Consider the following 72089-nt stretch of genomic DNA (forward strand, 5'->3'; position numbering starts at 1 on the left):
AAAAGAAAAAAGAAAAAGAAAAAAAAAGTGTAACTGAATTGAAACTGCTTATCAAAGACTCAATAATTAAATATTTTGGTCAAATTACCTTCAGATCTATTACCACTTTACTAAATTTTCCTGGTGGGAAGTGGGGGAATACAGAATCCCAAAATTCATTTCACTTCAGAAATACCTAATGGGAGAGGAAGGAAAAACTGGTGTTAATGAAAAGACCAGGAACAGTGATGGGCCATGGGGCACGTATTGCCACTTCCTCCTTTTCAGACCTAAGACAATCACTGCTTATCAATCATGACAATCTTAAATCCTAGAGGGCTTGGATCTGGCTTCGGAAACCTCAGCACTTTGGGAGGTCACTGCTTTCACATGGGACTGGACCTGGAGATGAAATGTATTTGCAACATCTGATTTAGAAGGAATATAAATTCAGAAAAAAGAGTCTGAGAATCACATCATTCTCAGTTTGTCCATTTCTGCGAAACTTAAGGGAAAGGACCCACTTAGTTCTTCAAACCTATTTGATTCACTGACACCAGAAGACTGATGGTTTCAGTCTCAGGACACATTATCAAAATATTAAAGGTGCAGAGCCTAAGTCACCCTGTCCTCATTTTTATGGATTAGGAAACTGTACCAGACTTGCACCATGTCCCTTAGAATCCAGGCTTCCTGCTCCTATGTTCATCCTCCATCTCACACTGTTCCCCCCAACCCCCCATTGACTACAGGCTGGTCTCCACACATCTTTATCATCTCAATTATATCATCGTGTGTTTCCATATAGACTTGTATGGATTATGAGATAAAATAGAACTGCATGAAAATGATTCACCAGTAAACTAGCAATTTTATCAATCTGTAAAATTCTAACCAGAATTACTCCAGAGGTGAACTTAATGGTTGCAAAATACATGACCTAATTGCTGTGATTTTTTTGGATAAATTTTACACATGCTTCTAAGAATAAATGCAAATATAATATGGTAGAAAGAAATTGAATCAGATTTCTCAATGACTAATACCAGTGTTTATAGATTCAAAATATAACAGAGCTGTTTAATTAATCTATGACAGTTTCTTAGGATTTCAACATTTCCTGTGCTTAAATTCCTAACTAAAAATGAAGACTTATTAGTGGTTTTTTTAAAGGTCCAGAAAAGTGTATTTAAGGTTCTTTGCAGGATCCACTAGGAGGCAGAGCACAGACCTCTTCTTCTCACCTTTCCCTTCACTAAGGAAATGGTCCTGGCCTCGCCATTGACCTCTTCCCTTTTTGCCTGGTCATGTAGGTTGACTTTTCCTCTTTTTGTGAACAGCAAAAATAATAATACCACTCCTCTATCACAAACATAAGTGATCTATTACTTCAAACCAAGTGGTTCTTAACCTTGGCTGCACAGTAAAATCATCTTCTTTTATTTATTTTAAAAGAAGAATGATTGATTGATTGATTGATCGGCTATGCCTGCAGCATGTGGGAGTTCCCAGGCCAAGGATCGGGGGAACTGAGTCATAGCAGTGTTATGAGCCACTGCAGTGACAGTGCTGGATCCTTAATATGCTGCACCTCAGGAGAACTCCAATTCATTTGCTTTTAACACTCTCAATACAGATCAATTGATTCAGAGCCTCTGGGGCTGGAACCCATGCATTGCTAGTTTCCAAAACCCTGTGTTTCTGGTGTGCAGTCCTGTTTACCAATCACTGCCTTGAACCAAAAGGATGAAATGTTACTCTAGGAGCATCATAGATTAGATGAAGGTGAGGCCCTAGTTGCAGTTCAAAGATCATCAGAACCACCTCCAACATTGTTTTTACTGTTTCTGCTGCACATCACTGTAAATTTAGCATCCTTCTCCAGAATGTAACCAAGAAAGGAAATCAGAAACTGTCCCAGGCTGAGGTAACAGATGGATATATCCCAGTGTTCCGGAACTGGCTAGTCTTAGTTTGCAAGATCCAATTGTGCAATTGTCAACATTTCTTCTGGACTTTATGTTTAGTAGTGTTATATTGCCAGCTTGAAATCCATTTTGGTGGGGGTATTTACACCATGGAAATTGACAGATCCTTCTAGTTGGGGTTTGTTTTCCCCTAGGCAGCCAGTGGTTAAATTTAGCAGCATAAAACTGAATGGATTTCTAGATCCTAACCCTGGTCAAACCTGAGAGAGGGAAACTTAAAAGCACCTTTGGTTCATTAGCAAATCTGAGCTTAGGATACTATGGCTTCTCTAACTATTGCAAATAAGGAGGGGGAGTAAAATCATATGCAGGAAAAATCAGAGGTTTGTTGCTGTCATTAAAATCCTGGTAACTTCACAAGTAAATAGAAGAGGATACAAAGAATTTAATACGGGCTGATAACATCCCTTTTCCTTATCACTATTACCTGTGCACCTGTCTGTTATTTCTTTGGGTAGAGATCCAGGGGTAAAGGAAAGGTAGAAATGTCATTGTGGTCGTTAAGTTGCAGTAAAAACTGTTCTATTATAGGGACTTCAAATCTCAGTGGCTTATGCAAGAAAGAGCTTGATCATGGAAATTTCCAGAGGTAGATGGTCCAAGGCTGTTATGGGAGCTCCGACTACCCGCAGCTCTGGTCATCACATCTGCATACCAACCAGTCAGAAGGAGAAGAGTAAGGGGACAGATACCTTTTCCATTAAGAACACAACTAGGAATGGCTTACATCACTTCCACTTATACCCCATTGGCCAGAATTTAGTCTTTTTTTTTTTTTTTGAGGGGGGTCTTTTTTTCTTTTTAGGGCTGTACCCACGGCACATAGAGGTTCCTAGACTAGGGGTCCAATCAGTAGCCGCCAGCCTACACCAGGGCCACAGCAATCTGGGATTCAAGCTGTCTGCGACCTACACGACAGCTCACGGCAATGCCGGATTCTTAACCCACTGATTGAGGCCAGGGAGTGAACCCGTGTCCTCATGGACGCTAGTCAGGTTCCCTAACCGCTGAGCCATGACGGGAGCTCCAGAACTTAGTCTTATTGATGAACCTAAGTGTTTCACAGGCTGGGAAATATAGTCTTAACTAGGCTATATGTGCCCAGCACAAAATATACTGCTGAAAGAAGGCAAGAGTGAATAGTGATAAATAAGTAGAAGACTTTGCCACCCCATACCACTCATTTAAATTCTACTTTGTGTGTTGTTTTGGCTGGAGGTGGAGGCTTAACGGTAATCACTTTTTATTGACTACCATTTCTTCTCAGAGTTTTCAAGTTTTGACTCTCCCAGTAGCTTCCTATCTTAGAAAATATTGTCTCTGGAAATTCACTGGAAATAACTTTTAGAGTTTAATTCAGTGTACATATGTGAAAATATTGTGTCATTGACTTTCCAAAGTAGTATTTGGCTTGCTATATTTTTGCGTTAAATAATCTTACAAAGATCATTTTTTGGGGACTTATGAAAACATATGGGATGTCTTTACAATAACAAAGTACAAAATCATAAACCATGAACATGCTAATTGTAAATAAATAGGAATTAATGTAATTCTTGTCTTTCCTTCTGCAATCCATTCTACAATCATCACACTAATCTTCCTTTTTTTATTATTGAAGAATATCTGATGTACAATGTTATATTAGTTTCAAGTACACAACATAATCATTCCACATTTAAATACACTACAAAATGATCACTACATTTCCAGTAATGATCTGTCCCCATGCAAATTTATTACAGTTATCATTGACCATATTCCTTAAACTGTATAATACAGCCCTGTGACCTACTTATTTTATAAATGAGAGTCTGTATCTCTTAACCTCCCTCATCTATTTTTCTCCTTCACCTCCTACCTCCCCTCTGGCAACCACCTATTTGTCTGTATCTATGACTCTGTTTCTGTTCAGTTATATTTCTTCATTTGTTTTATTTTTTAGGTTCCACATATAAGTGAACTCATATAGTATTTGTCTTTCTCTGACTTATTTCTCTTATCATAATACCTTCCAGATCCAAACATGTTGTTGCAATTGGCAAAAATTTCATTCTTTTTTATGGCCGAGCAATATTCTCTTTTATTCTTTATGTCTTTATCTTCCAATTGATGGATACCTGGGTCGCTTTTAATATCTTGGCTATTGTAAATAATGCTTCAGTGAACATTGGGGAGCATGTTTTCAAATTAGTGTTTTCCTTTTTTTCAGATAAATACCCAGGAGTAGAACTGCTGGATCATGTGGTAGTTCTATTTTTAAATTTTTTTAGGAACTTCCATACTGTTTTCCATGGTGGCAGGACCAGTTTACATTCCCGCCAACAGATTCACATCCTTGTCAACACTGTTATTTGTTGTCTTTTTGATAATAACCATTCTGACTGGTGTGCAGTGATAGCTCATTGTGGTGTGATTTGCATTTCCACGATAATCAGTGATATTGCGCATCTTTCCATATGTGTGTTAGCCATCTGGATGGATGTCTTCTTGGGAAAACTATCTATTCAGAGTATTTGCTCATTTCTTAATTGGTTGTTTGTTTCTTGTTTTTGAGTTGTAAGAGTTCTTTATATATTTTAGATATTAATCCCTCATCGAATATATGATTTGCAAATATCTTCTCCAGTTCAGTAGGTTGCCTTTCCCTTTTGGTGATGGTTTGCTTCACTGTGCAGAAACTTTTTAGTTTGGTGTAATTCCATTTGTTTATTTTGACTTTTGTTTCCCTTGCCTTTGGAATCAGCTCCATAAAAACATCACTAAGACTGATGTTTTCTTCCTGCCTGTGTTTTCTTCTAGGAATTTTCTAGTTTTGGATCTTACATTCAGACATTGAAATCTTTAATTCACTGTGAGTTAATTTTATGTGTAGTGTAATATAGCAGTCTAGTTTCTTTCTTTTAGATGCGGCTGTCCAATCTTCCCAACACCATTTATTGAAGAGACTGTCCTTTCTTTATTGTATGTTCTTTGTTCCTTTGTCATGTTTAATCATCCACATGTGAGTGGGTTAATTCTGGGCTCTCAATTCTGTTCCTTTGATTTATGTGTCTATTTATGTGTCTATGCTAACACCATTCTGATTTGCTTAATATAGCTTTGTGGTATAGCTTGAAATCAAGGAGTGTGGCACCTCCAGCTTTTTTCTTTTTCTTCTTCTTCTTCTTTTTTCTTTCTTTTTTTTTTTTTTTCTTTTTTGTCTTTTTAGGGCCACACCTGTGGCATATGAAGGTTCCCAGGTTAGGGGTCGAATCAGAGCTACAGCTGCCAGCTCTGAGCCACAAGATCTGAGCTGCATCTGTGACCTACACCACAGCTTGTGGCAACACCAGATCCTTAACCCACTGAGTGAGGCCAGGGATGGAACTCTCATCCTCATGGATCCTAGTCAGGTTCATTAACCTCTGAGCCACGAAGGGAACTTCTGTTCTTCTTTTTCAAGATTACTTTGCCCTTCACACTCATCTTTCTTTCTTTCTATTTATTTATTTAGTCTTTTTAGGGCTGCACTTGCAGCATATGGAGGTTCCCAGGCTAGGGGTCTAATCAGAGCTGTTGCTGCCGTCCTATGTCACAGCCACAGCAATGCGGGATCAGAGCCGTGTCTAAGACCTACACCACAGGCACGGCAACACCAGATCCTTAACCCACTGAATGAGGCCAGGGATCAAACCCGCAACCTCATAGTTTCTAGTCAGATTCATTTCCACTGCACCAAGATGGGAACTCCTCATTTTTCTTTAAAATCACCTCTGCCATGGCACTCTCCTGCTTAAAAACGTTAATACCTATTTTTTGAAGTCAAAATGGTTTTGTTTGGCCTCTGCGTGCCTGTGCTACGGCACAAACTAAGCATGTTCAAAAGAAAACAGAGGACTAATCAGGAACTGGCTCAGATCCGATGTTGCCATGGCTGTGGTGTAGGCTGGCAGCGGCAGCTCCTATTCAACCCCTAGCCTGGAAACTTCCGTATACCACAGGTGCAGCCCTAAAAAAAAGAAAGAAATTGTTGATGTTTTAGGCACTAAATTTTGGGATAATTTGCTGCTCAGCAATAGATAATGAATATAGTGGTACTGAAGACCCAATATCATTTGAAAAGGAAGGGAAATTACTTAGAAGTTGAAGCTATTAAAGTGGACAATGTGACTACTAAACTGAATTTAATGTTGAAAGTATGAAATTATTCATTGACTCACAGATGCACAAAGTAAGTAAAAAATTGAATAAACAGTACCAGTAAGTCTTGGTCAGAGATAAGATGAATTCTCAACCTTTAGCATTCAAAGGAACATATCTGGCCTTCCAGAGAATGACTTCTGTTTTGACTCAAACAAATTCCTGATAATTGTGATAAAAAAGAAGAGGAACCTCAATTTGTGTGTGTGTGTGTGTGTGTGTGGCCATTCCCATGGCATATGGAAGTTCCTGGGCCAGAGACTGAATCTGAGCCACAGCTATGACCTATGCTGCAGCTGCAAGGGTGGGAATTGAACTCATGCCTTTGCAGTGACCCAAGGTGCTGCAGTCGGATTCTTAACCACAGCGGGAATTCCAGGAACCCCATTTTTATGAACATTATAGAGCTGCTCTGTCCAGGATTGTATCCACTAGCCAAATGTGACTATTTAACTGTAAGTTCTGAAAAACTTGCACATTTTCAGTTTGACATCTAAAATTTTTATTGTAAGTTTAATCATCACAAAAGAGCTAATCTCTAGTGTATTTTATATATACACTCTAAATATATTTTCGTTAAAACTTTGGAACATTCGATTTTGCTCATCCAGTATGTGGAAAACATTTACCCGGAACCTAACTGGCAAAGTCAGCTTTTGTTGTCTAGCCATTCAGCCAAATTAGCTGTACTTTCTGTCAGAGCAAGTCTTGATTTTATTTATTTCTCAATCTAAGTTAGTGTTTCTGTATAAGTCCTCATAGCAACCATATCACCTCCGACTTCTAATAAATAGAAAGGACTAGATGAGGCACTGAGCTGTGCCTGACTCTGCAGCCTGGATGAAGGAAGGCCCCGTGGCCCTCAGGATTTTCCTGTGGACTCACCTGTCCTGCTCTCCAGGAACTTTCCCTCCGGGGCATGCATTCTCCAACTGCCCAGCCATTCTGTGACCCATACAGTTTTATGCCCTGAGGCAATGAACTATTTTAGGATTCTAGATGGTGAGAGATGATATTTTCTTTTGTGAAGGAGAACAATATGAAAAGGCAGGTCATTCTGCAATTCTAAAGGCAGGTTAATTTTAGGACTTTGACAGTTTCAAAAGCTTTTCCCTTAAAATTCTCAGGAACCAGTCACCAAAGTTTCCATGTCCCCCTGACCAGGGGTGCACCCAGGCCAACCTGAAGGCCCCTGAGTTCTAATAAAGCTCTGTGCACAGACCCCCAGCTTTGCTCTTACAGTGTTAAAAAAGGAAAGTTTTAGAATTTAGCAGAATCCTTCTTCCTCCTAAAAAAGCCTGGAATTATGTTGCTGTGAATTTAAGAAATTCAGCTTGACAGGCTAAGCCGAGTAATGGCTTTGATCTTGTTGGCTATTCAGCCTTTCCCCAAAGTAGTCAAACCCATTGATGCAACGGGTGAGGGGTCATAGGACAACATAGCTTATGAGAAATGAAAATTACTTTGGTTTAATATTTCAAGGGTATCATCTTTCCTTTGTCTTCCCTCTGAAACAGGGATCAAACTGACTCTTCATTGGTAGAGTAGGACCAAGGGAATGGAGACAGACAGGAGCAGATTCAAAGCTGCTGTGAGGCAGGAGAGCTATGAGGAAATGCCTCACAGGACCCAGATGTCACAGGGCCTCTGCCTGTGGAAACAGAAGTAAGAATTACTTGCCTTCCCCTCTCCATTTCTACCAGGTGACATTCAGAGCTGTGCGCAAGAGTTTGGCAAGTTCTTTTCTCATGGTTATGAAACCAAAACACCTCTGACTGGAACCCAGCCTAAACCCACATTGGGACTTGAACTCATATTTTTTTTAATTAGAATCTCTCACCTGGTGTCTGGACTTACTAAGGCTCAGGTTCTTTTTGTCTCAGAGCAATAGGAATTCAGCAAGATGCAAAGTGATAGGCAAGAAATAGATTTATTAAGATAGGACACTTGTGAGGGATACAGGCAGACAGGCCAGGAGGCTCTGCCCCGAGGATTAAGTGGGCTACATTTTTATAATCCGAGGGGAGTGGGGGAGTTGGAAAAGACTGCCTTCTTCCTTCTTCTTTGAATAGATGTCAGGCTTACATCACCAGCTCCTCCTTCGTATTGGGTTAGAGAGTATTTGACCCTGTGAGGTCAAACTGTCATGGAACTTATTCACATCAGCAGAAGGGTGGTAACATAACCTAAAATATGTAGAATCATCTCAGGTTTCCATATAACGAGGGTCTCCTACTTCAAAATGTCATTTTTCCCCGAAATTCCTGTCTGTGGTCCTAAGGACCATAATTTTGCTGAACTTGAATACAGGCCTCCTTTTACTTTTCACTTAATGACCTAAGGCATATCTTGTGCTTTTATTTCTGGTTTTATAGTTAAGCAAGGCTGCTTCGTTCCAGGATATTCCATTAGTCTTCTTGAGCCATCATTAACTTATAGTGGTCTCCCAAAGTTCCCTAGGTTTCCCTCTATCTATGCCGGTCCCCTCCTGGGGCTTCTACAACTACCTGTATAAATATCTTACTGTCATCCCTACCAGTTATTGCTGACTCTAGGTGCCTGCTTTCAGTTGTGCTACATCTGTTTTCCATCGTGTCAACCCAGATGTAAAACTCACCCTGACTTTGATTTTCCCAAACAGATGAGAGGGTGAGAAAGAAAAGCTGAGGAGACAAGGGAGGAGCTATGAACATCACAAGAAAATAACTCCCTAAAGGGTCCCATGGTGGATTAGGTAGAAGGACCTCCCACCACCCCCTCTCAGAGATGGTGGCAGTGGTCCTGGCCTCTCTCCTTCTTTCCAAATGACTTCTCTCCTCACCTTTCTCTGCAAACATCCCCCCCCTGCTCGTTTCAGGAAGAGCACAGGTGCATCTCCGTACCTCATACAGAGCTAATAGCATGGGGATGCACCTGTGCTCTTGGAGTCTCACAGAGCCTGGTGTCCCAAAGGGGGTCCATATCTCTCTAAACTCTATCTTAAACAGAGGAAATGGGTGACTGTCTGTTAGAAACTTCCAGAAAGGACCCCAGCACTGACAACAGGAGGGGATGCTAGGGGAAGTTAGAGTAGGGAAGCCTCTGCTGTCCCTTCTACATCAAAATTCTTCAGCTCTACCCTTCAGGGTAAAGAGAGTTTGCAAAATGAAATGTTATTACTGTTGGTTTTAACGAGGAAGGGGACATGTGAATTATGAAAAACACAAAACAAAATAAGATAATACAGAAATACAGAAATTCCCATAGTTCATCCATGTTCCCATCCCCCAAACAAAGGCCCTGCCATTTATACTGTGGCATACATCATTTGAATTTTCAGATTCACACAGAATTTATTTTCTTACTTATGTTACGAAAATGGGATCGACACTTTGCTTTACACCAGAAACTAACACAACGTTGTAAATCAGCTATACTTCCATAAAAAGAAAAATGGGATTTAAAAAAAAACCACATTTTTTTCTCTTTCGTATATTTACACACGTTCAAAGTGTTATTCATAGCATCTTCAAAATTTTGTCCAAGAGTCAAAAAAATGCATTTAAACTTTTGGAACATGCCAACATAGACAGGAAGCCAACTCAAACAGTAATTGGGGCAGATACTCAAGAACCAAAGGGCCAGGAAAGTCAGGAAGAGCTGAAAGACTCTTCAGCCAGTTTATGGACTTGATACAGTCGGACCTCCAGGTTGACACATTTATAACAAGAGATGTGGTTCCATCTAACTGGCACCTGTTCCTTCCTTTACAGTTATAAAACTACATTGTCATTTTTGATAGCTCAATAGAATCCTGTAACTTACTTAACCAACATCCCATTGTTGCACATTTAGGTCGTTTCCAAATTTTAGGCAATGCTGTCATAAGTCTTTTATCACAGATATCTTATTAACAAAAGTTTTGGAAGATACTCTTTCCTGAAAAATTTTGAACTTAACCATTTCACCATACATTTTACACTTATGAGAGTCTATTTTTCTGTATATTATTAAGTTCTTTTTTTTTTTGTCTTTTGTCTTTTTAGGGCCGCTCCCGCAGCATACAGAGGTTCCCAGGCTAGGGGTCGAATTGGAGCTGTTGCCATAGCCACAGCAACACCAGATCTGAGCCACGTCTGCAACCTACACTACAGCTCATGGAAATCCCGGATCCTTAACCCACTGAGCAAGCCCAGGGATTGAACCTGCAACCTCATGGTTCCTAGTCGGATTTGTTTCTACTGCACCACAATGGGAACTCCTATTAAGTTCTTTAAGATGCGCAGTCATTTTAGAAAATGATGCTTATCAAAACAACAGCATGGTGTTGCCTCTTGAGGCAATGGCCACTCTTTAAAAATTCAAATAAAGGCACTTTTTTTGCATATAATCCAATGTAATATGCCGTGTTTAAAATCTTTCCTGTAGTCATTATTGGTAAACCTCATAAGGATAATTTTTATCAATTTGCAACTCATTATAGCATTCCAGGAAAAGTTGGAATAAGCTCCATCTCCTATAGAGAAACCCAATTTATAAGTTCTGTGTCTGTAAAGGAACAGCTGGACTGGAATTCAAAGGACTGTAAGGAAGCTTATTTAATAATAAAGTTTTCTCTAGTCATATTGAAGTAAGCTCCAAAAATTCTACCTAGAAAAAAATTCTCAAATGTGCTCAAATGTAGCTGGATTGCTTGTTTGAAAAAAGAGAATCCTCTCTGTGAGTGCATTTGGGTTGATTAATCTGAGTTTGTGGTATGTCCCAGAGGCTAGATGTAACAGTGAAAGGTAGCTGTCTGGTTATTAGTGTCAGAAATCAGAAGCTAGCATGGGAGATTTATTCTGGGAATACGAGGTGTCTTGTCGGAGGGGTCTTGGGGAGGTTCTGACACAAAGACCTGGAAAGCCAGGCAACTGTTCTTGCTGGGGAGGTTCAGCTCCTCCTTGAATGTCAGTCAGCTCATTCCCCTTCCCTGCACACGACCCTTCCGGCTCTGCTGAGGGAGAGCTTGCCCCAAGCTCAACTATACCCTTTCCAGCCCTCTGAAGAAAGTCAGCGGATCTTTGGCCATCTCTCCCCAGTTCCACAATGATAGGAAAGGAGGTGCTGACTGGCCCAGCCTGGCCCCCACCCAACAGACTTGTGGCCAGGAGGCAGGATCACACTGTTCAAAATGGCAACTGGAGGGGCTGCTGTGGGCTGGCAACATGTTCAGAAGAGTGCCCCTGAGCGTGAAGCTTGGGAAAAGTCTCACAGAGCCTAGTTAGACTCCCAGAGACAGAGAGTTGACAGCCATTAGACAGTAGATGTGGATTAGAAACATGGAATAGAAGAGCCCAGGCAATGAAGTTTTAATTGTGTAGATAAGAGGGAAGGGATCCTAGAGAATGACTCCAGGGCTGACCCAAGGAAGAGGAGCCATTGCTCGCCAACTGAGCCTGACTTGTCAGGGAAAGGAACTCCAGGAAAGTGTCAGGAGCTGCTGAGGGCATTTGCTTTTCTTTCTGGAACTTATCAAGTTCACTGACTCTTTCCTTCAAGGGATTTGCTAGGTGCTTTGTCTGCTCCCCTTCTCACCTCTGGGCTCTCTGAATTTTTCACCTCGATTGACAATGACTGGGGTACACTCCAGTCTAGTGTTCTGCCCCATAGCAATAGATCCAGGTTTGGCTGGGTCTTGGAGTCCACACAATAGTGGGGGCCATTTTTACAAAAGTTTGCATTTACAAAGTTATAAACACAAAATAAGTTACCAAAGAAAAAGGAAATGACAGTAATTACAAAAGATTGAAAATAGACAAACACTGCAAACATCTCAAAATCTAGAAAGTCATGTGATTTAAAAAGCAAATTATTTGAAGTATCTCTAAAACATTTTCCCCTAAAATTTTTGACTGTACAGATTTTATTCCCCACTTCATATATTGCAATGTGATGATATTGCAATCATCATTTTCCATAGACTAAATAGAAAGGTAATTCAGTCTTTTCTCTAGTTTAGTTTGAAACTTTCAAGAATGGATAGTTCAGAAAGATTTTCTTCAGCATCACAAAAACTATTGATGGGTTTCAGATTGTTGTCAGATCTAGGAAAATTATCAGGTTTCTTTCCTACATGAGCTGTAAAATTCAACCAGGCTAGCTTCTGGCTCCAAATATTTCAAATTTGCTTCTCCTTCACTAAACACATGCATCCAGTCCTGGGCTCTGTGGACATCTTCATCCTGCAGGACAGCCTCTGGCTCTGCTCTTTTGTGTCAGGACCTCCACATGGGAGATGCCCAGGGAAAGAGGCTGGTCTCCAACGGGTTAGTCCTTGGCTGGGAGAGAGCCAGGTGAGGGTGTGCCTTAAGGTAGGTGCATCTGAAGAGGAGATGACAGGAAATTGAGGGAGTTTCTGCTAATGACTTCCAGTTTTACCATGAGATAGAGTTGGCTACAAGAGGAAGAGGGTTTACGAGTTGGGTTATCAGATGTAGAAAATGAAAACAGAGGACATATGAAATATTGCATTGGAGATACACTAAAATGTATTTATTTTCATTTATCTAAAATCCGATTTAAGTGGCCATTCCGTATTTTGTCTCACAATCCTAGGTGGGACCTTCAAGAGTTAAATGAAGCTCTGGAATAGTCATTGAGAGGATGAGAGAGCTGATCAAAGATTCGTACAAGGAGGGCCCGATTGAGATGAGAAATCAGAAAACTCCTAGTGGTGGTGGTGATCCAGTGTTTTTCTCTCAAGAGCCCAGATGCTCAGGTACGTTGGTATTCACTCAGCCCCTGGTGATAGAAACAAGGTTTAAAATATATGATAAAAGATGGGATTCTGCTAGGTTTCTCTCCTTTTTATGCTTACTATTTGTGCTTTCAATAAAACCAAGGCAGCAGAAATTTTCAAAAGAAAGATGTACTGATTATAGATTGGCATCCAAATCACAGAGTGCGTTAACATAAGAATATTTTCTCCTACGCTTCCCAAACATGCCATAATATATTCACCCAAAGCAATAAATCCCAAGCTGCACAAGCAAATTATAAACAAATGATAGAAGCTGAAGTTTCCTCTCAAAAGAGGCTAAAGAACAGATAATTTAGAAAGAACAGATTTTATTGGAACATCAATAGTTTTCATGACATAGATACTTAAACTACTCGTTTTCACCATACCCATATAAAGAACATTATAAAAGAGTTTTTGTTGTGTGTGGTTTTTTAAGAAAAGGATAATTTGACAGATGGAAGTCTTTTTATGGGATCAGTAGAAGTGATAAAATTGAATAAATTACCAAGATTTTATCTGCATTTCTGTAATTCTCCCTAAAGATTTAGAGATGGCAGATTGAATCAACTGGGAAATAAATTTGCATGTTTATAACATGTCTAAAGTAGGAATTCAAGACAAAAACTTCTAACTTGTTTTCAAGAGTGGTTTGTCTGGAGGAAACATGCCTCTGTGAGATTACACGTTTCTTAACCAAATATCAAGGCTGATCAAAAGGACCTGAACTGCCAAAGTTACAACAACGAGGGTTTGGTGAACAGTTTACTAGCTGTTATTATAATCGGTGTGAAAGAAAAAATAATAATAATTGTAAATGAAAAAGAATTGGGACAACTCAAAAAAAAATGAACTGAATTCTAGGTAATTTTATACAAGAGATGATTGTCTTATGACCGGGCTAGACTGGATTTATACAATGTAAACGGTGAGCAAATCAGAAGATTTCAGATGCATTATGTTTGTGTATCTAATTGTACTGCAGTGTGTTTGAAATAGGGCCACTCCTATTGCCAACTCAATCCATAACTGGTTAAAAAAAAAAAAAGATTTTAGGATTTATTTTCCTATGGGGTGTTCTCCCGCTTTGTGTAGGATCCCAGCTCCAGATTTGGGTGGTTGCTGTGTGTGGATGAGAGATGGTGGATGAGAGATGTGGCAAGAGAATATGGCCCCAGGGAAATGGGAAACTGGAAGGAAATCAGTGCCTCTAAATGAAGCACACCGATGTCTTCCTTTGAGGAAACATAAAGATGTTGTTTGGATAAAACAGGGCTCTAGAACAAACATGTTGTTGACTTGGCTGGAGAGAGAAGCTGAGAACATGATTGGAACTGCATTTTTCTTTTCCTTCTGCCAAGAGCATGGGTGCCAGCCCAGCCTACCTGGCTAAAGGTGTATCTGGCCCTCATTGGAGACTTCCTGGTCTCTCCTGCGGCTGCCCAGCCAATGTCTGACAGTAGCTGGAGAAACACTTCTTTTGCAATGGAGCAAAAGGAGCGAGGCCTTGGAATCAGATGGGGTGTAAGTCCCAGCACCATTGGTCACCCGCTAGGTGACTTTGGGGAAGTCATTTCACTTTTCTGAGCCTCAGTTTCCATAGCCCTAAAACTATGTGTAATAACGTGTTATTGGCAGAGCTGTGACATTAAATGAAACAAAATATGTAAAGGCCTTAGCTGTATCTGGACCAGGGAAAGCCCTGGCTCAGTGTAAAGGCCTCTAGCTGCCTCCGCCAACTACCTGCTGGGCTGCTTCAGTTCTGGTGCCAGCTTCTAAGAACAGCCTGCCCTGCTATCTTTTTCTTTTATTCCTTCTCATCTCAGTGTCACATCCTATTCCTGGCCCCTCTCCAAGTCTGGTGTCATGTGGCATTGTCTACCTAACACTTTGAAAGCATTCTTAGGCTGGAAATCTCAGAGGTGTCTTCTTTCTTTTCTTGCCTCTCTATACCTCCTGGCCTGCACTCTGACTTAGTGATCCCATCCATAATTGGGGCTTTGCCTCATCTATAGGGAAGGCTCTCAAATCCATTTCATGCTCTGACTCCTCATGCCAGTCTTTGCCCTCCCTGTTCCTAGATCTCAGCCATCAAGAGGAGACTATGTCATCCATTTGCACTTAGCCACTTTGCAGACACAGCCTGTGAAGACATATTAACATCTCCTCTTCAGTGAGCACCTAGTAGGTCCATATTTCTGCACCAGGGTATAGCACAGGAAGGGAAAGCTATGGTTCTTGTCCTCAGGGACTCCTGGGTCAAAGAGGGTTCCAGTGCCTGGTATGTGTGTGGCATAGCTATAAACAGGTGTCACTGGAAATAGAAAGTTATTTCCCTGTAAACACTCTGTCACCTTGGCCTTTAACGCTATGAGTGGAGCCAAGAATAAACCATTGGCAGTACTATCACGTGGAAGAGGATAGTGGAAAGAATATCCTAGATAAAAGAAGGAAGGAAAAGAAGAAAGAGAAAGGAAGGAAGGAGAGAGAAAAGGAAAGAAAGGAAAGAAGGATTTAAGTATAGACAGGGAGAGAAGCCAGGAGAACAGTGAAAAGCAGGGATACGTACCGTGAATGTCACCTAGTCCAACTCCTGCATGATGCTTGAGTTTCCTTTACAGTGTTTGCACCCAGGTGTGTTACAGTTCTGCCTGAAAAATTCCAGGGCCAGGAAACACCCATGAATATTCTTGCAACCCATTCCATGCTAGACAGTGATAATTATTAGAATGTTCATCTAATAATATAGAACCTAAAATCGCCTGCCTATCATTTTTTTCCATTGGTTTTGATTCTCCTCTGGGCCCTAAAGCTAAGCATACTTCCTTCCCCGGCCTTCACAGCCTTCAGGATCTGGCCCTGTCTAGTTTTCTGACTTTGCCATGTGCTGTTTCCTCCTTCTGCACTGTTGGCTGCGGGTCCTTTCACTTAACACGTCAAGCGAATTTCTGCCTGAGAGCCTTCTGACCAGGCCAGGATCTCCTGCTTTTTGCATGAAATTTAGGTTTCAGTTCAAGTGGTACCTCTCTAGAAGAGCCTCCCCTACCACTTTAGCTAAACTTTCCCCTCTTGGGAGTGTAAATTTTTTTGTTGTTTTCAATTTTTTTTAAAAAATAAAAGTATAGTTGACTTACAGTGTTGTGCCAATTTCTGCTGTATAGCAAAGTGACCCAGTCATATGTTTATATACATTCTTTTTCTCATATAATCTTCCGTCATGTTCTAGCCCAAGAGATTGGATATTGTTCCCTGTGCTGTGCAGTAGGACCTCATTGCTTATCCATTCTAAATTTAATAGTTTGCATCTATTTGCATCCCAGACTCCTAGTCCATCCCACTCCCTCTCCCTCCCCTTTGTCAACCACAAGTCTGTTCTCTGTGTCTGTGTTTTGTTGATAGTCTCATTTGTGCCATATTTTAGATTCCACATATAAGTGATATCAAATGGTATTCGTCTTTCTAATTTTTTTGAAGATTTTTTTACCAACTTTATATCTTTCTAAATTTGATGATTAAAAAAAAATCTTAATGACAAAGCCCCTATAATCTAAGTCAAAAGCCAACTGGAAAAATATTAGATATTATATGACTAATTGCCCCAAAGTATATTAGATATTATATGACTAATTGCCTCAAAATATAAAGGCTTTCCACACTTCAGTAAGATAAAGACCAAATGGGCTATTAGTTTAATGTGGAAAAAAATGGACAAAAGATATGACAGTTCACAAAACAACCCATACATGCTTCTTAAACATATATATAATTATTGGCAAAGATAAAACAATAATATTGTATCAGCAAGGGTAAGGCAAATGGTAACCCTCTATCCTGCTGGTGAGAGTGTAAACTGGAACAATTTTTATAGCAGGTAATTTGATAATACTTATCAAAATTCCAAAAGCACAAGCCCTTTCACCCAGTGATTTTTTTTTTTTTTCCTTCTAGAAATTTACCCTACAGATAGGCTCCTAAGTGTGGGAATTGATATGGGTTCAAAGGTAGCCATGGCAGTGTTGCCTACAAGAGCAAGGGGCAGAAACAACACATAGATCAATCAATAGAAGAATGGATAAACCACAGCACATTCCTGCAATAAAATAATATGCAGTTGTTCACGAGAATGAGGCAGATCTGTGGCACTGGGGTGCCTCCAGTGCATTTTGTATTGGCTTGCAGGCATTTTTTATTCCTTTTTTTTTTTTTTTGATCTTTTGTCTTTTTAGGGCCGCACCTGCAATATATGGATATCCCCAGGCTAGGGGTCAAATTGGAGCTGTAGCTGCTGGGCTGCACCACAGCCACAGCAACTTGGGATCCAAACCGTGTCTGCAACCTACACCACAGCTCACAGCAACACCTGATCCTTAACCCACTGAGCGAGGCCAGGGATCAAACCCGCATCCTCATGGATACTAATCAGGTTCGTTAACCACTAAACCACAATGGGAACTCCTGTTTGCTATTTAGTATTTTGTTTTTCTTAAAAAGGTCACCTAAAATTGTATCAGGGAGTTCCCATCCTGGCGCAGTGGTTAGCGAATCCGACTAGGAACCATGAGGTTGCGGGTTCGGTCCCTGCCCTTGCTCAGTGGGTTAACGATCCGGCGTTGCCGTGAGCTGTGGTATAGGTTGCAGACGCGACTCGGATCCCGCGTTGCTGTGGCTCTGGCCTAGGCTGGCAGCTACAGCTCCCATTGGACCCCTAGCCTGGGAACCTCCATATGCCATGGGAGCGGCCCAAGAAATGGCAAAAAGAGAGAGAGAAAAAAAAAAATTGTATCAGCTCCAGGCCCAGCAAAACCCAGGTATAGTCCTGGCCCCAGCACACTGGGGAGACAGACGCATTCCTGTCTGTGACAGAGGTTCACTCCATGGTGATGGGAAGTGGAGGAGGAGGAAGAGGACGAGGAGGTGGAAGGATATAGGGGTGGGTATGGATCAAAATTGAGAGTGTGAAAAGGTTGTTTTTCAACTTGTTGTTTTATATAAGGTGTCTACTCTATATAAAATAAACAGCAAAGACACTCCTGGATAGCAAGGGAACTATATTCAATATATTGTAATAACCTATAACGGAAAAAAATCTGAAGAAGAATGTATATATACATATATCTGTATGTATCTGAATCGCTTTGCTGTACACCTGAAACTAACACAACATTGTAAATCAACTCTGCTTCATGAAAAAAAAATTTCAAGATGATTCTGATATGTTCTACCCCTTTGAGATTCATTGCTACTGTGTGTTCAGCCATGAGTCCCCAGTGCTGTACAGCCTGGCCCCAGCTCCTTAAAGCTCTAGAAGCACTCTCGCTGTCTGATGAAGACTGACCTCTCAGCTAATGTCTAGGTGACCTCCATTCCAGCTCATCGACCTCCCTGCCTTCGTCAGCCTAGTCCCCTTGGCCCTTGTGGTGCCTTAGGATGCTGGGAGCAGCCATCCTAACACCAGAGCTGTTTCCTCTCCTGGCTCTTCTGACCTCTAATGTGGAACGCAGATCCTATTTACCTCATGTTCAATGAGGAGATGGCAATATACCACCTGAAATTCCCAGATCATTCTCGAAGCCTGCCAGTCTTCTAGAGGCAAGCAGCCTCTAAATAGATTTTATCTTCTAAAAATCACCTTGGATATTTGCTTTCTGTTTGTCTCATTTTTGCCAATTGTCAGGCAAACACATGCTGCTGCTGGGCAGGTCTGGGGAAATTTTGAAGAAGGTGAGGAATAAACCAGGCTGGCAGGAAAGATTATAGTCACATAAATCAAGACATGAAGTTAGGTGATTTTTTTTTAAAGTAATTGCCTTTATTTTTTTTTCTTCCATTTTTTTTATTACTCAAATGAATTTATCACATCTGTAGTTGTATAATAATCATAACAATCTAATTTCATAGGATTTCCATCCCACAGACCAGGCATAGGTGATTTTTTTTAACTACATCTTTTTTTACGTGAAAGAGGCAGCAAGCTCTGAAAAAATAGAGGGCAGATTCAGCCCCACTGCATTTAGTAAGACATGATTCCTTTCACTTTCCTAGATTTCCTCCCACCCTCCCCTGCCCTTTCTTCCCCCTCCCCTCCTCCCTCCCCCCCTCCTTCCCTTCCTCTCTTGTCCCATTCCTTCTTCCCTCCTCATGACTAAAAATAGCTAAACACATGATATAAAGGCTTGTCATTACTAATACTGTGGTGACTCTCAGGCTCTGTCTTCATCTGATTTGCCTTCAGACTTATAAAATGAAGGCCCCTTGAGCAGCCCCCACACTGAAGATGCCAATTCAAATTGATCATGATTTGGGGAAAGCAATGAATTTGTTAAAAAAAATTGAATTGAACCTTGAATACAGTTATAGTGAGTAAACAAAAGAGACGTGGTAGAAACCAGCTGCTCTCCATCAATCAAGGAAATTTTGTCAGAAACTCCAAAACCTCCAACACTTTGTACAGCCCCACTCCACTCCCCTTCCCATAGGAGTTGACCCTCAAAAGAAAGCAGAAGCGCAGAACAGAGGCTCGGTGGGTGTCAACCCTGGGCTCTCACGTTAGAGAAAAGGGGCCTGTGTTGTGTGGCTCACACCAGAGAGATGCAGGCCTGCTGTGGATAAAGTCGCAGCTCGCGAGCAAGGAGCCCACTCAGGTAGGTGCGTCAGCAAAGCCCCCACAGACTCTGGGTGGAATGGGGACTGCAGAGGGGACACGGCAGCAGAACTCTGCCTTTAGCCTCCCAGGGATCTCACCAGCTTGTCACCTGGTGAAACTGGCACACGACAGCAGCCTCCACAGCGCGTTCCTTATGGGGCTGAGGTCCTGGGGCACTTTCAAGATAGCTGGAAACTGAAACAGATACCAAAGTTCCAGAGGTTCCTGTGAAGGCCCCAAACTGGGCGAAAATACATCAAAGGCCTCTCAAGATGATTAATTGGACGGGAAACCTCAAGACATCTTTTTTTACCGAAAAATGGATGACACTGTGTGGAAGGACAGGGGTCTTTTCAGGAGAAATACAGGCTCATGTTGTCATCGCTGTGGAAGGGTTGGCCCATTAGGAGATGAGATGCTTACTGCTCTCTGTGAGTCCAGGCCCCAGTGTCTCCCCACAGTGACCTCCAAAGCCTCTAGTGGTCTCTGCTCCTGCCTCTATTCTCCTCACAGCTGCTAAAGCCATCTTTTGAAAAAGGAAAATGAAACCATGCTTCCCTCCACAACTGAAAATTTTCCAACAGCTCTCGATAGCATTCTGTGAACAAAAATAAGCAGAGATCAGCAAACATTTGCTGGAATGTGCCACATGGGACGTATCCAGGCTTTGTCCAACATGGCATCTACTGGGCTGTTGTGCCCCCAAAATGGTCTGCGCTGGGTGAAGCAAGCCACTTGTCTGATGAAACCAAGTTTAAGGAGATGGTCACCCTCGAGGCTGTGAAAGTAGTCACAGAAATGTAGAACAGGCATGGCCGTGCTCCAGTAACCCTGTATTTGACTCTCAGGACACCCATACCAAGTTCTCCTGTCAGAGTCTTTGCATTTGCTCTTCTTTCTTTCTGGAATCCTCTTTCCTTGGATTTTTGCCTGGAAGCTTCCAAGTGCTAAGTCAGCGAACAGATTAAATGTATATTTGGAGAACTGGCAAAGAAAAATGGGAAAATATTTTGGAATGAATTTAAGATATTTCCCCAAAAGTATTCAAGTAGTTCTTATGGGGTGAAGGTGGGGGAAGCAGAACTTTGTTGACATTCTTTGCACGTATTTGAAACCTTGGTTGGCTTTTACAGTTTTTAATTGCTTGCGGGTAGGGGGAGGAGGGAGGCCACCGAATCTCCTTGTGTTTAAGGTCTCTAAAGTCTCACTGTGGTCCTGCTGGCTTCTTTTGGTCACCGTGGCCTCAGGTCAAGCGTTGCCTTCCCAGGGAGGGTTCCTCCCCCCAGTGACTTGATGGTCCCTCTCACCACCAACACAGCGCGTGCTGCCGTTGCATTTTCTCACAGCCCTTAATCATGCTCTGCAATTACTGCGCTTCTTTATGTACCTTTTCCTTGTTGACTGTCTGTCTCCCTTTCACATGTAGACTTCAGAAGCCCAAGAATCCTGTCTGTCTTGTTTGCCTGTGCCTCCCTCACCTAGTACAGTGTCTGGCACATGGGAGGCATGCAAGGAAATATTTGTTGACTGACTCTGTGAACGAATGCCTGACTGAATGATATAAAAATGCAGGAGCTCAAAGTGTTTCAAGAAGGAGATCTGATCCTAGGTGAAATTCTCAGCTTGTCCATCATAGAGCTTTAAAAGTGACTCAGAACCTAGCTCAGATAACTGAATCAGCCTTAGCTCATGGACTTAAACCAATTTAGGCAAAAGGAAATTTGTCCACAGAAGACTTTGGACCAAATGAGATTTGGTAGAACACTTTGCCACTATATCATGGGAAGTTTTTTTAGTTCTGTATCTTTTATCAATTTGGTCTGTTTTTCAGAAATATTTACTTTTTTTGTTTCTACTTTTTAGATTTTTAATGAACTTTTGGCTTTTTCTCTGGGGAAACGTAATTTAAACATCCAGCAATAAAAACTATTGGGAACATCAAATTTCCTTGAGTTCTGTGCATGAATATAGAAATAGTTAAGTGTTCAATGCACTCACTCATGTATAGTGAACATCTGATTTGTGTCAGGCACTGTTCTGGACTCTTGGGATTACTATGGAGAATACAGTCCTGCTTCCAGACCTCTGGAAGGAATAGATATAAAACAGATTCAAACAAAAAAAGTCAAGTTTTAATAGGCGCTAGAAAGGAAATAAACGGAGAGCTGAGATGGGTGACGCCACCTCTTGTTGGATGAGGAAGGCCTTTTTGAAGAAATGACATGAAGGAAGTGACGAGAGGAAGCTGCCTTTATGGAGGGTAGGGAAAAACATATTCCAGGGTGAAGATATGCAGCATTACTGAGGTGGCAAAGAGAGCTTGGCTTGTTTTAAGGACTGGGGAAAAGTGCTGTGACTGGATCACAGCAGGCGAAGAAGATGAGGCACCGGGAACTGGTCACTGGTGCTTCCTGGGCTACGTTAATGGGCTTGGATTTTATTATGAGTATAGGAGTTTCACGAAGCAGAGTGAGGCCACTGTCTTTAAGCCTAAAGAAGGTTTCTCGGGCTTCCATGTAGAGACTAGATTGATGTGGGGCAAATGTCAAAGTGGGAGCCCAAAGGGAAGGCTGTTGCCGTGATCCACGAGGAAGATGGTGGTGGTCTGGACCAGTGATGGCAGTGAAGACAGGGAGGGGAGGAGCAGTTGGAGTTCCATCCTGGCAGTCAAATTGAGAGATGTCGTCGTTGTCGGTGCATCTGATGTATGAGCTGAGAGTTTGTGGGCATATCCTCCAGTTGGGAAAACAGATATCATTCTAGGTATTTCAGATGGAGGGAATTTTTAAAAATTTTTTAAATTATAGTATAGTCGATTTCCAATGATGTGCCAATTTCTGTTGTACAACAAAGTGACCCAGTCATATGTATATAGACATTCCTTTTTTAGTATGGTTTTCCATCATGGTCTATCCCAAGAGACTGAATATAGTTCTCTGTTCTGCACAGTAGGACTTCATTGCTTATCCATTCTAAATGTAAGAGTTTGCATCTACTAACCCCACACCCTCAGTCCATCCCTCTCCCTTCCCCCTCCCCCTCGGACAGAGGGAATTTAACCCAAGGAATCAATTACAGAAGCGCCAAGTGTCTGAAAGGTTGGGGGAACAACCTAAAGGGGAAGATGTGGTAACCTAGAGATGAGCATCTGCCAGAGGTCAGGACCACTCCTAAGACTGGAGGAAAAAAGGGGAGGTGGTGATGTTATCAGAGCCCGGCATCTGACATGGTGGGAAGCTGCTGATGCTGTTCGCACTGGCCACGGCCCCAACCATGGATGCTGTTGTTGGATGTGCTGAAGGCTACTGGAACCTACAGCTGCTGGCCACTGCCACAGCCCCTGTCAGAAGCTTTAAATAAAAGTGGTGGCGGGGGGAGTCTCTTCCTTATTTCATCTAGTTTCCCACCAATTTCCCACCAGCGCTTCTCACTGGGCCAGCTGGCAAGAGTGTCTGGGAAATGCAGTTCACAGGATTCTAGCCACCTCCAACAGAGCAGTGCATAGATTGGCAGGGATGGTACTTAGCACCAAGAAGCCAATGGCCAGTACATGGAAGAACTAAAGATGTGTTTCAAGTAGGAAAAACAATCCCTTATTCTTTTATATACATATTATTCTTTTTACAAAAACAGTGTGTGCCCATTAGAAAATACAGAAAAACTGTAGAACATAAAAATCTTCCATATTCCCAGTTAACCCAGGAACAATTAGTAATAACATCTTGGTTTCAGTCTCTCAAGAAGAGACTCTAAATCCACATTCAATTTTGTAACCCACTGTACTGAATTTATGCAATAAAACATTTGCTGGACATTTACTTCATTACAACTAGCTCCAAGTGTTGGAATATTTATGTTCCACCAACATATTCCTATTATAAATATAAAAAAGGAATTATTGCCTGAAAACAAATTTGCAATTTAAGAAAATAGTTCACGGAGAATACAGTGGTAACCTCTAATTTGACTATTAGGAGATTATTTGCTAAGGTAGGAAGGGAAAACTAGTTATTTTAAACATTGAAGTAAAATGGCAAGTCTTTATTCTGTTCCTTTCTGCTGCGGGGAAGAAGAAAATGGTAGAATTTCAGAGCTGGAAAGGTGCAGACAGGACATGTAGAGGAGCGATAGCCGCAGAATGTACTTGAACTATCCTGCTGCCCATCTACCTGGTCTCCACATAGTCAGACTTCTGATGAGGAAGCTGGTCCCTTGGAGTGTTTAGAAAGGGTGACACTGAGACAAGGTGGCTTTAACAGTGGATGTTATTTACCATGGCTACATGATGTTATCTGTTAGATGCTTCTGAACTAGTAGCTGAAAACTGTGACCTCAACTGGCTTTAAAAATGAGGAAATGCATTATCTCACATAACTGGAAGTCGGGAGGTAGACAGCCTCCCGGAAGAGTAAGATAAGCCTCTTGTGAAGTCACCAAGGTCCCAAGTTCTTTCCACACTCTGTTCTGTACCCCCACCCCATGTTGGTTTCTTCTTGAGAGTGGCTCCCTTCATGGTGACTAGGTGGCTGCCACAGAGCTGCCTGTTTCCTTTCTCCACGATCAGCAAGAAAACCAGATCCTTCCCTTCAGTGCAAATTATTTTCAAGCAGACCAGTGGTTCTCAGTCCTGCTGCACATTAAAATCATCAGGACAGCTGTATTATTTATTGATTGACTTGCTAAAATTATTTCATTTCTACTTTATTATTTATTAATTGATGATTTATTTGCTACTTTATTTTTTAAACTGCAATATCTAAGCCTTATCACTGGAAAATTTTATTAGTCTGTGATGAGGCCCAGCTGGAGGTCATTTTTTTTCTTTTGCAGCTGCAGCACCCACGGCATGTAGAAGTTTCCAAGCCAAGGATCAAATCTGAGCCACAGCTGTGATCTATGCCACAGCTGCAGCAACACTGGATCCTTACCCCACCTGTGGGGCCAGGGATGGAATCCACGCCCCACAGAGACAATAGAGGATCCTTAACCACAGCTGGAGGTCTACAGCACCTCAGTGGAAACTCCTGGAGGTCTTCTTTTTTTGGAAGCTCTCAGATGATTCTAATGTGTAGCCATGGCAGAGAACCAATGCGTAAGGCTGGTTTAGGTCATCTGTGCACCCCTAGATTCACAGTCCCAGGTGTAATGCTTAGAAAAGTGGATCTCAAAGTGTGACCATCCCCTCCCCGCCCATCCCCCAGCTCTTGGGACCCTGTCAGAGGTGCACATTCTTGGGCCTCCCCCAGGCCTACAGAGTCAGAAGCCCTAGGGGTGGGCACCAGACGATTTGTGGTGTAACAAGCCTGCCAGGTCATTCTGATGGATTATAAGGTTTGAGATCCACTGCCTTAGATGAGTTAGCTCCTTCTCTGGCACAAGGGAGGAGGTAAATATGAGAACATCGAGGTCTGTTAGAACAGGAAACCCCGGGACACTGAGCCATGAAGTCCCTCCCCGCCACCAGGCCACAACAGGGTGGGGAAGGATCATCCAGACCCCTGGCAGTAGAGACAGGCCTTCCAACCATGCCACCAAGCCTCATGGCCACAGGCTTAACAGGGGCTGACCTAAGGGATGGGAAGAAGGCTGTTCTGTAGGCATCCTTTCCTTCCTTTCCTGGGGGATCTGGAAGTTTCTGCAGGAGTTAAAGGCCTGAAAAGACTATCCCATTATAGACTCTCCCCAAAACACTGTGAACTATTAATTTTGACCACTGTACACTTTCAATAGGATCCTGGGAAAGAAAAAGGCGATTAGGTAAACACAAAAGAAATCTGAACACAATAAGGACTTTAGTTAATAATAATGTCTCAATGTTGGTTCATAAATTGTGACAAATGTACCACACTGACATCAATAGGGAAAGCTGGGTGTGGGGCATATGGGAACTGTGTGTAAATCTTCACAACTATCCTGTAAATCTAAAACTATTTGAGGAGTTCCCCTTGTGGCGCAGCAGAAATGAATCTGACTAGGAACCATGAAGTTGTGGGTTGGATCCCTGGCCTCACTCAGTGGGTTAAGGATCCGGCATTACTGTAGGCTGGCAGCTGTAGCTCTGATTAGACCCCTAGCCTGGGAACCTCCATATGCCGTGGGTGTGGCCCTAAAAAGACAAAACGACAAAAATAATAATAATAATAATAATAAATAAATCTAAAACTATCTGAAAATAAGGTTATTTTATTATTTTTTTAATAAACAAGTTTTTTGTGTGTATTTTTTGGCCTCACAGCACGTGGAAATTCCTGGGCCAGGGACTGAATTTGCCCCACAGCAGTGACAATGATGAATCCTTAACTGCTAGGTCACCAGGAAACTCCTAGGTTATTTTAAATACATTGCATTAAGATGCGACATTCTAATGAATGGTAACACCTTTGGGAAAAACTTCATAAAATTAAGCAAAAAAGCTTCTTTAAAATATTCCATATTCCTATAAATTTGACAAGGCTCTATGTTTATGACTGATGCCATGTTTTTAGCCAGAGCAAACACTTTTTAGACATTTTCAGTTTAAATAGGAGTTGAACTGGAAAATACTAATGAATATTCCCGATACGTTGCACTTCCCAGAATCTCCACACTGCAGAATTATCAAAGAGCAAATGAGAGAGGCTTGAATTTGTCCATATGCTCAAGATATAATTAAGAACCAATAGAGAAAGTCACTTTCTTTGCCATCCCCTTGGACCTGGAGAGAAATAGGACGGCTGGACTCCACAGGGAATAGTAATCAGATGCGTCTTTCCCTCAACTCAATTCGGTGAGGTGAGCTCAAGCGTAAATTCCCTTCAGGCACTCTCCTCCTGTTTCACCAGCTCTGTTTAAATTAAACGCATACCCTGCATCCTGAGGGGTGAGCCACGCAGTCCAGCGGACTGAGGTGTGGCTCATTACCAAGGGCTCCTCTAAACAGATTCTCCATTATTGAATTTCTGTGGAATTCTTGGAAATACAGGTCCATAATTGGAATGGAGCAAGGAGCAATGCTATTTTGTAGTTTGGAAAATCACTCTTAAGGTTGCCAACTAAATAACTTATGTTTGGCTAATCTTCCCTCTACCTCGAGTATTAGTCGGGAAACCAATAGTTGACATTGTCATTGCAAGTGAAAGTGCTGTAATTAAGAGTTATAACAAAAAAACAGTACTTAAGGGCAAAAACGTTGCTATGCCAAGCACGTGGCTCCGAATGAACCCCCCATCTTATCACACTGGATTCTTAGATTTTGTCTAACATTGTTATACTCTCTCACTGTGAACTTGGACAAGTTTCTCCGCCTCTCTACGCCTCATTTTTGTCATCTTCACAATGGTGAAAATAATAATTCCTTGGCAGTGTTAGAGGTGTTGATAGAAATAATGTTTGTAACATTTTTAGCATAGTGCTTAAAAAAGTATTTGCTAAATCAAGAAATAAGACCACCCCTGCCTGCATTAAACCATTCAGTGTAATGATAAACCTCTTGAGGGTATCATGGCAAAAAACACAGAAGAGAATATTCAGGTACCAGCTTGGAGGGAGGGAACCTCTGGCACAGTAAGATGTTGAAGGTGGAGAAGAAATGTAGCTGGTTTTCATCAGAAATAAAAAAATGATTTCAAATTATTGTTGAAAATATAAAATGATGCAGCTGCCGTGGAAAATGGTTTGGCAGTTCCTCAAAAAGTTAAATGTAGAATTATCATATGACCCAATAATTCCACTCCTAAGTATACACCCAAAAGAATTGAGAGCAAGTGCTCAGATACTTATACACACATGCTCATAACAGCATTACTCACAATAACCAAAAGGTGGAAATAACCAAAATGTCTATCAGCTTATGATGGATAAACAAATGTATTATGTCCATACAATGGAATATTAGTCAGCCATAAAAAGGAGTGATACATGGTACAAGATGTGTGGGCCTGGAAAACATTATGCTAAGTGAAAGATGACAGACATACAAGGTCACAAATCCTATGATTTCACTTACGGGGAATATCCAGAAAAGATGAATCCATAGAGGCTAAAAGCAGACTGATGGTTGCCAGGAGCTGGGGAATTGGAGAGTAACAGCTTAATAGATAACAGGGGTTTCTTTTGGAGTGGTGAAAATGTTTTGGAGCTTGAGAGAGGTGGTGGTTGGACAACGTTGTGAATGTATTAAATGCTAATGAATTGTACACTATTTTTGGTGATTTTTACCTATTTAAAACAACAACAACAACAACAAAAAAACTACAAGAGGGAGTGCTCTCTTTGTTCTAGCTGAGAACACAGAAGCAATCTAGGCTTCCTCTCCCACGGACCAGAGACTCTTTCCTTAGGCAAGCTGCTTAATGCCCAGCCCCTCTAGGCCCTGGTTTCCTCATGGGTAGGAAAACGAAGCTGGACACTAGGATCCCTTCCAGTTCAAATTCAAAGGCAGAGAACTTCAACTTCTTTCTTTTACTCTCTTTCATCCACATGCTTGAAAATGACTACATTTGTCCTGCAGGTAAACATACACTGCAAGACAATACTGTTGAAATTAAATTTCAGGGAAATTGATTTGTTTCAGTTTTTAATAAGAAAAGTATTTTAATATTTAGTATGATAATGACACATTAACAGACAAGTTACTAAAACAAATGCACGTGTTTGCCACTCTGATATTCAGACTTCTCTGAGCTTGTGCGTGGCTCCAGCCTGTCTGTGCCCCTCGGTGTAATCACACACTGTGTTTTTGCTAGTTATGGTATCTCAGGCTCTTCTGCCAAGTGCAGGGCTGGCAGCCCCAAGTTAATTGGGAGGCCCTTGATTGATTAATAGGTGACCTTGCCAAGCAGGGATGGTGGCAAGGGAATTGAAAACCTGTCTACACTGCCTATTCTTTGCAAGGAAAGTAATCTTGAACAGATTGAAGGTGATAGTCACTAAAACTTGCTCATAGACTGTTGCTCTGGGTACTGCTAGAACTTTATTCTGAAATTATGGAGGACCTTCCCTATGGCCGATAGCGTAAGTACATGGCATTGTCTCTGCAATGGCTTGGGTTCTAGTTCACATGCTGCAGGTGTGGCCAATTTTTTTTAAAAAATAATAAAGTTATGGAAATATTATTTGAATAGTGAGCCAAATTTACCCAGTCCTGGGATTTAAAGTCCTGGGTTCATTCTGGGAGGTAGGGATGTAATTTTCTGTTTTACTGACCACCACCCCCTCCAGCTTCTACTGTGGATTTCTGGTCCTCTGTAAATTCCCTAATTGTTCTTAGGAGTCTCAGGAGTATCTCCAAAGAATCTTCGGGTAAGGAGTTCCCACTGTGGCTCAGTGGGTTTCAAACCTGACCAATATCCATGAGGATGTGGGTTCGATCCCTGGCCTTGCTCAGTGGGTTAAGGATCCAGCATTGCTGTGAGCTGTGGTGTAGGTCTCAGACACAACTTGGATCCTGTGTTGCTGTGGCTGAGGCACAGGCTGGCAGCTGCAGCTCCAATTCGACCCCTGGCCTGGGAACTTTCATATGCCATGGGTATGGCCCTAAGAAAAAAGTCTTCAGGTAGAAAAATTTTAGCCAGCTACCAAGGATTATCTATCAATTCCCCCCTTTTCAATTTAGGTATATCTCCTTCTGAGGTCTGCTACAGACCCTGAAGCTGCAAAAAACATAAGCCACTGCCTACCAGGGCCCACATTCACCACACCTCAGACCATACATTTCCAGGTCCCCCATTATCCATAATGCCCCTGAAGGAGATCACTGGATGGGCCAAAGTATCCTGGTCATGCAGGGTCAAGCAAAAGTGGGGGAGGGGCCTTCTGTCTTATGGTATTGCAACTCCATTTCACTGCTTAGCACAAAAACAGCCCTCCAGCTTTCACTACAGGCCTCCTGCTCCCAGGACTCCACCATGACTGATAGGGAGGCAAAGCCAGGAGACAGATACCCTGCAGAATGCCTAACTACCCCTTCACTGGCCCCTGAAGTTTTGTCTGGGCTAGGCTGCTCTGCCTGACACTCTCCCAGTGATTTCTCTTTGGGAGGCGCCCCAATCCTTCATGCAAATGGACCCTTCCTGCAGGCTTCAGACAAGCCCAGACATGCCCCAGTCTCAAAAGGAGGGTGCCCTGGCTCAAGGTCAGATACTAGTTTCCCAGTAACTATTGGACAGGCACCTACTATGTGCTGGGTGCTAGGAGTGCAAGGATGATGGGCTCCTATCATCTAGGAGGTGCTGTGGGAATTTAGACAGCAGTTCCTTGAGGCTTGCCAGTCAAGCCATTACCCTAGTTGGTGCACCTCCAGCTGAAAGGTCATATCAGTGGTGTGCCAACTTATTGCCATCTTGGCAGAGATCCTCCCCTCTGTATAACGAGGAGTTTCACCTAGTTTCTCCTTGACTTCTCCTGAACATCCTTCAGGCTCTTCCTTGTGCATGTGCCTCTGTCCACTTCTTTCCATCAGTAGAAGCAGCAGCATCCCTTTCTTGTTCTGCTCTCTGTTCTTGGCCTGGACTTCATTCCATTTCTTCTTTCATATTTCTCCCCTCAGATGCAAAGAGGAGAGGGCCATGGCCCGGTGGATAAAAGTGCAGAAGCTGTAGGGGACTGAGTTCAAAATAAACAATACCTCTAACGCCCATACATTCTTCTTCTTTTAACTTCTTAAACAAATATTAACTATACTTTTAATTTACCTATTTTTCCTTTTTTTTTTTTAATGGCTACACCTGCAGCATATGGCAGTTCCCAGGCTAGGGGCTGAATCAGCTGCAGCTGCTGGCCTACACCACAGCCACAGCAATGCCAGATCTACACTGCAATGCAGGATCCCCAGGGCTCAAACCCACATCCTCATGGACATTATGTAGTGTTCGGAACCCTCTGAGCCACAACAGGAACTCCTATTCAGTTTATTTAAACTAAAAGAGAAAACAAAAACAGCTCAACCTTTTTTTTGTTTTGGTTCAACTTTATATAAGACCTTATGTGATGTAACTTACATAACAACTTAATGTGAAAACTGTGCATTCTTTTGTTCAACTTAAATGAAGAACCCACGTGCAAACTAACGTAAAACATAGACATAGCTTTGCACACAATTTACGACTCTTTTTTTCCTGATTCTGTCCTCTGGTGTTCGGTAGAAAAGGGAATTTTAAAAGTCCATAAATCGGCTTACCTTTGCGATAACTAAGGAGTCGTCTCAGTAGTGGCCCTCTCTCCCACATAAATGTGGTTTTCTGTGGGAAGTCAGGTGAAAATCTAGAATATTATCTTTGGGGGGAACATAATTATGTTGGCTATTACATGAGCATGTGGATAATTTTGAAGGCCGACTTTCAGAACATCGTATTTTAGTAAGAAGCCTGAAAGGTAGGTAAGTAGATGAAAACATCCAGCAAAGCAAAATACAGTATTTTCAGGGTTCCAGGAGATAACGACCCAGTATTTCTTCACTGTTCACACCCTCCTTCGTTGAGCGCATAAGACCTTGAATACAGCAGGGGTCAGGGAGCTGCTTGTTAATTTTAGTTAAAATTGGATTCTTCCCCGTCTTTCAATGGCTTGAAGCTGCCGACCTGGGTCAAAACAGCAGAGGAAAGGGGAATAAGGTAGCAGGTAAAGCTAGCACGAGATCGTTGCTAAAATATTTGCTCCTGGATTTATTATTTTAATCAAAAGCCTGTGAGCCTAGACTATGCTGTTAATTTCATTTACATTTTAAGAGTTGGAAAGTAGCTTTTCAAGTTTGTTTTGGGAATTTATGTAAAACAATATGCAAATCGATAGCATTCTAAAAATGCCTTTGGTTCTCCAGGCCCTCTTCGGGTCACAAACAAGCGAGGCGGGCGCCGGGCTCGCGGGCCGGGTTTCTTGGGCCAGGGGTAAACCCGGAGGGGTGGCGGGCGGGGAGGAAGGGCTGTCCCGGAGGCGGTCCCGGGGCGGAGCCTGGGCGGGGTCCGTGACGCTAGGAGTCGGCAGGCTCAGGGGCTGGACCTCAGCCTCTTCTCCCCGCCTGGGGCCGCCGACGCATCAGTGGTGGCTCTGCGCTTCCAAAAGGGGCCCTCCGCTTGCTCACTGGGCCAGACTGGCGCTGAGTCGTGAAACCCTACACAGCTCTCGCCGGTCCCTGAACAGGATCACTCCTTCCCAGAGTTACGAACAACTTTCCCCTCTCCCTGGCGCCGCGGCGGCTCAGGTGCCTTGGCCGTCGCAGGTAGCTGAACCCCGGGCCACGCTCCCCGCGCCTGGGCTGAGCATACACTCAGGTCGCTCCCTCTCTGGGTGCACGCTGGGGGTCCCTGACCTCGGCTCTGTGGGCACGATGCCCCTAGGACACATCATGAGGCTGGATCTGGAGAAAATCGCCCTGGAGTATATCGTGCCCTGTCTGCACGAGGTCGGCTTCTGCTACCTGGACAACTTTTTGGGCGAGGTGGTGGGCGATTGTGTCCTGGAGCGCGTCAAGCAGCTGCACTGCACCGGGGCCCTGCGGGACGGCCAGCTGGCCGGGCCCCGCGCGGGCGTTTCCAAGCGGCACCTGCGGGGCGACCAGATCACGTGGATCGGAGGCAACGAGGAAGGCTGCGAGGCCATCAGCTTCCTCCTGTCCCTCCTCGACAGGCTGGTCCTGTACTGCGGGAGCCGGCTGGGCAAATACTACGTCAAGGAAAGGTCCAAGGTAGGACGTGCGCGGACGCTCGGCTGCTGCAGCCCGCGGGGACCGGGGACGTTCGGAGTGCGCTGATGGTTGTCGTCACAGGGCAGCAAGCGAACTTGTTTTTTAACCAAGAAGCAAGAAGCCTGCCTCGTCCCCCAACCCCCTTCCCATGTTTGGACAGGTTGTTAGAAACATTATGTATGATCCGAGGCACACCTGAAACTCTTGACCTTAAATGTTTACTTTCAAGTCACCTCATATTGCCCTTCAGGCCTTCCCTGTGTGGAGGAGATTCCGACATAAGCACTTTTAAATAATTCTAGAGACAGTGTGATTTCACGATGTGTGGCATTTGGTTTGCGGGATTTGGCAGGTGTGAGAAGAGTTTGACTTGTGAAGGAGTAAGGCTCATCTACACTTTTGAGTGCTGCCCTTGGCTTGTTGCCCCCGGAACACTATTAGATCACCCACTTGATGTAAAAATGCTCTCCTGGTGCTGAGCCCAGGCCACCACTTGCCTTTCCTAACTATCAATTGCTGGGGAAATCCATCAGAACAACCAGTTAAGTGATCCGGAGAGGGTAGTCAAGTACCTCTGGAAAGAAACCATGTTTTTGTTCACATGGCCACAAGTTGCTCTCTGGGTAGTAATTTATCCTGGAAGCATTTACAGGTAGATTGGCAGAAATACGGGAATGTGGAGTACCATGATGTTGGTGTGTGTGTGTTATGGTGGGATAGTCTAGTTACTCAGTCTTTTCTGCAAAAGGTAATCTAGCCGGGGCAGAACTTCCAGGGCAGTTCTGAGAGTGAGCTGTACCTCTTTTATTGTGGACTGGTCAAGGGGCACTTGGAAGTAGAAAAGTTTTACTTTAACTCAGGGAGGCAAAACATACTAGAGAAGGAAGGTGAACATTCACCTATGTATTATTCTATAACACGATGTGTAGTTTTTCTCAATTTAAAATTTATCCTGTGGTAAAACATATCATTTTTGTCTTGTTTGTCCCATATGCTGAGGTGAAGCCTGGAAAGGTGTAGAAATGGAGGGATTGGATTGACTCTCCGTGGAGTCAAGGAGAAAGAGATTGCTGTACACCTTTCAAGCCAGGAGGAGGACATGGATAGAATATCCGAAAGCCTTGTTATGGATAGGATGCAAAGAAAGTAAATCTTAGAAGAAAATGATGCTTCTTAAATTTTACTTTGACTAGGGGAAAATTCAGTTAGCAGGATTCTGTAGAAGATTGATGGTGAAGTGTGTCTTTACTCTTGTTCCATCGTTTTGGTGGTGGAGTAGAAAGCCATTTGTCTTGATTAGTTTTGTCTTTGCACTAAATGACTGCACCTTTGGGGTGTTGGGGAGGGGAGCAGCTAGCCTCCGTGTTGCTGAGGTGCTTGTAGCTTTCATCTAGAAGAGCAGGTGGTGTCTTAGCAGTTTTTTAAAAAATGTCTTTTAAATTTAGGTGTTAGGAATTCCACCCCCCCCCCCCAGCATTCTAGGGACAGAATTTGCTCTGAGGGAAATCAGAATTAATTGACAGAAAGAGGTCACTAATGTATTTGAAAGTTAAAGGCTTTTTTTTTTTTTTTTTAATTTTAGCTTTGACTTAGTGGACAGTGGTTGGTTTTAGGCTAGACTTTAACTCCACAAATTGAATGAAAAGCACTGTGTACCTCTGGGTAAGGGAAGGAAAAAAAAAAATCTCTCTAGTTTTGATTCTTCAATTATGGATTATCACCTGGGTAGAACAAGTAACTTTTCAGTTAGCCATTTTGGAAGGTGATTGTGAATTGAAAAGAGAAAATTCATCATTTGTCCACTGAAGAGACATTTCCCCATACCTTGATTTCCAGCTTTCCTTTAGTTGTTTGACACAAAGCTCTTTATTTCTGCCCTTTAGAAAAAAATCACCTCTGAATTGGGATATTCTCTGGCCAGCTAGAACCAAATGTAAACCACTTTAGGAAACAATTATTATACCAAAAAAAAAAAAGGTTGATTTGTTTGTATCAAGTCTCCTTAGTAATGTCTTATGGCCCTGGGTCTGTTAGTTGAAGTTCGTTGTAAAAGCATTGTAGGAGCACATTCCATTTCTACATGATTTATATTAGTTCCACCTTAATTTAACCTTATTTACTGCTCTTCCCTCGCCTGAGTGCATGACTCTGCTGTTTCCCAGAGTGGTGTTGTAGACGCAGTTTCCTGCTGCATCCTTCCAGCGGGCTTTCAGTAAAAATTAAATTTTTGAAAGGCAGAATTTGTGTATTTATTTTAATCATGTATTTGTAACTTTTTATTATGAAAATTTCAAACCTATATACATGTGTAAAGGCTACTATAATGAGCTCCCATGACCCATTTTCATTTATGTATCTTAGAACCATTGCTTTGGGGATACTTTATATTTTGAAGTGTTATGCTTATTAATGTATTAATCCTAAGTACTTTGCTCTCCCAACTTTTAAACATCATTGAACAATGTGATAATGCTCTTTATTTCCATGAAACAATAGCAGAGGCATTGGGAATAGACTAGGAATATGTACTGGACCTAAAATTGAAATTGTGAAAGACTATAGAAATAAATATTAAAGGGTTCCTCTCCCCACTGTAATAAAAGTTGTTAGTGATCAGAATTTCTCTACCTGTGCTTTGTTGAAGAAAAAAATCCAAGGGTGTTGATGACTCAGAGGAAGAAGTTTCTATGATATACTGCAGTATGGCGCCCCCTAACTTCAAACATGATCATTGCTTTCAAGCTACAAAAGATTTCTTATCTGTTACTCCCTTTTGGAGAATTTAAACCGTATCCAAGATAAATATTGGTTATAATTTGCTCCTTTTGCTTTGGCTGCCTAGATCTTGGAAATGGCTGTTTTCCAGAGAACGTGTAATTTAAAGAACCCAAAGTCCTTCTGCTTGAAGCAACTTTCACTGTAGACTCACTAGTTAGTAAGTCTAATAATAATTACTACCTTTAAATGAGCAGTTTGCTCTGTCTGGCACTGTGCTAAGCACTTTTCAGACACTATCTGTCTGACTTAGTCTTCAGAACCATAATCTTCGGCACATTGAGTGATTAAATCATTTGCCCAAGGTCGTAAAGTCAGCAGTAAATGCAGTTTGTCATAGAGGTTAGGGGCTTAGACCTGGGGTTGGGGGTTAGATTGGGGGAGGGTACTGTTTGGGGCTGTAGAGAAGTTGCTCAGTTTTCACCAAGTGTAGAATGGGAGATAATACGTTAAAGCTTTTAGGGGGAAGGAGCATGAAATAAGGCGATGTACATAAAATTCTTAGCAGAATTCTGATCTTCGTAAATGTGTTATAAGGCTGTAAGGGGCAGATTGGGGATTCTAAGGCAGTTCTGTGTGACCCGAGTTTGTGTTCTTGACTTTTACGCTCAGCCTTTCCCTGCTTCCGTTCTCTTACAAGTGTTCACTCAGTATGGGGTTCTGTGCAGGGGGTGGAGATACAAAGGTGAACTGGCATAATCCTCGCCTCCTAGAGCTTACATTCACATGGACTTTTGAATTGTAGGATCCTCTAGTTCACACTTGATTAATTCTCAAGCTTTTAAAAAAGCGAAAAGACAAACCCCAAACATTAAAGTGGGTCAGTTAAGCACATTTGAAGAAGAGCATGGACTGCTGTGCCAATGTTTTCCGATGGTTATTTGTAGGATGAACATTTGTTAAGGTTGCGTGTTAGGATCTCCGACTGGAATAGCCCTGGATGATGGGGTTATGGGGGTTGTGTCGTGAATCAGCAGTTCAACCCTCCCCTGGAAACAATGCAGAAAAGTGATGAAACAGCAGGAAGTTATGGATAATAGAAAATGTGTTACAAAGTGGTGCATTTGTTCCTTTGCTGTTAGAGCAATAAGAGTTTGAGCCCTTCCTTCTCCTGTAATGTCAAGAATATTTGTTCCTTGATGCAGCTTATCATGGTTGCAAACTACTTAATGCAAACCCGGATGATGAATTTTGAACAAAGATCAGGATCTCTCTTAGGACGCAGGTGTAGGAAATGCAGTTGGTGTTCACCGAAGACAGGAGCCCTGAACTAGGAACCAGAAAGCCCTTGACATCCAGGACAGCCAGTGTGTTAGTTCTTATTCTTTGGCACTCAATGGCCTCCATCTTTACTCTCTGCTTTCATTCTTTATTCGTTGCTTTCCTTTCTGTCCAGTTTTTGCAGCTTTTCCATGTATGTGGCTCAAGATGGCTGCCCGATGGTGGCCATCTCAGCCTCACTTTGAGTTCTGCAGAGACTTAACTGGCATTCTAGAATCCCTGTTTGCATTTCCTGGGAGAAAGTATGATGGTCTCACTGTGGCTCAGGGGACCTAGCCGCCTTGGGTGGGGGTGGTTTGGGGACATCACAAATGCGGTTGCCAGGGCCCAGGAGAAGTATGGTTCTTAGAGCATGAGGTTTGAGAGCTAGGCATCATAAATGGTGTCTCTGCAATAATAATCTTCAAAATTTATCTGCGAATGTGTTATCTTAGAGGGAGGAGGCATTGAGTTTGAAGCACTCGAACATCTTTCTATAAGCATGTGAGTATTCTTAAAAAAGGTTTCCTATTTAAAAGTAACTTAGCTCTTGGAGGAAGAAAATAAATCTCAGGAAATAATGTACGGAATACAGCCTCAGTGACAAGTGAAGCAAGTTTTTCCATTGGGTGAATTTTCACAGTGTTCTTTGTTTGACACTTGAATGACACCTGTGAACAAAGAAAAGAAGGTGTGTATGTGTGTCTGCTTTATATTTTCTCTTATTCAGTTTTGGGCCACTGGCCACTCCACCACAGCCTTGTCTGTTTGCAGTGAAGCAGGAAATCAGGAGGTATTCATTTAATTTATTCATTCACAAATCATTAAATATCTTGCACTGTGGTAGCTCTGTATGTGGATGGGAGAAAGGAGGCAGCAAGGGATGATAAAAGTGCCTAAAGAAGCAAGCTGAAAATTGAGTCGTGAAATCATTGTCACCAACTTTGCTTTCTCTTTTTCTGGTCAAACGATCCACTTTTAAACTGATTGGTCATTTTTGTTTCTCCTTTTTGGGCTCGGCCCTATTTGTCTCTTTATTTAACATGAGGTGACCAAAATAGGTAACCAGAACTATAAGGACTTTCATAATTTTTGGAGCGGGTTTGCTTCATAGTCAGGTAGACTGGAGGCAGGGTCGATAGGTTAATTCAATTGCATCAGTGTCTGATTTGGGAATTTTTTTTATGGCTACGCCCACAGCATATGGAAGTTCCTGGGCCAGGGACTGAATCAGAGCTGCAGGTGCAACCTATGGCACCGCTGTGACGACACCAGATCCTTTAACCCAGTTTGCCAGTCCAGGGATGAACCTGTGCCTAAGAAGTGACCTGAGCCACTTAACCCACACTCACTGTGCCACAGTGGGAACTCTGGGACTTTTTTTTAAAGGAAAAAAGTTACTCTACTAAATATTTTAAGCTCAAGAAAACTGTGGTAGGATGTAACCTCTTAAAATCAGTCATATTCTTTAATTTCCCAGAAATATCTTAAAACAATTATCTCATTTGCCCATCTGGTTCTTTTTTTGAGGATGTTAGAATATGTGCACCTTTTCCAGAATTTTATATGTGGAAAATAGACACTGAAATTCAGACGGCCGGTGGTTTATAATGTGTAAATATAATTCTGACCTCAAACTGATAAGCACCTATAGGTGGAATTATGTAGCCTCTCTGTGCATTTGACTTTTGGATGTCATGAATTATTTCCCTTTCTGACCTTACTCAGCTCAAGCAAAAATTGTGAATTCTTTCTTGATTCCCGACTCTGGCTAGAAAACGTTCAGATTTTATAAATAACAGGCAGTCTTGTGTGTTTCAACTCCATCCTGGAAACATACTGTTCATGGAAGACTTCTCTAATGAGCTTAAAATGGGGGGCGGAGTTTAACCCATAGTGAGCAGAGCACTTCTGAGAAGCATCCCCAAGTGCCCCAGCATCCTAGCACTGCAGGATAAAGCTCAGAGGGCACCTTGCCTGTGGGCCACGTTTGCTCAGTTTGGCAAGACCTCTGCTTTTGACTCACCTTGTGGCCTCAGCTAAATTAAATGACAGGTTGACCTGTGTCCACTGAACACCAAGGATCTGCTTGCAGGTTAGCCCTCTGCAGAAGGTTATTCATTCTTCATTAATTATTACAGCTATAGACCTGATAATTCCTTTGTAGCAGCACTTTGTAGCTGTTAACTAATATCGCTCTAAGAAATGGGTGTCACTTTTTCTAGGGTTTGTCAAATGCACATGTTCTGACAGTAATGATAGTTCAGATGTTTTCTGCTGGGCAACTGCCAGGGGTGCCCAGTGGGAAGCTGAATCCAGAGGCGCTGGAATTGTAAATTCAACAGACAAATCATTTTATGATGCCAGACTAAGGAATTCGGCTTTGGCAGATTGCCAGGAGCTGTTGATTTGGCTCAGATTCAGAGCTGTGTATCTGTTTGCCAAGCAAGATTAGTTAGCTTCGTTCATTATACATAGAATTTGTGCCCCGTTTCCCTCCATTATTTCAATCTTAAACCAGTATGGCTCTTACCTTAATTTTGTATCTTCTTTTCATATTGACTTGTGTCTGAGTTCCTATTCTTGTTTTCTGGTGAGCTGGTAGTGACTGAGTGTCATATTTTTTTTTCAGCCCCTGCCCCAAACTAGTCCCCACATTACAGACACAGAGGTTTGCTGTTGTGTCATGTAGGCGTTCAGATCTTGTGTTGGATTTATTTGGTACCTGCTTACTAAGTATCCTCCATTTTCAGGACAAAGTTAAGTCAAACCTTAAGTTAAACCAATTTTAAAAAATTTTTTATTTTTCTACAACTTTAAAGGTTATTTCCCATTTACAGTTACTACAAAAATGGTGACTGTATTCCCTGTGTTATTCAACACATTCTTGAGCCTTACACCCAATAGTTTGTACCTCTTCCTCCCCAACCCCTACATTCCTCCTCCCCCTGCTGATAACCACTGGTTTGTTCACTATATCTGTGAGTCTGCTTCTGTTTTGTAATATCTGTTCATTTGTTGTATTTTTTAGATTCCACAAACACATGATGTCATACAGTATTTGTCTTTTTCTATCTGACTTATTTCACGTAGCATATCGCCCTCCAAGTTCATCCATCTTGCTGCAAATGTCAAACTTTTGTTCTTTTTTTTTTTGTCTTTTTTGCCTTTTCTAGGACTGCTCCCGTGGCATATGGAGGTTCCCAGGCTAGGGGTCCAATCAGAGCTGTAGCCACCAGCCTACACCAGAGCCACAGCCACACCAGATCTGAGCCGCGTCTGTGACCTACACTGCAGCTCATGGCATCGGCAGATCCTTAGCCCACTGAGCAAGGCCAGGGATCAAACCCCCAACCTTAAGGTTCCTAGTCAGATTCGCTAACTACTGATCCACGACGGGAACTCTGAACTTTTGTTCTTTTTTATGCTGAGTTGTATTCCATTTGTGTGTGTGTGTGTATGTGTGTGTGTGTACCTGTACATCTTCTTTATCCATTCATCTGTTGATGGACATTTAGGTTGTTTCCATGTCTTGGCTATTGTAAATAATGCTGCTAATGAGCATTGGGAGGCATGTATATTTTTTGAGTTAGTGTTTTTGTTTTTTTTTCAGATATATACCCAGGAGTGGAATTGCTGGGTCCTATGGTTGTTCTATTTTTAGTCAAACCAATGTTTGATTCTTTAGGAGATGATCAGTGTTTCTCAATGTTTCTCAAGTTCTGGAGTAAATGTACCTATGTCATATTAACTGTTATTTTTCTTTCCAAAATGAAGCCAAAATACTATTAACATATTTAAAAAATTGAAAGATACAAAGATTCAAAGAATTTGATACTAGTCTTGATTATTTGCCAGTGGGAAGAAGACAACTTGAAAAGCTCAGTTCTAGGGGCCAGCGACATCTTTTTGGGTTCTATTAGGGGAACTTGAAGTTGTTTTGAAGTATCTAGGATAATGCTCCTCTTTTTGAGCATTGTTTGGAAGTAGTAAAGATATACCATTTTAAAGAGTCTGAACCTTTTGGGGGAGCTTGCTCTATGCTCTCTGGACACAGGGAACAGAGACTCTGCCTGTGCTGCTCCCTTCCCGACCCCTCCCTGCGCTACTCATCTGTCTAGTCAAACCTGAGGGACTATTACTCGGAAATCTCAGTGCCCCGCACAAAGCTAGCTGTGCATCTTTTTTTTTTTTAATGTCTTTCCTATTTTTAAAATGTTTTTTTCATTTTTTTTTGAAGTTTCATTGAAATATACTTGATTAACAATGTGATCATTTCTTCTGGACAGCAAAGTGATTCAGTTATACATGTATACACATCCTTTCCTGTTTATATTGCTTTGCAGGTTAATTTGATCAGAACAGAACTTGTTTAAATATTGATGGTTCAGGCAGGAACAATTCGGCTATTGTGTGTTGGTTTGGCTTTTGAGGGTTTTATTTTAACTTCACTGTGGAACCTCAAGTCCTTTTTTTCTTTTTTTAAACTAAATTGTATTTCTCTTTCATAGTACAAATCCTTGAGGAAGGAAGTATTTTCAAGATACCCACTTTACCCTGCCTTTGGTTCTTGTCCTCCCTGTGATCCATTGTCTTGTGCTCTTGCCAGTGTTTTAAGTAGTGTAATACCCATCGCTAATCATGCAGTCTACACGCTTTGAAGAAAAAAGCCCAACCGTGTGCTCTCCCCATTGTCTGCTGTACACGCTGTGAGTTTAGCGTGCCATTTAAGGCTCTCTGTGTCTGACCCCATCTGACCCTTCCACATTTAATCTCCCACCGAAGGCCTTCCTTCCTTCCCCCTGGATCCCTGAAGTGCTAGAAACTGATTTGCCCAGCAAACCGTCTTTCCCGCTCTTGCCTCAAAATCCACGTTACAGCCTGGTCCATGAAGTTCCCTCCAGCTCCCTAGAACTCTGTGGGTGGCTCGTAGTGGGCCACCCCAGAAGGTTTATTTCTTTGGCTGATTACCCTGACCCCCATTTACTTATAAATTCTTTGAAGGCAGAGACTCTTGAGTTTGTCATATATACTTTTCGTGTCTCTGACAGTCCTTCACTGTTGACTTAATTTCATCTTTAAAAGGAACTTGGATTTTTAAGGATGTCAGGGTGTCAGGGAAGCTATAAATATTTTGTTAGGCCAAAAAGAAAAAAAAAAAGAAAAGAAAAGTTTTACAATTTGATCCCCAATTTGGTGTTAAAGGGTTAAGCTTTTTTTATTATGTTAACGGTTAACAGGCTACGAAGGACCATCTCAAAGGAGGGACTTGGGCTTTGTAAAGGGTTTTCCCTTGGTTCTGAAAGTCCATGCCCGACCCTAGAAAGTACTCAGTTACAGTGGATCCTGGCAGCTGGTATTTAGAGGTCTGACTTGGAGAAGCCGAGGACCACGGGGCTAGGACCCTGGCCTCCGGTGCTCGCTCTGCACCTGGCAGGCAGCGTCTCAGGACCGCAATTCTTGAGGAATGAGGTTGATTTTTATTTTTATATTTGGATTTAATTTAGTTAGCACCATCCTAGGCACTGGGATGGAAATTTTCCATTTTCTTTCATCTCACTGTGATCTTGGGCAAGCTGGTTATCTGAACCTCACTTTCCTCGTCTGTAACATGGGTACGATAGCAAATATCTACCTCCAGGATGATAAGGAATTAAATGAAAACTGAGACCAAAATGTCATTTGTGAGGGCATATCGATGCTTTCAGTGCCTCTGATTAGATTCCTGAAGAGGCGATCCTTCTCTAGCCACAGTCACACCCCAGCTCACTGGCATGACTGTAATCTTCAGCAATGCTGCAGGGTTGCAACTGGAATGCTTCCTGCTGGTTTCAAGAATCAGGCTGCAAAGCCTGTGCCAGAAACTGCCCTATAGGAATTCCTCTCACTTCCTGCTCTACCCACCACCTCCTGTTCCCCAGGTTAACTAGTGCAGCTGACTAATTCTAATTCCCCTTGACCTTTTATCATTTAGGGTGTGGCGTTGCACAAACTCTTGGTCTTGCCCCCAAAGAGCTATGGATTCTCAAAGTGTGGTTGTTGGACCAGCAGCATCAGCCTCACCTAAAATCTTGTCATAAATGCATATTCTTGAGCTTCTCCCTAAATTCAGTGAATCAGAAGTCCTCTAGGCAATTCTCATACATGCCAAACTTTGAGAATCACTGAATAAAATTAATACGAGGAGGCCAGGTAGGGGTGATGCTCTATCTTTCTATAGTTCCTCTATTAGTGAGAAAATCTGCATTCGCTCAGTTGAGCTTATTCATTGCTGAAACTAAAAAAAAAAAAAATGCATGTGTCTTGGTTTATTTGGGAAATTTTTGAGAAAAAGACATTAACATATTGTGTACACACACACAAACAACCCCACACCACACAATTTTATTATGTTTACCAATAAAGTTAATTTTCCAGAGCCAGAATTGGAGCAGAATTTGGAACTGATTCTCTCCCCTGTTGTGCTGAATGGAGGGAAACAAGCTTTGTTAGTAATGCCTGCATAGTGTGGCTCCCCTACTTGTACCTTGTTCAGCAAGGAGTATGAGGAAGAATTGTAGGGATTTAGGATGAGCACAAACTGGAAAAGAGTGCCTTGTGAACAGATAATTTCCTCTGTGTTGAGCACCTATTACACGCTAACTGAACACCACACAGAAGCCTAAGGTGGTTTCTGACTCTCTAGAATGAGATGGCTGCCTGAGCGAGGCTCCAAAAGGCTGAGCTGTGGGACTCTTGGAAGGAAAGCTGACAAATCCAGGTTGACTGGAATCAAAGGTACGACCGGATAGAGTTGGAAGAGAGGCCGGCACTTGCCTTTTCCTACTTGGGCATGGAGGCTTTGACTTGCTGGGTAAGGTTGTTGTGGTTTTTTTTGTTTGTTTGGTTGGTTTTGGTTTTTTACCACACCCATAGCATACAGAAGTTTCTGTGCCACAGCAATGACAACATTGGATCCTTAACCCACTGAACCACCAGGGAATTTCCCAGTTAAGGGTTTGAGCCTGTATTTGATAAACCACAAGAATCATCAAAGAATCCTTTATTGTGTTATCGTGGACAATGCCATTCATAGTCTCTTTGGAAATAAGTGCACTTGTTTTCATAAACAACTTTTTCTTGCTATTTTAGAAAAAAGTGTTTAGTAGTGGGAAGACAATGCTTAGTTTTATAATGTCCCGTAAATTTTTGTCTCTCTCCATTTCTGTGTTTGTAAAATGGGGCTTATGTTGGAGCCCCATCTTGGAGGGTCATTGGGGACAATTATGTTAACCATCACTGCCCCCTAGACCCAGAGCCAGGTACTCCTTTATTTCTAGTTCCCTTGCTGCTCCCCAGAGTAGCTTTTACATTTCTCTCTGACACGCTTTTTGCTTCCTCCCACCCCCAGTCTGAGAGGTCTTCTGGATCTCACCTGACCTGTAAGCCACCATGGGTCTGCATCCAGTGTATTCTAATGAATGTGATATCAGAAAGTTCCATGAATTCTAATTAGTGTGTTAGTAGTAAAGAGTTTCCTGAATAAGCTTTGAACTTAAGTAAGGAAATTATGTCTCATCCCTGGGATCCCTTGGAGTTTACCTTATCTTCCCAAGGGAAATACACTCTTGTGTACTTCTGACTTTAAGCCTGAAAACCTGGGCTAAAAGGACAGGTCCTGGAGAGGCTGACTTCCTTCCACAGAGCCTGGATGGGGGCAGAGCAGCTAGGGGAAAAGACATAGGCTGATGGTTGACCAACTGCACCCGAAGCAGATATGGGGCTTCAGAGTTAGTGTGGGATTGAGCTTGCTCTGCAATGGGAATAACCAATCAATCACAGACAACTTGGGCAACTGGTGTTTTGCTGTGAGATTGAATGAGTTTCCTTTGCTCCTCGCTTTTGTTTAAATACCACCCCTCCCACCCCACCTCCCCCTGTCCCCAGGCCCGCCCCACCCCCCTGGAGCTTTTACCTTACAGACTCAATACCAAGCACATTCATTTTTCATATATATATTTTTTTGCCCCTTATAATTTTCTACCATTATGGAAAGGGTGATAGGCAAAGATGAGAGGGAGTCAAATACTTCAAGAAGAACTGAAGTATTTTTTTTTTAATGATTTTTATTTTTTTCTATCATAGCTAGTTCACAGTGTTCTGTCAATTTTCTACTGTACAGCAAGGTGACCCAGTCACACATACATATATACATTCTTTTTTCTCACATTATCATGCTCCATCATAAGTGACTAGATATAGTTCCCAGTGCTATACAGCAGGGTCAAGAACTGAAGTTCTTAGTTCCCTCAAAAATGAAGTGAATCAGTTAATATTAGACCTCAGATAAGCTGCACCAGTAAAGCATGACCTGATGATTAAGGCCTCACTCTCTGCATCAAGACTAGCTGGCAAGTTCCCTAACCTCCTCATGCCTCAGTTTCCTCATCTGTAAAGTGGAGATAATTATTCCCTCTCATGAAGCCATTATGAATATTGAATGAGGTAATGTTTGTGAAACACACAGAACAGTGTCAGGCATGTACCATTGTTTGTTCAGTAAATAAATGTGCCTCCTGAGTTTCATAGCTCTGACTTGCTGTGTGCCATTCCTTTCATTCAGCAGATATATTTTTCCCAGTGCTGAAATCCAAATGTGAGCCTAAGATCTGGTTTCCTAGAAAGTTCCTTAACTTCCGTTTTCCAACATAGTTACAATGTCCCAAGTTAAGACTCAGACTCTTCAAATTCATCGGGATGTGCAAGTGTTTCCTGGTTTTTCTTCAGAACATTGCTTCAAGGCATTTTTTTTTTAATGTGTTTTGATTGGTAACTATATATTTTTGTATATCACACAGTTATCATGGATTCCTTCAACTATTTTAGGATTCATTCCAGATGAGAATTTAAAGACAGGCATACTTAATTCTCCTACCATTCTCCAGTCACAAACATTCTCTCTATTCTGCTCAGAGCCTTTAGAGAGCCACATGGAAAGTATTATTTTTTTCTGATAAAACTGTTTCCCACATCAAAGGAAGTTAAATGTTCTGAGTCCCTATCCCTGTGTTGCCTTAAGGATTACTCATGAGTTTGTTTTTCTATAGGAATGAGATAACTTCTTGGTCTGTATGATAACTTCCAGGGTTAATGACTTCTGCTGAAAACTTGTGGGCAGTGTGACTCAGGGCAGATGGCTGCTCACCTTGCCCTGAACCTGGAAATTCCATGAGCGAACGTGTCACCTGCCACCCTAGAGTGCTACCTGGCTACAATGGGTCTTCAAGAAACTGCAGTTGTTACCATTTGCGGGAAGGTATTAGAGTGGATACGGTTAAATGCCTGTCTTAATGTCCTTAACCCAGGGCTCGGCTGACTTCTGAGGATTTCGTAATTGCAAGGAAGCCCTGAGAACATTTCTCTGGTGACTGGGATAGTGACGGGGGAGGGCCCTCCCGGTGCCGGTTCCCTCCGCGGGCTGCCGGGCTGTGTGCTCGGGTGTGGGCTGGCTGCCACCCTCACGCAGCGCACGTAGCCCTGTCACTCAGCCGTCTCCCCGCTGGCCGGGAGCCAGGCCTCATCGGGAAGGACCGCCTTCCCAAACTCAAACAGCCTGTACTGCAGTGTCGATGTTCCTGGGCCTGTTTACTGTGCTTAATTGCAGGGTTCTGCTTGAATCCCCTCCAAGAAGAAGAATTAAGCACATATCAGAAAGGAATGACAATAGTCTTTTAAATTCCTGGCCTCTGAGAGTTGGAGTGGCTTTTGGGGAAGTGTGAATCACTCAAGTTCAGGGTGATTCACTCAAGTTCATGCACGAAGCACAGGATCCCCTGGAATAGAATTTTGATCTAGCACAGTTTGACCTTACAGACCTGTGAATCCTCTTCAGGGTCCTGGGTGTGTGTATATGTATTTCTGAGGATGGGGGCCGGAGCCCAGCTCTTTAACGTAAGAATCTCAAGATGCTGTTATCAACCGAGCTAAGAACCCTGAGTGAAGGCTCCAGAGTCTTGGTAGTTGTTGATGGTTGTTTGAATGATCTCAAAGTTAAGGCCAAGGTCATAGTAAAGAGGGGTACAGATGACCAAAGTCTACTTGAGGACAGGTTTTCAAGTGAATATGGTACATTCCCTGCCCTTCTAGGCACGCTGCTCCTGCCTGACCAGGAGGAACTAGCAGGCCCATTTTGCCAAAGCAACTGAGAGTTGATTATCACTTCTGATTTTTCATTTTCAGGTATGGGGGGCATAATGATTACTGTTGCAAATTGGGAGGTAAGGTTGTGTTTAGTAGAGTTCTGGGTATGTGCGTTCAGGGAAAGGAGTTTTTAGTGTGGCCTTAGGGCAGATGAAGAAGGCAAAAGGAGTTCTCAGTGTTCTCAGAAGTAGAATAGTAGAACAGTAGACATTTTTGTGGGTAACTTGGGGTTCATTGAAAGAATTACTTACCTGACAGATACGGACTATCTGATGTTCTGAATCTTCTGAACTGTGTGGTCAGATGCTGAGACTTTGGGAAGGGGAACGTGGTAGCTGGACACAGCTCATGTTGTCACTCACCAAAAACATATTTTCCCATTTCTCCCTCATCTCATTATATCAGTCTTTAACTAGATAACAAGCAATCTGCCAAGATAACTAATGACAGTTTGCATGTTTTGTTTTGTTTTTGGTTTTTTTTTTTTTGTCTAAAGTGCCTATATTATCTCCAACTAATTTCTTTATGCCAATCTAGATGAAGTTAGAATGAATATAAAGATTCTAAAACACTTTTTATGCTTATGAGCTGTTCATCGTCACATTGAGAGCCTACTTTTTTTGCAACGGACTGACAGCAGTGTGAAGTCTGTGTAGTGACATTTTCTTGAAACTGTTAGAGAAAGCTTTGCATAATTGCAATTATGCCTTGTGAATATTGTACTGGAGGAATTTAAGTGATTTAGGTTATATATATTTTTCAATTTTTATTGAAATATAGTTGATTCACAATGCCTTATATATATATATATATATATTCTTTTTTAGAGTCTTTTCCATTATAGGTTATTATAAGATATTGAGTAGAGTTCCCTGTGTTACACAGTAGGCCCTTATTGGTTATCTATTTTATATATAGTAGGGTGTCTTTGTTAATCCCAAACTCCTAATTTGTCCCCCCCCCGCTTTCCTCTTAGGTAACCATAAGTTTGTTTTCTGTGGCTATGAGTCTTTCTGTTTTGTAAATAAGTTTGTTTGTATCATTCTTTTAAGATTCCACACATAGGTGATATCATATGATATTTGTCTTATCAAGGTGATATAAATTGAACCCATTTCTCGCCAGAAAACTTCACCTCTTACTTTCTCCATACAGATGATTTGCTTGGATGTTTTTCCAAGTTAATAAAGCACATAGTCTTGTGTACCTCATTTCAAGTCTTACATATCTAGTACTCTGTGTGGTCGGTGCCTTATGGTGAAGAGAGGAAGGGTCCTGGGCCCCCACTGCTACGTCCAGAGCGGATATGGGGGAAAGACTTGAGGGAAGGAGGTCTGGCAGAGGTCTGGGCTGCTGTAGATGGTGCTGAAGAAGAAAGGATATGGTTGAGCCTAGTAAAGAGAGGTGAGGAGGGAGCCCACATGTAGCTTGATCTCTCAGGAGAACCTCAGAGAGTGATCTCTAAATCTAGCCTGATGTATTTTTTTTTTGTGGCCCTGATTTAAAAATTGGGATTGGGAGTTCCTGTGTGGCTCAGCAGATTAAGGACCTGGTGTTGTCTCTGAGGATGTGGGTTTGATCCCTGACAACACTCAGTGGGTTAAGCATCTGGCATTGCCGCAGGCTGTGGAGTTAAGTCACAGATGCAGCTCCGATCTGGTGTTACTGTGGCAGTGGCATAGGCCACAGCTGCAGCTCTGATTTGAGAAATGTACATATGCTGCAGGTATGGCCATAAAAAGAGAATGAATGAATGAATGAATGAATGAGTAAATAAAGGGATCAGAAATATTTAGGAGAGTTTACATACAAATCCATTTCAGTTGCCTGCTACTCTCCTAAAATCTGAAGATTTTGTAACACCAGCCCCTCATCACAAAGGATAGCAAGTTTCCTGGTTGTAGCTAGCATAGTACACGCTCCAGAGTTCTGACGGCTCAGATCTGGTATTACTGTGGCTGTGGTGTAGGCCGGCAGCTCTAGCTCCAATTTGACCCCTAGCCCAGGAACTTCCATATGCTGAGGGTTTGGCCTAAAAAAGACAAAAAGAAAAAATTCCACTCTCTAACTTAAGATCAAGTCACACTGGTTAATTATGGAAATTATGAGTGATATGAAATATGTTCCTGTAAAAATCTATACTGTTGACTGTTACTGGGGAAATGGTGAGTCTAAGTGGAGGCTGGGGTGGGACAGATACCTCCCCTTCCCGCCGTAGATCTAAAATGATCATTATTGCTGAATGGACAGTGGAGCTCACTGATGCCAGTGTTTTGAAATGCTTTACACATGCAGTCGAGCTGTGGTTGGTTTCAATTCAGAGCATTCTGTGTAGGCATTGGGATGGAAACCTTGGACTTTCCTTTTTCACCTTTTCCTTGGGGATTGATGGGATATGGTTTTTTATGAAGCCAACTCAATAATAACTCTTAACAGAAACACCGTGGCATTTGGGGAGCAGATTTTGTTACTTGGGTGTGGCTGTTGAAGTTCTCTATGTCTGTATAGGTTTTCAAAGACTCCTTACCCATTTACTGCCTGCAGAGTGGCTGCCGAGATATCCAGAGCACATATCTCTGGTCTAGTAAATTTAAATATTAATCTCATCAGGAAGTTTTGGAAAAATAAAAAGTCCGCGATAAGGGAGACTTCCTCCTGATGGGTGTCAGTGTTATTGCTTGGCATGTTTGTCCTGTGATAACTGAAGTACTCTGGCGTTGCTTTTATTGTTCCTGGAGTGTTCTCCTCTATACACTCCAAATCCCTTCCCGGCTTGATGAGGTTTGGATAGCAACGCCGTGGAACCGATCAGTTTCCGGAGTTTGTTTCTGCCCCGTGCGCGATTTGGCACAGAAATCGTTATTGATGTGAGCCTTACTTCTCAGCGCATCCTTAGCCTCCTGGTTTTAGACTGTGTCAAAGACTAACAAATATTGGGAATGTGCCCAAACCAAGACCCATCTCCTGTGGCCCTTGCCCAGAAAACACTGATACAGTTGGCCTGTGTGGTCACGACGGGCCCACTGAGGCCCACAATAATTTCCTTCCATTGTTTCCAACTTGATGCTATGGCTTCGGGAACCAGGAGAGAGAGTGAAGATTACCTCTGGCCAGAGAAATTCTCTTTCTCTCTCTTGGGCAATCAGATACTTTGCTGACACTTAGGAGTTTTGTCCTAATAATAAGTCCCATGGAATGTGCCAGGTCCTGCCCTGTGCGTGTTGTTTTATAGATGCAGCACTTTGTAAAGGATGTACATTTGTGAGTTTGTACCTGTTTTTTCAGTATTTAATCAAAGCTGAGTCCTGAGGCAGGTAAGCACTTCCTAATGCCCTGAGGAACTCTGTTGCTGCTTCTGGGGTTGATGCTCAGATAGTCTTAGATCTTCTTGAACTATTGGAGGCCAGGTACCCCAACCCTTCTTTACAGAAAAGAAAACAAGCCTGGGATCACATGATTAGTTGCAGAGTGAATGAGGTGGCAGGCATCCAGACCAGTGACCTTTTCCTTAGAGTAGAAGTGTTTAAGAATATAAGATTATGTAGCATTGATGGAGTACTTTTTCTTCTTTTCAGAGCTGCACAGTGGGGAGAGGCTGAGTTGGTAGGGAATCCAGCTTGTAATTGTTTGTGGCTTAAGTGACTTTCAATTATTGGCTCCATGGTGGCTCTTATAATCCTAATAGCTGCTTCCAGGGATGGGTAATTCCCTAGTCATTACAGGTGACTTCATTTATCTCTTCTTCCCCAGCGAGGCCCATCATTTCTGTCTGCAGCCAATCACCTTTCTCCAAGCCATCTTTTGCCTGGTGGTACCATCATTTATTAAATTTTGATCTCAGTACCCTCAGAATTCCACCTCTGAAAGATGTTCAAGCTGACAGCCTCACTCCAGCTCTGAGACGACATTGCATTGACATTTTAGACGTTCAAAGGCAGGATATGGGGATTGCTAGCTGCATGGGAATATAAAGTTTGAGAGATATCATGATTTAAGCTTTAAGATCATTATAAAGCCAAGTTACTATTCAGCCTTATTTGTATTCTATTATGCAACGTGTGTGAAGCCTTGCAAGTGCAGGCCTAGTTCATGTCTTCGTGTTACCACTCAGAGTGACTTGGCATGCATTGAAGCTGATTCATTGAGCCACTAGTGTGTTAGTTTGGGCTCTACCTGACTGTTATTTTACTAATGACAGGACCTTGTCATTTATAAGGGGAAATATGAACTGGATCACTACATGTATGTTTGAAGCTAATGTGTTTTTTCTTGTTGGGTGTTTTTTTTTCCGTGGAGATTCCTGGGCCACTGCAGTGACAGTGCCAGGTCCTTAACCGACTGTGCCACAAGGGAACTCCTGAAGATATGCTTTAAAGTGACAGAAATCTCTGCTAATCTAAGTGGAATGTAAACTTACTCTTGAGAGGAAAGAACCATTTTCAAATCATTTATTTATCAAATTTAAACAGATAGTTTCTGTGTGTCAGGAACTATTCTAAGCCCTAAGAATATATCAGAAAATATTTAACAGGAAAAATATCCCAACACAACATCCTGTGTTGCCAGTATCTTCCCTGCATGTATCTCACCCCTACAAAGAAATTTTCGAAATAAGGTAATGTCCTGTGAGAAGAACTGGCTTTCTGTACTTTGCTTATTTTTTTTTTCCTACTCTTTGCAATAAATTATCCAGGGAACAGTTAGAGGTTTGTTCATAGTAATTCCCTAATAGTAATTTTCAGTAGGATTTTGAGTTCAGCTTCCTGCTTTTATCTCCACCTGGCTGATACAGGTAATGTTTGGGCAAAGGAAGAGAATACCAGGTTATCATCTGATTCGATAATTGTCAGTAGGAAGAAGACAGGCCTCGAAAAAGGCATCAAAAAGTGTCTGTGGCTTTTTCTACGAACTGGGTCTGCCTGTCATCTACGCTAACAAGTTGGGGGCATAGCTTCCATTGGCCCTTTTCTCTTCTTTCTGTCTGAAGCATTTTATTGCCCTTTTCCTCCTTTGTGCTTGGCTTCTGTCTCTTTGTAAATGTAAGTATTTTTTGCCATTAATTGAAGACTGGCTGATTCGGTGATTTGAGGGCACTTGTTAATAAGGCATAAAGTCTAAATCACCTAACCTCATGATTCTGATTTTGTGGGTCTAGGGTGGGAATCCAGAATCTACTTTTCCTAAAAGAAGGATTGAAGAAGGGCAGGGCATCCCAGTGATGATGTAGATATTATTTTAAATGTTCTGGAACTGCGGGAATACTGTTGAACAATTTTCCACGCAGCTGAGCCATAAGGTATGGCTTGGCTGTTTATCTTAGATGCTAAAGAGTCCACAGTCACGTATTGTACACGGACGTCAGGGGCCGGCAGCCACTTCTGTCACATTGCACCCTAGAAGACTGTTACTCAGCTGTCCACTGGTGGGTGAAGACTGTCTCAGCTTTGCTAACCAGCTCCCTTGGGATTTCTCCATAGGCGATGGTGGCTTGCTACCCAGGAAATGGAACAGGTTACGTTCGACATGTTGACAACCCCAACGGCGACGGCCGCTGCATCACCTGCATCTACTATCTGAACAAGAATTGGGATGCCAAGGTACTTGGAGTAATGGGCGTCAAGTGTGGGGTTAGGAACTGTAGGAAAAGAGTTCAGAGGACTTAGAGTTTGGAGTTCATAATTCCCACTGAAGAATCTTTTCTATTTCACATTTCCTTTTTCCTTCTCATGGTATTAGTACTAAAGTCAATGAGATGAAAACAATAGATATGAAGTTAATTTGATGGGGGTGGGTGGGTAGGGCCATTATTAGGTTATAGGTTATAATTTGATGGTCGATGAAGAGAAGGTATCTTATTATTTTAGGAGCAGGGATCAGTTTTTTTTCGCCTAATCCAGAGCTAATAGGATTTCTCAATGTGAAATAAGATATACTTTTCCCTGACAGCAGGGATATACTTTTCCCTGCCAGCAGCAACATTTAGAGAATTTAACAAAAGTAGAGCTATTAGACAGAAAACGATTCTCAAGCAAGGTTTCCCACAGTCTTCTTTCTCAGGGTGAAATGCCTCTGTGGTGGCCTCTTGCCATGGTTTACTATGGTGTGAACGCCAAAGGCTTCATGGCTTATTTTCTTATATAGATAGAGATATGAAGTCTGGTTCCACGCTTACAAACATTTGTCTGGAATTCGTATGCTTTCTGAAAGTTAAGGATGATTTAGGAGTCTGAGAAGTTGGAGAACTTTTCGAGCTGATTTGGCTTTTGAACCTTCTGCATCTCCATTTCCTGTTCATTAGGACAGATGCTGGCTGTCCTAGAGTAAGGAGATTTTATCCGGGGTCAGAAAATCTAAATGTGAGGAGTTCCCGTCATGGCGCGGTGGAAATGAATCCGACTAGGAACCATGAGATTTCAGGTTCAATCCCTGGCCTCACTCAGTGAGTTAAGGATCCTGTGTAGGTCGCAAACACGGCTCGGATCCCGTGTTGCTGTGGCTCTGGCGTAGGCTGGCAGCTACAACTCCGATTAGACCCCTAGCCTGGGAATCTCCATATGCCGCGGATGTGGCCCTAAAAGGACAAAAGAAGAAAAAAAAAAAAAGAAAAGAAAATCTAAACCTGGGAAACCAGTGAATCAGTGACAAGCCTCCCTATTTGGTAACATGACTGGAATATATTCCCTTAGTTGTCCTTTAAAATCTCAAAAGGTGATGCTATAGACATGAGAGTAAAGTTGTCAGATTGGTGATAATAAATAACAGAGTATGAAATCATTCAGTGAATATTCGTGTGCCTGTACTGGTGCCCGGCATTTGGCTGTGGGGAAATACTGATGTATAAGGCCTGAATTCTACCTTGACATGGTTCTTCTCGTGGATAGATGGGGTGAGCATGTAATAAAAAAAAAGTAATTCAAGAAAGAGAGTGATGTATGTCCTAAAAGATACAGATAAGGTGGTCTGGGAGTCAGGAAAAAAGAGTATGTAACTTCCAACTGATGAAATCACTTTGGAGCTAGGGGAGTTCCAGAGAAAGCTGTAAATTCTAATTGAAGGGGAGGTTATGTGTGGTCACTGTCCTAGGGAGCTGTTAATATTAGATTGAACTATATGAAATTGCTGTAGGTCAAAAACAGTCACGTATTGGCAGTTCCATATGATTTGACCCAATAGTACTTGGTTTTGTATCCAGGGGTTTCGTGATGGTGGGGGTGGGAAGGCTTCATTTGGTATGAGGTGAATAAGGAGATATGTGTGTTAGCCAAGTTTGAACAAAGAATGAGGTCAAAGTACAATCTAGGGCATAATACACACATGGAGTAGCAGTTGGAAGATAGCTTTACTTCTAGATGATGCTAAACTATCATTGTTAATGAACTATATCTGAGACCAAGAAATAATCTACCTTTTTTGTGGCCCTCAGCTACACGGTGGGATCCTGCGGATATTTCCAGAAGGGAAATCATTCATAGCAGATGTGGAGCCCATTTTTGACAGACTCTTGTTCTTCTGGTCAGACCGCAGGAACCCACATGAAGTCCAACCTTCCTATGCGACCAGGTAACAGCCAGGGCCACAATTGCCCTTAAGAAGCTTCTTGTACAAACCTCGGTTCCCAGAGAATTCTCTCAGCTTGTGTTCTGAGCATATGAGGGGCCAACCACCCCCCAAAGCTGACAGCAAACATATTTGAAGTCAATAAAAATTGCGGGAGAAACGCTAGACTCGTTAGTACACCAAACCTATCTTGAACATACTGTTTTCCATTAGGTGAGCATCTTGGATTCCAAATTCCCCAGTAAGTCTTTCTCTTCTCTCGCTTCTTCCCCACCCCTCCATTAAAAAAACTTAATGTTGAATTACTCCTAGGGAATGTTGACTGTCACAAATTAGGAATTTGGTCTGGTTCCCTCTAGAGAAGTTGCCAGTTCCAAGTGGAGAAAGAACCTTGAGGAAAAAAAAAAAAAGAAATTTGTTCTGATTTTGTTTTCTTTTCACCCTTTCCTTAGCTTAAAATTTGAGCTTACTGTACCCATCATGTCCTAATAGTTGGATTTTTAAAATTCCTTTTTTTAAAAAACATACTTTATCGAAGTATAGTTAATTTACAATGTTGTTAGTGAAATTCCTTTCTTTAGATCATGCATGGGAAGGTTTTCAGAGTAAATGAACAAGTTAGCATTGCTTAGTATTAATCTTAGAAATCCTTGATATAATGTATTTTTTTTTTTTTTTTTTTAGGGCCACACATGCGGCATATGGAAGTTTCCAGGCTAGGGGCTGAATCAGAGCCATGTCTGCGACCTACACTACAGCTCATGACAATGCCGGATTCTTAACCCACCGAGAAAGGTCAGGGATCAAACCCGAATCCTCATGGATACCAGTTGGGTTTGTTACTGCTGAGCAGCAATAGAAACTCCATCTTCCATTCTGATATAATCTTTTTTTTTTTTTTTTTTTTTGCTTTTTAAGGCTCCACACGCAGCATATGGAAGTTCCCAGGCTAGGGGTCAAATTGGAGCTACAGCTGCTTGCCTACACCATAGCCATAGCAACATCGGATCTGAGCCGCATCTGTGACCTACACCACAGCTTACGACAACACCAGATCCTTAACCCACTGAGTGAGGCCAGGGATCAAACATGCATCCTCATGGATACTAGTTGGATTTGTTATGGCTGAGCCACAATGGGAACTCCAATATAATCTTAATTTTGGATTCTGCCTCTCATTTGCCTTTGTTTTATGGACGAAGCTGTAAACCAGGTGGTATTGGAGCTCTGTGGGGTGTAGCTTGAATCGGGAATAGCAGTTGGGGGCAGGGAGGAGAGAGATTGGTTAGAAGGATAATGACTAAACCTTAACAAGCCTAATTAAATGAAAATCACAGGTGTAAAGTGCTTAAGGGTTATGTGTCTCCCTCCAGAAATCACAGATCTGAGCTCCACACAGAGCTGCATATTAAATGTCAAACTGGGATGTACCCTAGGTGAGCAGTTAAGTAATTCTACCACCAAAGCCTACTGTGGCTTATTTAATGGGACACAATAATTGGACCCTGTCATTTGTGCAGAATTCTCCAGTGTCTCCATGACCAGAGTCACAGGGGAAACATTAGCAAATGTTGATGAGAATCCCTTAGAAAAAAATCAAGTGCTATAGAAATTCCAGTAGCTGATAATAATAATAATAATAATAGTAATAATAATAATAATAACAAATGAACCTTTTAAAAACTCAAGCATGAAATGACTCCTGTTATAGTCTATCCTGTTATAGATGGGATAAAGCAAATGAATGGGATGCAGTAGAAAGCTTGAGGGCATTGGTATCATTGTGTCATTGGCTCAATGTGGAAAACTAAGAGAAAATAGCCCAGAATTGTAAGTGTCTTGTGATTTGGTAAGTTACTCTCCAAAGCTTCACTAGGATGTCATCACTTCTTTGCTCTTCCAACCAACTTAAGTCTCTCAATCCTTAGCAGAATGACTCCTTTCCAGCATTTTTTGTTTAGATCATCTTGACCTGTTACATTATTTGTTAAATCGCTTTTCTCCCCTGCTAGAGCCCAAGCTTCTTGAGAAAAAAGCTGATGTATTCACAGGACCATTTGAATTCCCATCGCTCAGGATAATGCCTGGCGCATACTCGGAATTCCTTACATGTTTTATTACATTTAAATAGACTTGAAACCAGAGAAGTTTATTTTAAATTCAAATTGGGATGGACCTCTAATAATGGGAAAAAATTTAAACGTTGACTTTACAAATGACCGTTATGTGAAATTTATAGCAAGTATTTTTTATTTTTTGGTAGTGTTTTCAAGCCTCTTTTTAATATCTGCTTATCTTTCACAGATATGCCATGACTGTTTGGTACTTCGATGCTGAAGAGAGGGCCGAAGCCAAAAAGAAATTCAGGAATTTGACTAGTATGTGTTTGAAAATTTTCTGTGATTTTTTGATCTAGTTAATCCATAACTTTTATTCAAGATTTTTATGTACATTCTAATATATTCTGTTTAGTCTCAGCTATTGCTTAGCTTCGTATATAATGGCATCTTGATGGGCCTAATTCTGTTCTTAGCTCTACTGAAAAATCAGAAAAAAAAACCCACAAAGGACATCCCCTGTGAATGCCCACTGATGATGTGACAGTTAAAATAGATGGGAACTAGTTAACTTTTGATCATTAATGTTTGTCCATCAAACATAACGTTAAATTCTGACCCTGATTTTGGCACGTAATGAAAGAAATGCAATGGAACTTTAGCTATGATGGTTAATCTATTACATTGGTACAAGACCAGTGTGGTGACTCTGAATATAAAAACTGGGCTCTTATAATATAAATTGAATGTGACTTAACATCATTCCTGTTGCCTCTATCCAGTGTTATAAGGCAGCATTTCCGAAAATATGTTGTATTGAAACACAGGTTGGTTTGCAAGAAGATAAATTCCTGGCCACTAAATGTGGGAAATGTTACATATTGTATCTCTTTCTTGAAGAGTCACATTGCTCATGGGCATATTAATCCAGAAAATATTAATCTAAGAAATCGTACCATAAAGATGTATGTGACATTGCCTAACCCGTGACCCATTTGGACTGTATGCCTAGCAAACACCAAAGAAAACAAGTTTTGCTAAACCTATCAGGAGGCACTGCATTCAGCTTTGTTCTGTAAGATGGGGAGCATTTACTGGAGGCTTTTGGGGTGACATTTGTGACACTAAACTCATCAGGTCGAGCCTCTTACCCTCTTTGTTTTCTTTTCTGTTCCTAACCCAGGGAAAACCGAGCCTGCCCTCACTGAGGACTGACCCTGCTCTGAAATCCGCTGGCCTCATTCATCTTAGTAACAGTTCCTGAATTCTCTTTAAGAGTTGAGGAAGGCCTCTTCTGCAGGGACTCGGTGATGAGAACCCCATACTATTGCTTGCATCATTCACATCCCTGTCTTGCGTATGGTACTTTGTGTTTTCTTGCCAAGACTGCATCCACCTCCAGACACTTTGCCAGACGAACTCATTTGCTAACTCCAGAAATACCTGCAGACAACCTAGCTGGCCAGCGGTGGAATTGATAGATTTGGTGATCCTGGCTTTTGAAGCAAGAACCTGGAAGCATGAGCGAGGGCATGAATCTTACTTGCACTTTATGTACACTTCCTGATTTGAAAGGAGGAGGTTTGCAAAGAAACAAAATGGTGACAGATGCCACGGCGAGGCATCGCTGAAGCCTTAACAGAAGGAAACAGAAATGTGTGTCATCTGAACAATTTCCAGATGTTCTTAATCCAGGGCTGTTGGGGTTTCTGGAGAATTATTGCAACCTAATGACATTATTACCTCTAGAAAGGGCTGCTGTCATAGTCATCAGTTTCTAAATCTCCAGGGACACTCCTTTTCCCTGGTCCTGCAACCTGGACTTTCTGCCTCTGCCCCATTTTGATGGAATAGGTCAATGCCATTCATTTTCTAGTATCACTTCTTATTTGGAGAACCTAATTCCCTGGAGGCAAAAGTAGACATTAATTGTTTTGATTGCTTTGTTGAAAGGAAATTTGAATTTAAATCAAAGGGTGGGAGGGGGGATCTTCCTGGTAGTTTGGAGCCAACAACCTCTGATAATGATGTCAAAAGACCTAATATATGTGCATCTTGAACAGTTTGAGACTGGAGATGGAGTTGGAACTGTGGACGTTCCTATTTTTCAGTTTTCCTTTTTAATGGCCTCACCCTTCTTTAATTTAACAAAGTAAGAAAATCACAAAAACTAGGGTGCTGAAATGTTAAAAGGAAATGGAAATAAAGCAAAAAATCCTGAAAAGCTGCTTGAGTTCTTCCACATTTTCTGTCCCTAGTAGCCTCTTCTCAGCAGACTGGACCCTCCAGATCCACTGTGGTTGGTAGTATGGCTGGAATTGTGGAATTTGCTAGAACTGTGGAAAGTTCTACTGCAGTGAACACAGATTCCGCTGCCTGCAGAATTCTGTATTGAGTCCATGAAGGTTACTCTAGTTTCCAGTTCTATTTTCATATTTGTTAAATCCCTGTAATTTCTTGCTTGAAAACCCTATGCACATTAAGGGGCCAGAAACATTTTGTCACTTAACAGATGAATAGACTTTCCCAGAAGGAAGCATATTTTCGTGTGTACCTGGCTTTGGAAAATTTTCAGATAAGACTTGTCTTTTTTTTCTCACGAGTGCTCTATATTTTTTTTCCCTATAGTACTCATCACCTTCTAAGTTACTATGTAAATTACTTATTTATTATGTTCATTGTCTTGCATCCTTCCTCTAGAGTGTAAGCACAATGAAGACAGGGATTTTTGTATGTGTTCAACCAGTGGAATGTATTCCCAGCACCTAAAATAGTGCTTGGCACATAGTAAGGGCTCAGTAAATACTTGTTGAATAAACGCTTGCCTTAGTATTTTAATTGTTTGATTTATTTCCTCTATCTTGGGCAGGATGGGCTTGGTAGAATTTTTGCGCATGTGTCTTTCTGTCATTGTTGACTTTAAGTTTAGGCTAAGAATTTTAGGAAGCTTTGATCATAGTGTCCTTTCATATTATCTGTTTGAAGAGGTCATTGGCAACTATGAATCTGAAGATTGAACAAAGAGGATTCTGCCCTTCTATGTCCTGGAACTACAGGAGTACGGAGAACTTCAGAGAGGATAGACTGCATTCTTCCTTTGGAAAAATTTTGAAAACCTTCAACAACAGAGAAAGAAAGAAGGTTGTTTACTAAGAGTTTTATATTCTGTAAAATGGTAGCTAAGTTTTTTCCATGATAACTATCATAGTGAGAATGATGATGATATTCTGAAAGAACATTGTTACAAAATATCATTACAATAGTATGTCTTGTATCTTTCACTTAGTCAATATTTTGAGTTACCCAAAGATCAGACCTCATATGCTTTGCCTTCCAGACAAAGGTCCTATAACCAAATAAACTATATATATATCAAATCAATTTTTAATGCATTGATTTTTTTCATGGCTGAATTTGAGTCCTGGAAAATACAACTAAGAGTGACTGCTTTTTTTCCTCCTCTCTTTGACAGCCCACTTAGGGGAGGACTTAGCCCTGATGAAGAAACATTATTTGGCAAATAATCGGATCAATTTCCTTTATATTCCTGGCAATGAAATGTTAAGAGCCTACCTCAGTGTTACGTCACCTACATAGTGCAGAGTCCTTGGCAGGAGATTAAATTTTGAGCCAAAGATCCAATTTCATGGAAAGAAAGGGTCTTACCTAAGTGCATTAAATAGATCTTTAGTAGAGTAGTTAATACCAATTAAATGCTGGGCTGTCTGAATTATGAATTATCCATTCAGACATGATTTTGTTTTTCTTTTTTAAATAACTCAGGTTGTTTTAGAGGCTGGATCATCCTAATTTCTTTTGGCCATTTGGTCTTGAAATTTCCTGAGTTTTAGGAAGCAATGATGGGAAATGCCATGCCTGATCAGCAGTTAGCATGACATAGGAATTTAGAAATGTCAGGTATTTTATATTGGATCAACTATGCAGACAAGCCCAAGGGGTGCTCTTGGTAAAGTTATTTTAAATAAAAATAATACAAAATTGACTTAGCTTCAGTCTTAAGTCTTTTAAATGGCATGAAAATAATACTGGTTAGTGAGATGGCTAGAGACTATTGTCAAAACAGAGTGGAAATAAATAGTTCTTTTCAAGGTGAGGGTGGTTATAGTTGAACCCTGTTGGATAATATTTGCTGGTTTATATTTATATTTAAGACCCAGCCGGCTTTCAGACCCAATCTCCTCCCATCCGAAAATGATTTTTTTTTTTTTTTAATGGCTGCACCCATGGCATATGGAAGTTTCTGGGCCAGGGACTGAATCAGAGCCACAGCTGCAACCTATGCCACAGTTGTGGTAATGCTGGATCCTTTAACCCACTGCGCCGGGCCAGGGGTCAAACCCATGCCTCTGCAGTGAACCAAGCTGCTGCAATTAGGTTCTTAACCCACTGTGCCATAGCAGGAACTACCAAAAGTGATTTTTTTTTTTGTCTTTTTGCTATTTCTTTGGGCCGCTCCTGCAGCATACGGAGATTCCCAGGCTAGGGGTCGAATCAGAGCTGTAGCCACCGGCCTACGCCAGAGCCACAGCAACGCGGGATCCGAGCCGTGTCTGCAACCTATACCACAGCTCATGGCAACGCTGGATGCTTAACCCACTGAGCAAGGCCAGGGACCGAACCCGCAACCTCATGGTTCCTAGTCGGATTCGTTAACCACTGCGCCACGACAGGAACTCCCCAAAAGTGATTTTTTAATAGGTTGCTGTCTCTCCAGTTTGATAGGTGAGGTCCTTTGAGATCCATGGCCTGTCTTTACATTTGCAAAACCAAGGTCAGGCTCGAGTCATGATTCACTGCCATTGGTAAGATGACTACCTACTCAGAGGTACTCTGTGCTGGGCCTGTGCTACACACGCTCATGGGTTTATTCTCTTTGCAGCCATGAAGAGGCAGCTCTTCTCTAACTTGGAGTGGTTAGGTGGCTTGTAGGAGGTCACACAGTAAAGGACTAGCATGATAGGATTTGACTCAATACCTCCAGCTCCATGATATTTGCTGTCTCTGGTGTCTTCTTCCTGCAGAGCAGATGCCAAACAAAAGAGCAGAGATGAGTGGAGTTGGGAGAGAGGAAGCTTTAAACTGCAAGCTGCTTGATATCTTTCCACGAGGTTTGGGTTATCAGCAGGAATCTCATGCTCAGCATCCTGAAGGAATGTCAGTGATTCAGTATAAAGCACATGAGCAGAAAACATCAATGTCATAGCTGAATTCTCCCTTGTCTTTGCAATGGGAGTTTTGTTGCATGCCTCTCAGGATCGTGGAGGAAGGTTGGGTATATGGCCAACACTGGTCTCTCCGGCTAACCCTGGGCATGAGCTGTATGGACGTGCTATCCTCCATAGAGCAGAGTTAGGCAGTATGGACCATCTAGGAGAGAAAACGGTGCAATTGGGATGCCTCCCAGCAGCCCATGATGCATTGGGATATTTGGACAACATCCAAGCTGCTGCCTTTTTGTCCCTATGTCAATGCCCTCTGAGGGGATCTAGGGAAACTTTTGTTGTTGTTGTTTAATATACCTAACTTTCCAGCTTGTGTTTAAGGCTGAGATGTCAGTGTGGTTCTCTTAGTGACAATCCTCCATCGGATACATGGAACCCAAGGGAGGAGGCTGAGCAAGGCCCTGTCATCTTAGGGAATACTTGTCATCACCCTTACTTGACACTGAGTGGAGACTGAGAAATATTTTCAATTCTCCAAAGTACTTGGACAGTCTCTTATCTAATCTTTTGGAGGTGGCTTGTAGAAGGATGTCATTTTAATTTCTTTAGAACACAAAGCTCTTTTGCTTATTTAAATACCCAGAAAGACTAGGAGTGTTGAAAGAGCACCAGATTTCTTTCTTGAGTCCTGTTTGCTTGACCTTTGATAAAGTTAGCACCTTGGAAAGTCAGCTTTTTTGGAAGTAGTTGCTGCTCACGCTCCTGCGTGCTGAGATTTTCAGAAAATGTAAAAAGACCATTTTGTGATTTTTTTTTTTTAAGTTAGAGAATCGTCTCTGGTAGGGAATGGCTGGTATGTTTTATTATCGCAATTTTGCATACAGATTTAAGAGAAGTTGTGGAATGAAATTCATTATTTACATTAGATTATTAAAAATTAACAGGTAGTCTTTGTTTTGTGCCTGTTTCTTGAGGGAAAAATGGCATATCCTTCATGACAGATGCCTCGGGGGCGTAGAGGTAGAAGATTTGGTACTTCATTTCTCTTTTGTGAACTTCCAGGGAAACGAGGGCTAAAAAGGGATGGGGTTGGGGGGCGGTGGTCTGTGTGTGGTAGGTCAGTTTTGAAGAGCTTTTGGAGCAGCTCAAATTCAGGCAAATCTCAGACAAACTAGTGGATTGGAGGTGGAGGCAGGGTAGGGGGGTAGATCCAAGGCCTGGGTGAAGATGAAGGAAGCGGCTGTACGCAGCCAAGGCAGGGCTTAAATAAAGCATTAGCCAACTATCCTGATTTTGAAAAATTCACTGGCGACAGAGTTACCTGCCATACAAATGCTGGGAAGTAGGAATTCCCCCTAGAGTCTTTGTCAAAGACCTTTATTTTTCTGAAAAGGTAATACATGCACACGGCTAGGGGCCAGGGCGGGGGCGGGGGAGATGGAAAAAAGCGAACAGTTTGACAAAGGTATTAGAGGGGGAAAAAATGACTCGTCACCAGAAACAGCCCCTTGGTCAGTTTCTTCCTATTCCTGGAGGGTTAGCACCAGTCCTGGAAGGTCAGCACCTCCTGTGAAGCCCTCCTCCTGCAGGATTGGCACGTTTGCTTGGTCATTTCCTCCTATTTGTATGCTTATTCATCCTGTGGCCTGTGTTCTCCTTGACAGGCTGATCTTTTTTTTTTTTTTCCATCCTCCTGTGGGAAGAGATAACATTCTCAGGACTTAATTCTCATCTGATAAGTTTTATTTTTAACCAAGCTCTACATCCTTTCCTCTTTGCTTCTTTTTTTCCACGGGCCCCCTCACACTTTTCTGGCTTTCGGCTGGGTCCAGGGTACTGCGCCAGGGTTTTTCCGACCCGACCTGGAGCAGCTACTGTGGGTGCTGGGAACCTGGCTTAGCTTCCAAGGGCAGGGAAACTTTTTTCTCTGCACAGGGTCCTATTTCCAGCTGGGCAACCCACTCTTAAACGCCTGCTTCCCCTCTGGGCTGTCTGTAAATGTCTCTTGTCAGTAAATTTATACTATCTTGATGAAGGAAACACGCTTTAAAAAAAAACAAGACAGCTGTGACTTGCAGTGATTTGCGTGGACTGAACGTCTCATCCACAATGGCCTTGTAGCCACTTAAAGCTCTTACTGTGTGACAAAGCCATGACTTGACAGGGTGATTCTTGGATTGAGATGAATGAAAGCAGCCAGTGTCCACCCAATCGAGGGGGAAGGTTTTATTTGGCTTGGTTTGTTGGTTTGTTTGTTTTTTTTTTTTTTTTGGTCCTGAGACCTCTGAGGCTTTCCCAGACAAGTATGTTAGCAGGAACTGTGACCTTAGCTACGTAAGCATATATACATTCTTTTTCTTCTTTTTTAGCTTTTGACCTGCCCCTCCCGCCTCCCCAAATATGACTAAATATGGTTGTGGCTGAAAGTTTTCCATCCAACACCAGGGGAAAGAGGAAGTTTTGAACCTGGGGAGGGCGATGGAGATTGCATTCCCCAGAGAGGGTCGTGCATGGGAATGCTGTTCCAGACTTGAACTTCATGGCCTCCAACTGCATTTTGTTCTCAATGGACCAGTTGTCTTGCAAGCATCTCTTTGTGCTGTCGTGCATCATGTATATAGTTACTGCATTTCCTACAACAGTGTCAGAGGCACTTGGAAACAAAAGTTAAAGATCTGTTGGAGTTCCCGTTGCAGCGCAGTGGTTAACGAATCCGACTAGAACCATGAGGTTGAGGGTTCAATCCCTGCCCTTGCTCAGTGGGTTAAGGATCTGGCATTGCCGTGAGCTGTGGTGTAGGTTGCAGACGCGGCTCGGATTCCGCGTTGCTGTGGCTCTGGTGTAGGCCAGCAGCTACAGCTCCGATTCAACCCCTAGCCTGGGAACCTTCATATGCTGCGAGAGCAGCCCAAGAAATGGCAAAAAAAAAAAAAAAAAAAAGAAAGAAAAAGATCTGTGATGTAGCTTCACAGGATAGAAGACAATTATCAGAGAATTTAAGAATACTACTAAGAAAATGTGACCACGTCATGGTGGTGTACCAACCAAGGCCCCAGGAGGAAATAGATGACACCTACGAATTAGGATAATTGGAGGAGAGTTAAACAGAGGGACTTTTCACCAAGGTGGGGAGCATGTAGGGACATCATGAGAGAGAGTGCAGTGCCCAATGTTCTAACAGCTGGTGGGACCAGCCCAGGCACTAAGATTTACAGGATGTAAAGGGAAGGAAGCAGTGACTAGAAACAGAGAGGCTGGTAGAGAGGCTCCCTGACAGGAGCTGGGTACTCAGCCCACCTATGGGACCTTGCAAGAAGGGAGCCGGGGGGATAAACATCCCACCCTCCCACTTTTCCCTCTTCAGAACTGCTGGAACACAGCCTTGGCTAAGTACATCTAGAAGCCACCAGTCAAGTGCTCATTGACAGAGACCTAGATCAGGCTCCTGTAGATCCTATCTCTCACTACACTAGCATGTTTCTTTTTCTTTTTTTTTTTTTGTCTTTGCTATTTCTTTGGGCCGCTCCCACGGCATATGGAGGTTCCCAGGCTAGGGGTAGAATCGGAGCTGTAGCTGCCAGCCTAGGCCAGAGCCACAGCAACTCAGGATCCGAGCCGCGTCTGCGACCTACACCACAGCTCACGGCAACGCTGGATCGTTAACCCACTGAGCAAGGCCAGGGACCGAACCCGCAACCTCATGGTTCCTAGTCGGATTCGTTAACCACTGCGCCAGGACGGGAACTCCCATGTTTCTATTTTTTAAATAAGTCAGGCTTGTTCCTGCTTCAGGGCCTTTGCACTTGTTCCTTCTGCCTAGTGTTCTGCCCGCATTACTCTGCATGGAGGAGGATGGGTCATTTGGATCCTTACTCCCTAAAGAGTCTCCCCACTCCTAGTGTTCCTCCCAACCTCACCTTCCAGTCATTCTATCTGACCGTCTAGTTTTGTTTTGGTTCAGTTTTTTGGCTGCACTCATGGCATATGGAAGTTCCCAGGCCAGGGATTGAATCCAAGCCACATACACCACAGCTGTGGCAATGCCGGATCCTAAATCCACTGTACCAGGGAGGGGATCAAACCTACGCCTCCACAGAGACAATGCTAGATCTTTAATCTGTTCTGCCGCAGTTGGAACTCCCTCACAGTCTAGTTTTATTTTTATGCTTAAGAGCATAATGGAACAGTTTTATATGAAAATATCAGTAGTTACTGGAAGTTTTCTTCTTTGCAATTGTTTTGGGGGCTTTTTTTTTGGCCACTCTCCCAGCATGCAGAAGTTCCAGGGCCAGGGGTCAAACCCATGCCCCGGCAGCTACCCAAACCACAGCAGTAACATTGGTGGGTCTTTAACCCACTGAGCCACTAGGGAACTCCCTTTGCAGCTGTTTAAGCTTAAGATATCAGCTTTAAAATGTGCAGGGGGTACTGGTTTTCGTAAATTTCATTTAGAGGTATGCAAAATGTTTAGATAACACTGAGAGAGTCTGCATGCTCCCCGCAGGCTGTTTGAAGGAGTGAGTGGTCCTTCTCTACTGGAAGCCTGTCTGTCTACCTGCGCTTTCTACTATGGTCTCCAGCACTGTATTTCTTTACTTACAGGGACCTACAAAATCTGCCCAAAGAGCTTCAGAGAGATTTTTTCCCTTCTCTGATGGCCACACCCTGCCTCTTGCTAACTCATGTGGATGCAGAGCAATCAAAATTTGAAGTGACGACTTTAGTTCCACCTACAGATGTGGTTTGTGTGCCAGACTGGGGCGATTCCCTTGTCCTTTGGAAGGGCCCCACCCCTCTCCTCTCAGGCTGCATGGAACAGGGAGTGAGGCTTACAGAGCCAAGTCTGGACGGGTGCATTTGAAGACTGTGCCACCCTGATAATTTATAGTGAGCTTTTAGGGCATTATCTCATTTAGGGAAGGGCATCAAGCCATTCTCATGGCCTTCCTCCAACTGCCATGACTCCCCTGACTTAAGCTGGCAGCTGGCGCACACCTGCTGGCGTCTGAGGGGACTGACCTCAAATTTTCAGAACCACTCCTGCTGTTGAGGACAGACATCCATTTTGGTCTGGAAGCTGGGATTTTGTTCCAAGGTCAGCTACTAATTAAGGGCCATATGCTCATCCTCTAGGTAGTGCTCTGGTGGGGCCTAGATTTCAGAGAAAATGTCCTGGGTGTCCAAGAACAGGCCACAACAGTGCAAGGCTCACTAGACCAACACAGATGCCACAAGAGCAGCCAGGAATGAGGAAACTCTTTTCTCTTTCTCTGTCTCCTGCTCCTTCTCTCAGCTGAAATTTTTTGACGCCCTAGCTATACAACTTTCTTCCCTTTTTTTTTTCTTGCTTTTTGATTTTTAGGGGCATGGGCATATGGAAATTCCCAGGCTAGGGGTCAAATTGGAGCTACAGCTGCTGACCTACACCACAGCCACAGCCACAGCAAAATCAGATCCAAGCCGGTCTGCGAGCTACACCGGATCCTTGACCCACAGAGCAAGGCCAGGGACTGAACCCACATCATCCTCATGAATACTTGTAGGGTTTGTTTATGCTGCACCACAATGGGAACTCCCTACAACTTTCCTCTTATGAAACATTCTAGCTGCTTTCAATTGTCCAATTCCCAAGAAAAGAATACAGTTTGCAAAATTCATTTTGGGGGCTGGACCAGAATCCTGGACTGACTTCCCTGGGGACAGGTATCTCCAGGATTATGGATGGAGGGGACGGGGTAGAATGACCCCAGTTTCTAGAATGCTGCTTTGGACCATTTCTCCCAGAAGGGCATGTGGGCTGCTCCAGATCACACAGCTCCACTAGAACGCTTTCAAATTTTGGAAAAAACCTAAGTGAAGTAATTCACATTACTTGACACACAAACAAGAGGCGAAAGCTTTGTTTTACTCAAAATACACCCAGATGGTGCTAGTAATTTGCTTCTTCCTGGGTGCACTGATTTGTGAATCGGATTCACCTTTTGATGTTAGGGCTCTGAGAGCATGGGATGCAGGAAAAAGGTGGCAGTCAGGGGAAAGGACAGGGGAAGGAGGCGAGGTTGTGCTGGGGAGCTGGGAGGAGGGGTGGAGGAGCAGCACCCTGCTGGGTGGCATGGGGGGCAGCTGCTGAAGGCACTTTTCCCAAGGTGGGCTTTGCCTCCCACCTCACTTGACTCATTGGTAAGAGGGAGGGAGCCGATGAGTAATGCCTGACCCTGCTAGAGCACTTAGAGCCGGAGAAATTAGATCATGTCTCCAAACCCACAACGGAGCCCACTCTTGGGGGTGATCTAGACAAATGAAAGTCACATTACTATGAAGTTTCATCCTCAAGAATAACTATGGCACAGTCATTTCTTTCCCTATTAGATTACCTCCAGCTGCTTCTTTAAAAAAGACTCCTATGCTTCCTGAACCCCAGCCATGTGTTTCTCCTGCTCCCATTAGCTATGAGGGCATCATACACAGGTATGTTGAGGTGGTGTTGGCCACGCTCCCACCATCTCTTGAAGGAGCGGCCTTCCTGACATTTAGCCACCTGGAAGGACTGAGTTCCTTCACAGCTGCTGCTTCTTTCCGAACAAACAGCCAAGTTCAGGCTTGGAGGCGGTGTTAAAAGTCAGCTCTTCCGCCCTCAGAAGCTTGGATTTCTCACCACTCATTGCGAGTTTTGCCATTTTTTTTTTTTCTCCTGCAAAACTGCGGTCACAGCACTTGGGCCACCCTCTGTGTCCACTACGCACAAGGTAGGAAGTATGGTTATTACAACTGCCCGAAGTCGGGACCCAGGACAAGTTCTTGCTGTAGCTGTTTCCAAGCTTGGAAAAGGCATAGCTCTGAGATGCAGGAAGCAGACTCCAGCTACAAAGTTGAACCACTTGGTTTTGACATTCTTGGGTAAAGGGTGCTGCTTTGGGGATGAAAAAACAGCACAAACAGGCAGGGAGGCCTGTAAGCTGCTCCATCTAACTATGGGTGTTGTGTGTCTCTGAGATGAAGGTGACTCCTAGGTGCTGAGAGCTCTGGTTGGTTGGGGTCTGACCCTCAATTCCTCACCAGTACTTCATAGCGCTTGGCAGACAGCTGGGAGGCAACATGGTGCTGTGGAAACAATGGGGACTTTGGAGTCCAGTCTGGTTTTGAGTTCAAATTCAGCTGTTTCTTTTTTTTTTGTCTTTTTTTTGCCATTTCTTTGGGCTGCTCCCACGGCATATGGAGGTTCCCAGGCTAGGGGTCGAATCGGAGCTGCAGCCACCGGCCTACACCAGAGCCACAGCAACGCGGGATCGGAGCTGCGTCTGCAACCTACACCACAGCTCACGGCAACGCCGGATCCTTAACCCACTGAGCAAGGGCAGTGATCGAATCCGCAACCTCATGGTTCCTAGTCGGATTCGCCAACCACTGCGCCATGATGGGAACTCCAAATTCAGCTGTTTCTAACTAAGGTATCTAAGTCTGTGTGCCTCAGTTTCCGCCTCTGTAACTCTGCCTCAGATCCCTCTAAGATTTTGTGATAACCCATTTAAAAGTTTCCTGTCTCCATGAACCTAGACTCTGTCAGCAGAGAGGCTTTAGTCCCCAAAGGACAAATGCTTCCTCCAGGAGGCACAGCAAGATTTCTATGGAATGTGGAAGTTGAAAGAGCTGCTTGGGGTCTCTATGGAATTACTATTTGGTAAAAGGGCAAAAATGAACACTACCCCTGCAACCAAGTGTGGAGAGTCAGCATCAGTGCTGCCTGAGGAGGATTCAGAGAAATGTGGCTGGCGGATGTCCTGGGCTTCCCCTGGCTCCATCCTTGGGCTCCTGTGCCCATGATGAAGGTTAACAGCTCCAGTAGCAGTCCCCAGGCAGCACTGCCCATGGCTCTGCCCCACAGGGAATGAGGGTTAGGGCACAGTGCCCAGGGCAGAGCCATCACAGCTGTGGCTGGCTGAAGGAAAAGAGGGTTGGACGGAGAGCAAGTTAGTTATTGCTTCTGGGCTCCATCCCCCGCTCCATTGCCTGGATTCTGGAGCCAGACTCTTTGCCACCTGGCACGGCACTAAATTTGTCAGCAGGGGGTGCTGGAGGGACATTGCAGGAGGAAAGGGGCACCTTCCAGTTTTCCGTGTGCTCCTCATTCTGCTTGCTCCACGGTTGCCAACAGAATAAGTGTAGGAGGCTGAGTGGTGCTTGCCTTCAAGCAAGGTGTATTGCCAGTCCCCAACTCACATGCCCTGCCCGTGACACCACACCACCAGCCTCAGCTCACCCACTTTGGACCAGCTCTGGCCCTGGGCATTGAGAGCTTCTCACTATCCAGTGGGCTGCAGCCTTGTCTTCTGGGTGGAGATCTGAATCTCAGCCTGGGAAAGTTTGTTCCTTCCTTGGCTATTCTTCCTCAGCCCTAGGATATTCTTTTCTTTATTAGTGTAAATGGTTGTGTAAATAGTTCTCCATGTTAGCCAGCCCTATCTCGTTTCAAATGTTCAAATTCCTTTGTAGTGTGTGTCTCTGCCTGGACCCTGACTGTCATAGAATTGATACTCGGAACAGTCCCAACGGGTAAATGCCCCCTCCCCCTTCCAACCACACACACAAATGGTTACTTGGGGATTTGTCTGGGCTTGAGTGTAGCACTCGTTTCCTTGCCAATGGGCAATGGGATGCTGGTAATCTGGCTTGCAGTGGCATCCCAATTAATCACCTATAATTACAGGTGATAGCTTGTGGTTATCACCTAATAACCACAAGCTATCACCTGTGGTTAACTGGGGTGCAGTATCAATGGAGGCAAATGCCTTGGAATCCCAAGCACCTGCTGGGTTTAATTGTTAATGATAGGCCTGATGACCTTGAGGCCTGTGATTCAGGGGTGGATTTTTTTGAGGGTACTAGAGTATTTACAGAAAAGAAATGACAAAGTCAGGTCCTCTCTTGGCTCAAGAGTCATAGTGCAACTATAGAATATCACAGAGCTTCTATTAAGGCCTTAGAAGAATTATTGTATCCACAGGGCTGATGTTGCTGAAATACAACACAAAATTTAATTCTGTGGGTTGTTGAATTATGACTGCAAAATTCACAGTGATGCCAAGTTTCTTAGGTTAAAGTTTAGGGCTTTGACTGGGAAAGAATAGGATCCCAAAACTTGGAATTTCTAGTTAGATTTTGGTAAAACTAATGATCTTGAAATTCCAAGTCATCCTAAGAATCCCTTGCCAGTGGAAGAATCTTGCCCTCTGATAGCTGAAGAGATGAATCTTCTTTTGCTCAAAAACCCCATGCTAACCTTATCCAGGGCAGATGCCTTAAAAAGAGGAGGCTGCTTCTCCTCCAGACCTGCCCCAACTAGCCCTCGTGACCCATTAGCCCCACAACTAGGATCAGTTCTCCACACGCTCCAGAAACAGGGATATGCAACGTCAGGGAAGAAAACTTCCACACTAAACACAGTGTGGGCTTTTATATATCAGGAGAAACCTGCAGAATATATTAGAGTGGATTTTAAGGGTGTTAGGTCTACTGTGGTTATGGATTTTCTTATTTTTACAAGGCTTTTTGCTTTATGTACTTGGAAATTCTGAAGATAATGCACAAGTGTTGGTGACTCATATTTTTTGTGGATTGTAATTATTTTTAAATAAAAATATCCCTCACGGTTTTCTCTTAGCGATTGTTGCCTCCAACTCTTTTTTGGAGATGAGTGTTATCCTAGCCATTTTCTCTTAGCATTTTCTGATGGGTTTTTTTTTTTTTTCATTGCTTTATTTTCAGTTTTGTGGTGTCATTTTATTTTAGGAGTATCTCTTATAAATACACATAGCTTGGCTTCCCCTCACACAAGCCATCTGTTACTGTCAGGTGTTTGGATTGACAGTTTTACCATACTTTTGTTTTCTTGTTTGTTTTGTACTTTCCTGTTTTTGATCAATTGTTTGCTTTTGTTCTTGTTTTTTTCACTCTAGTGGTTCAGAAACAATAAACTATTTTCCTACTAGCTAACCTTAAATTTTTGAGGGGTAGCTAAATATTCTTCTATGCTCTAGAGTTAACCAGAATCTGTAGCTTTCCTTCCCAGCAGTAAAATTTGCTCCGTCCTACAATAAACTCAAAATATTTCATAGTTACTTCATCCACAGTAAACTTCATGAGTCAAGTTCAAGATTTCTTTTTTTTTTTTTTTTTGGTCTTTCGTCTTTGTTGTTGTTGTTGCTATTTCTTGGGCCGCTCCTGTGGCATATGGAGGTTCCCAGGCTAGGGGTCGAATCGGAGCTGCAGCCACTGGCCTACACCAGAGCCACAGCAACTCGGGATCTGAGCCACGTCTGCAACCTACACCACAGCTCACGGCAACGCCGGATCGTTAACCCACTGAGCAAGGGCAGGGACCGAACCTGCAACCTCATGATTCCTAGTCGGATTCGTTAACCACTGTGCCACGACGGGAACTCCAAGATTTCTTTTTGTCCTAAGAGTAAACTATATTCCACTGAGGGTGTATTGTCAGAGTACTGTGTTTTGAAATTAATATTTTTCCTCTGGCTAATTATGTATCAATGCGATATATGATTTTGTTTCTATTTGTCTTCAGTGTTAGAGTTTTCCCCATTCTTGTTTCAGTTTATATTTTTGAATGTATAAAAAAATTAACATGGTTAAAAAGTCAAAATTCTCTGCAATTTTCTATGTAAAACTTTCATTTCCTTCTGTATTCCTTCTACCCCATGGATACTACCCCTACTCCTATAGGCCACTGATTTTATTTCTCATTTTTCTTTTTGTTTAATTTTGCAAAAATTAATGTGTATATTCCTATTTTCTTTCTCACACAAAAGGTAACATAATTTTTGCCTCTTGGCTTTCCTCTTAAGAATATATTC

General features: G+C 42.6%; 1 protein-coding gene across 1 annotated transcript; it reads left to right on the forward strand.

Annotated features, from left to right (window-relative positions):
- The first annotated feature begins 31521 nt into the window (after nucleotides 1-31521).
- Nucleotides 31522-59419, forward strand: EGLN3 (egl-9 family hypoxia inducible factor 3). The gene is made up of 5 exons (XM_047795739.1): nucleotides 31522-32210; nucleotides 51902-52021; nucleotides 53848-53984; nucleotides 56286-56359; nucleotides 57222-59419. Exons 1-5 carry the CDS (start codon nucleotides 31854-31856, stop codon nucleotides 57251-57253), a joined length of 720 nt encoding a protein of 239 aa, XP_047651695.1. The 5' UTR covers nucleotides 31522-31853; the 3' UTR covers nucleotides 57254-59419.
- Nucleotides 59420-72089: the final 12670 nt, after the last annotated feature.

Source organism: Phacochoerus africanus, chromosome 9 (genome assembly GCF_016906955.1).
Source record: "Phacochoerus africanus isolate WHEZ1 chromosome 9, ROS_Pafr_v1, whole genome shotgun sequence".
Taxonomy (NCBI): Eukaryota; Metazoa; Chordata; class Mammalia; order Artiodactyla; family Suidae; genus Phacochoerus; species Phacochoerus africanus.

Coding starts and splice junctions, on each gene's coding strand:
- EGLN3 (XM_047795739.1), top strand. CDS start 31,854: ATGCCCCTAGGACACATCATGAGGCTGGATCTGGAGAAAATCGCCCTG. Junction 32,211..51,901: donor ACGTCAAGGAAAGGTCCAAG/GTAGGACGTGCG, acceptor ATTTCTCCATAG/GCGATGGTGGCTTGCTACCC. Junction 53,985..56,285: donor CAACCTTCCTATGCGACCAG/GTAACAGCCAGG, acceptor TATCTTTCACAG/ATATGCCATGACTGTTTGGT.